Below are 72,089 nucleotides of genomic sequence, written 5' to 3' on the forward strand. Positions count from 1 at the left end.
AATGGGGACATATGCTTCTTTCAGAATGCTGTAGCCATATTTTTCAGCAATGCCTCTGATTTCTGTCTCTCAGCTTTGCTGGGTTCTGTGGCAAACTGTAAATTCTTTGACAGTATGTGATTGATAGAGTAGTATGCCAAAAATGAGGGTTTTTTCAGATTGAATTATGGGATAACGCTGATTCTGTCTTTCATTTTAGGAATCTGCAGGAATGTTTTCCTGTTCATTTTAGGCTGCTGCTTAACTTGCTGTATGCTGTGAGTTCCAGGATGGTTCTTTCCCAATCAAGAAAAACAGCTGTAGAACGTAGCACTACATGCCATGGTCCTTCTTTTTAAAACTTGTCAGACAGTCTGCAGGACCACTACCCATATCATTCTGGCTGTTGACATAAAACACAAAATGGCAGCTTGCAGCAGCAATATTTCCACACACAGTGCTGACTTCTGCAAACTTCATGCTCAGGAGTAAGTGGGCAAAGAGGGAGGAGGTACTTTCCCGCGTTGGGCCCCCACTCAGGGACCAAGCACTGCTGTAGTCCTTGCATTTATCTGAGTTCAAGGACTACTTACATCTAACACTGTTTTGGGGCCCCATTCTCCTCAGAGGAATAGGGCCAGTTCTTTTTCCTCCACTAACACTCCCCCCATCCTGGACTGGGAAGAGAGGATTTGCCACAGTCCTCCAAAGGTGGGATGGTGGCTGCACTTTCCATAGACTTTTGGGGGCATTGGTCCTACCTGAGGCACAGTGACTCCAGCTACAACTGCATGGATGGCTCGATGGACACCATTGCACGTCAAGGAAAAAACACTTCAGCAATCACACTTAAGAGAGCCTCTTGCTATCTTTTCAGACTCCTTTTTAAAGGGAGTATGTTGGAGAATTAAGCCATTGCAGGAGGAACTGGTCCCCAAAGAACAGGCTGGCTTCAGAATAGGCAGAAACTGTTGTGACCAAGTCCTTGCATTGACCATATAGAAGCCATCTACCAAAGCCAACTTAAAACAGCAACAGTATCTATTGATCTTCATTCCACATATCATATAGTATGGCAGAAAGGTCTTCTACTGGAACTTGCAGTAGCCATGCCCTGTTGCCCTACCATTAGGCTCATCACGGAAATGCTGAGCAACCGCAGATTCACCATGTATCTTGGTGATGCTGTCCTGCAAAAACTGCACAATGACTCCCACAAGGGTCCGTTCTAGCTCCAGCACTTTTCATTCTCTACATCAGCGATATTCCATCAACATCTTCCCACACGTACATGGATGTCATCATGCTGGCTACTCAGGCTTCCTCATCTGAAACCTCAGAAAAGGTTCTAGAGACTAGAACGGAACTAAAAACTCTGAAACATATTTCAAGGCATGGCAGTTAAAGCTAAATGGTTTCAGCTTTCCATTGGAATAATACCCAGGCCAAGAAGACATTAAACATCAATTTCTCTGGGTCAGTGTTGCTACACAATCATTATCTGCGATACATGGGAATAACCCTGGACCACACACTCAACTTCTGTCACCACCTCGAACTAAGCAAAAGGAAATGGAAGGGGAGAGTCAACGTTATACTGAAGCTTACAGGAACATCTTTGGGAAGCGACACCCATATACTTCTAATATTGACGCTCTCCATGCACTATTTCATAGTGAAATACTGGTGCCCCAATTTGGAGCAAAAGCCCACACACCATTTTAGCGGACACCAAAAGTAATGCCGCTTCGTTGCATAATCAGTGGCACCCTCACATCACTGCCACTTCCATGGCAATCAGTACTGGGTAACATTATGCTAACAAATATCCAATGAGACACTGCAATGATTAGGGAATACATAAAGATCATGGCAAATACCATACTACTGCTCCACCTTTACCTGACACCTCTCTTCCCTACCAGTAAAATCAAGAGAACCCTTCTGGTTTTGTGCCACAGCCCTCCTTGTGAAAGCTAAGGGCATACTCAGCAGATGGTCTGAAGTCTGGGCAGCTGCCAACAAAAATCTAATTGATAACTGTGCAAGTGCTGGGCTTCTCCTCCTCATGGCACATATGGACAGCTCTAAACTGTGTCCGCAACTGACGTGGAAGATGTGCATATTTACTCCATAGATGGAAAGTGAGGAAATCACCGTACTGTATGGAGTAAACTGTCAGACACATCATGAACGATTGCCCTATCTATGCTCATCCTTGTCATAAACAGATTAAGGGGTTAATGTCTCTTCTACCTGTAAAGGGTTACAAGCAGGGAACTGGACACCTGACCACAAGACCAATCAGAAGACAAGATACTTTTAAATTTGGATGGAGGGAAGCTTTTGTGTGTGTTCTTTGTCCGTTGTGTGTTCTTCTCTCGGAGGGTCTGAGAGAGACCAGACATTACTACAGGCTCTCTAAGTTTCTTTTCAGATAGTAAGTAAAAACAGGCGGTTTAGGCTTTTTGATTGTTTTACTCTATTTGCAATTGTGAATCCGGCTGGTTAACTTTTATATGTGTAGTTGCTGGAAATATTTTGATTTGTAGTGGTACTGGGGGGAAAGTCTCTTTCTGGTGTCTGTAAGCTATAGGACCCTGTATATTTACATCTTGAAGTTACAGAGATAATTCTTTACTTTTTCCTTTCTTTATTAAAAGATTTGTTTTTAGAGAACCTGACTGATTTTTTTTCTTGTTTCCCTTGTTTTATTCCAGGGGATTGGGATAACTCACTAGGATGGGTGGGGAAGACGGGAGGGGGGAGAGAGAGAATCTCTCTCTGTTTTCCTTGAATCTGTTTGCCTCTTTGTGGAAGGGAAGGGAGATGCTTCTCTGTATGGTGATTTAAGAAGTTGGATCAGTATCTCTCAGGATAGCCCAGGGAGGGAAATTCTGGGAGGGGGAAAGGTGGGGGAATGGTTTATTTCTCCTTGTTTTAAGAATCCAAGGGATCTGGGTTCTTGGGGTCCCCAGGGAAGGTTGGGGAGGTCAGAGTGCCCCAAAACACTATATTTTTGGGTGGTGGCAGTGCTATCAGATCTAAGCTGGTAATTAAGCTTAGAGGATTCAGGTGCTAGTATCTCATTTTCTGAACTCTACGGTTCAGATCTGAGAGGGAATGCTATGACAATCCTGAAGGCGTCACAGCCATTCGCTTGGCTATGCCGTCTGCTCTGAACTGGATAAGAGACCTTCATATTCAACTGTAGTCTTGCCATTGCTTTTATTGTTCCATTATTGCCATATGAAAGATGACTACAGCGGTTTCTATTAACATTTTGGAACCTAAGACTGTAACTTATTTGTATGTGTATGTTTACCTGCTTCAACATTGTAAATAACTCCTTTCTCTTTCTTAGTCAATCAATCTTTAGTTAATTATAGGATCAGTGTTGTTTTTGGTATAGGATCAAAGGGGCAATTGACCTGGGATAAGTGACTGATTCTTTGGGACTGGGAGTAACCTGAACATTGTAATTTCTGGTGTAAAAGACCATCTATCACAAAGGCAAACTTGTCTGGGTGGCAAGATAAACCAGAGTACCCAAGGGGCCTGTCTGTGACTCCTTGTTAAGGCACTTGTAGAATTTAAGGAGTTCCCACTTGATACTTGATTGGTGAAATCTAAGTAAAGAACTCACTACTTGTTTGGGGTTTGTGCCCTGCTTCTTCACAGTCTGCCCGGAGGCTGGGATTCATGCTCATGAGCCACTCCAGACAGCATGGAATAAGCATCTGTGCGTTGCCACAAAAATGCCATGCACGCAACTCTTCCCACTCTTGCAGTCTCTATCTTCAAAATGAATATCAGTTCTTCCATTTTCTGACCATTTTTGCTGACAGAACAAAACACTCTGGGGTATTTCACGCTATGGCAAATACCCTGCTGAGAATTTTTGTTGTTGGAGTTGCCATTTGAGAGAGTGTGGTGAGAGCTTATATAAACTTCCTCCAGTGTGAGATCATGAAGTATGATTGTCGTATAAAGTGTGAAAACATCTTAGCACAGCACTACATTTCTGCTTTTGAGAGTCCTTTTTTTTGGCAGGTCATGACTTCAAAATGAAGACTGAACATTCGAGTTAGTGAAGGACAGGTGCTCCATCAATTGAAAGCTGTTGTCTGAACCCTGAGATACTAACATTATATGGTAAAGTTTGGCTTACGGTTAATGTCAGATTCTTAAAAACAAGCCCAAATTCAGTGTGCAAAAGTGCATAGACCTATATTTATGTGTGGAGTTGCTGCAATGGCAGGCACAAATCAGGCATTTGCACATGCAGCTGGATATTTAGCAGACATTCTATGATTCTGTGATCTACGTTCTTGCCTGGGCATTTGCCCAATTTATCCATGCACCTGAAGCAATTGTTTGTGCAAATACAGAGGCACAAATGGGTGCCTCCTTCATTTAAAAATCCAGCACTTAAAAATCTGAAATTAGCTATACTTAGAAAATCTCTGCAAAGAGATCCCCAAAACTATTGCTCACTTCTTCCCACTCAAACCTCTAACTGTGCATCAGTCTTCTCAAATAGACTGATGAATCTTAGGTTTAAAAGGGGAGATGCAAGCTACATAATCGACAACTGTACATTCTCCCAAAAACTGCACCTGCACAAACCACATCTGCTTGGAACAGAAGCAGCTCTAATGGCTTAACCATAGCTTCATTCAAGTAGTCTGCTGCATGTAAAATGCTTTCTTCCTGGGGTAAACTGGAGGAGAGCCAAGCAAAGACTTTCAGATACTAGCATATGCATGCGTGCGCACACACTCACGCACATAATTTATAGGCAGGGAAATAAACCTTATCTTCCACCATCACCATTTCACCTGCCTTTGTTAATTGTTATGTTTATGCAGGGATGGGGAATCTACTCATCAGAGGTACTTTCTAGAAAGCTGTGAAAATGAAATAGTCTATGATCTGCCATCTGTGACAGACATCTCAAAGCTGTTAGATACTGTGCATCAACAACATTCACAGTATCTTAATGCATCTCTCATATTTTGCTTTCAGATAACTAGTGAGCCAAATTTTAGTCATCACAGAAGTGATTAAAAACAGCAGAAGACTTGCCCACCTATAGAATAAACAGCATTTCTTTTTGTTCGAATGGGTTTATAATTATAACTTAATTGCTTTATTATTTATTGTTTTATTATTTGTATTGTCATAGCATCTGGAACAAATGTACAAACACAGAGCAAAGATAGTCCTTTACTTTTAATATTTAAATATTTGCACTTTTCATCATAATAGGGGTGTTGACCTTAATTCTCCAGACTAATTCCATTTGGGGTGATTGTCTTCAGCCACTCTAAACTTTCTGCTGCTGCTTCGATTGGATATAATAATTTCCTAAGCCTCCTTACATCTGTTGCTATCTAGTATTTCAGTAGCTGCCATTTTCCACCCCAGAAGTAGCTGCATTTCACTAGGGGGTGAAGGGATTTTAGTATCTATTAATAAAAAGTCTTTAGAATGAAAGGCACTATGAAAACGCGATGCATTATTGTAATACTTGCTACTGCACTATTAAGTAAAATAGCTTTAGCAGTTTGGGTTTCAGTGTCCTTAGATTTCATTTCACCCAACAGCAGGAGTGCGTGTGTGTGTGTGCGTGAGAGAGCACGCTGTCTATGTGATCAAAGGCTCAGATGGGCTCTACAAAAAGCACTTGTACTTGTAGTGCACAATGGAGCTAGCAGGGTGAGGGTCTGAGATGCCTGACTAATGCAGGAGCAGAAATCTCTCTTTCTGTGTGGCAGTCGGCCTCCAATCTTCAAGGGGTTTTCATGGTATTCTTTAAAATGCGTGGAAATTATCTGTTCTGAAAAATGGACTGTCCTTGTGAAAGCTTAGGCATCTTATTATTGCCACATAATTTCCTCAAAGAAGAACAGCAAAAAGAAAAGCAGTGAGCCGCTGCTCCTTTTCACACCATTAATGAGTTGCTTAAACCAAAAAGCACAGCTTGTAACTCTGATTCCATTAAAAGCTCTTTGTGAAAACTCCTCTGACCTTTTTAATAATAAAGTTGAAACTTTGTGGCCTTGGTTGGATGCCTGAACCCTCAGCTGGGAATCCTGATTAATGTGCGGATCTGCTTTAGAGAAATTACTGTGAGATGGTGGCGGGATTAATTCAGCCCCAGGCTAAGTGAATGAAACACTCATTTACTTCAATGGAAGCTGTACCTGTGCACAGCAGAGATGAATGTAGTCAACTACATGTGTGATGAAAGGTCAGCTGTCTATACTGCTGGTACCTTAGTCTACTCCCATTGACTTCAGTGGGGTTAGGAAGTACCAATGTGCTTTGATAACCTGTAGCATAAGAAAATCAAGGCCCAGAAGGAAACTGCACCATTTTGGCAGCCTTTTCCCAACTATACTCTAAATAGCAGGTAAAACTTTTAAATGAATTAATTTCAGCCCCTCCATTTTGTGCTAATTTTCCATGAACATTGTGATCAAATGCAACTATCCTGAAGGCTCACATGATAGTTTCAAAGTCACATACTTCAGTAATCGTGGAAGCCACATTTTAAATTTGCCACTTTAATTGTTCAGTACCATGTCACCTGTATGAAAACCAAATCAATCAGTTCCCTATGTCAGCACAGTTGCATAGTGTCCACCCAAATTCTTAGGCATTAACTGCCTTTTATGAAATGATAATGGTTATGCACATGCTAAGACATACTGTAGAATGATGACATAAAAGTGTTACAAAATATGATTTTTATATTGACTTCTACTATGAAAACTGAGTACTAGTGATAATAGTATGAAAATATTGTTATTTTATTTCAATATTTTGTTCATTTTCTGTTTGCTTTGGAACAAGGTTCATTTTCTGTTTGCTTTGGAACAAGGTTTAGAACAATGGAGACACTTAGACAAGAATTGTCAAAGTGATGTGAGATGCCTGGAGTTTTGGATGCCCAACTGGAGGCATCTTTAAAGGGGTCTGATTTTCAGAGGGTAAGTGACATGCCCTCTTCAAAGTGTCTGAGGTCAAACACTGAAAATCTGAAGCACCCAGTTGAGCCAAAATTATATGTGCTGGTGGATGGGGAGTGAGGTGAAACTAGAGTGAGAAGAGCAATAACTATGCTTGATTATATATATATAGAGAGAGAGAGAGAGAGAGAGACTAGTAACTGGAGTATTTGTATACTTATCTGTTTCCTGTGAAAACTACGACTTCCAGGCTGTGATGCTGTTTATATCTGCCCCTACCCCCAAACACTCACAAGGCATCAGCCTCCCATGTACTGCAAACACTTTTATGAAACTCGGATCTTTCCTTCTTAAGAGTCCATCTGCTCCTGCAGCTCATTTCCCTCAGCTGAAGTCATAATCCCCTGTGACATCACAGTTCCTGCTGTAGAAAACAATTCCTTTCAAGCTCAAAGCTGTTAAAGAGTGTTTGTGAGCTGTTCTTATGAAGCATAGTCTAAAAAGTTCATTTTGTATTTTATTGCTGCCCACTATGTTACAAAGCCAATCTCTCTACAGGGCAAAGATATGTCCATGAATAAAGTTCAGAAAACCCACTGTTGCCCACTGCTGAGTAGGCAGGATCGTCATCCCATTCCCTCTAGTATGGTGACTAAGATGCCCATGGTGTACCATACACCGGGGATGAGAAATACTGTATATTCCTATACCCCTTCATGTAGAGGCTTTGCTAATGATCATGGGGTGTAAATTCAGCCATTTACCCATGTTCTTCCATGGTTCCCCAGCACAGTGTTATCTGAGATGATGCCTCATAGTAGGAGTGTTCCCAACCACTCACTGCCCTATTGGGGACCAGGACAGATTCCATACCATGTAGGCCCCAAAGACCACGATGTTGAGCATAGAAATTCAGAGCAGGGTGAAGACTGCTGCTTTAGCTTGAGTACTAAACAAAAATGCATAAAAACTCAAGCAGGTCTCAAGTCCTTCCATGCAAAATACGTGTAGCTTCTAGGTGAAGCAAGACAAATTCTGATTGGAGGTCAGTTGAATCAATACCAGTAAAACTCCTCTTGAAAAGCTCACTTATTTGGCCCTGCAAGACTCATGAGTATTCCCCACCACCATTCCCTTAAAAAAATTAAAAAAAAAAAAGAGAGCCAGCACTGCATGCCGGTTTGAGATGCACAGCTGACTCTGCACCTTCTGAGGAAGCACACAGAGATCCAGGTCTTCACTGCACACAGACAATGTGAGGTGCTAGAATGAATGGCAGGATGGTAAAGAGAGCTTCCAAAAAGGGCTATTAAATGTTTATTTTTAATAAAATGAAAAAATCTCACTCCATGACCCTTATGCAATATTATCTAGGGTCTTTGATGACAGTGTTGTCAACTCTGACTTTATCATGAGTCTTATGATATTTGTAAAAGCAGCAAAGAGTCCTGTGGCACCTTATAGACTAACAGACGTTTTGGAGCATGAGCTTTCGTGGGTGAATACCCACTTCGTCAGATGCACGTAGTGGAAATTTCCAGGGGCAGGTATATATATGCAGGCAAGCTAGAGATAATGAAGTAGTTCAATCAGAGAGGATGAGGCCCTGTTCTAGCAGTTGAGGTGTGAAAACCAAGGGAGGAGAAACTGGTTCTGTAATTGGCAAGCCATTCACAGTCTTTGTTTAATCCTGAGTTGATGGTGTCAAATTTGCAGATGAACTGAAGCTCAGCAGTTTCTCCTTGAAGTCTGGTCCTGAAGTTTTTTCGCTGCAGGATGGCCACCTTAAGGTCTGCTATAGTGTGGCCAGGGAGGTTGAAGTGTTCTCCTACAGGTTTTTGTATATTGCCATTCCTAATATCTGATTTGTGTCCGTTTATCCTTTTCCGTAGCGACTGTCCAGTTTGGCCGACGTACATAGCAGAGGGGCATTGCTGGCATGTGATGGCATATATTACATTGGTGGACGTGCAGGTGAATGAACCGGTGATGGTGTGGCTGATCTGGTTAGGTCCTGTGATGGTGTTGCTGGTGTAGATATGTGGGCAGAGTTGGCATCGAGGTTTGTTGCATGGATTGGTTCCTGAGCTAGAGTTACTATGGTGCGGTAGGCAGTTACTGGTGAGAATATGTTTCAGGTGGGCAGGTTGCCTGTGGGCGAGGACTGGCCTGCCACCCAAGGGTGGAAGCTGTTGAAAACCACCATTAACCTCAGCCTGGACCAATCTACACGGAAGGTCCACTTCCTAGACACCACGGTGCAAATAAGTGATGGTCACATTACCACCACTCTATACCAAAAACCTACCGACCGCTATGCCTACCTTCATGCCTCCAGCTTCCATCCCGGGCACATCACACGATCCATTGTCTACAGCCAAGCACTGAGGTACAACCGCATCTGCTCTAACCCCTCAGACAGAGACCAACACCTACAAAATCTCCACCAAGCATTCTCAAAACTACAATACCCGCATGAGGAAATAAGGCAACAGATCAACAGAGCCAGACGTATACCCAGAAGCCTCCTACTGCAAGGCAAACCCAAGAAAGAAACCAACAGGACTCCACTGGCCATCACATACAGTCCCCAGCTAACACCTCTCCAACGCATCATCAGGGACCTACAACCCATCCTGGACAATGATCCCACACTTTCACAGGCCTTGAGTGGAAAAGGATAAACGGACACAAATCAGATATTAGGAATGGCAATATACAAAAACCTGTAGGAGAACACTTCAACCTCCCTGGCCACACTATAGCAGACCTTAAGGTGGCCATCCTGCAGCGAAAAAACTTCAGGACCAGACTTCAAGGAGAAACTGCTGAGCTTCAGTTCATCTGCAAATTTGACACCATCAGCTCAGGATTAAACAAAGACTGTGAATGGCTTGCCAATTACAGAACCAGTTTCTCCTCCCTTGGTTTTCACACCTCAGCTGCTAGAACAGGGCCTCATCCTCCCTGATTGAACTACTTCATTATCTCTAGCTTGCCTGCATATATATATACCTGCCCCTGGAAATTTCCACTACGTGCATCTGACGAAGTGGGTATTCACCCACGAAAGCTCATGCTCCAAAATGTCTGTTAGTCTATAAGGTGCCACAGGACTCTTTGCTGCTTTTACAGATCCAGACTAGCACGGCTACCCCTCTGATTATGATATTTGGTGTGTTTTGGAAAGCCCCAGCTGCTGGAATCAAGAGATGTTTCAATTTTATTTAATTTTTTAAGTCTAGCCCTCATGGCTGATGAGAAAAGCTTGAAAACGTGAGCAAGCACACCCCAAAGGCTCAAATACTTGAAGACAAAGGAAAAGAACCCCACATTTTCTTTTTACAAATCTCATGATTTTTGAACCTTTGTGGTTGGCAACACAGCATTCAACACAGTTGACGGAGCTAGCTGATTTCTTTACACATTATATTCAAGAAGGACATTTTTAATCTCATTGTGATGGGGCAGGCTGCGAGTCTGTCATGAAAGTCGCAGAAGTCACGGATTCTGTGACTTTCCTCAACTTCTGTGATTTCTGCAGGAGCAGTGAGCAGTGCAGCTGACCCCAGGTCCAGGCACACTGGCCACTGCTGGAGCAACCCTTGGCAGATGACCCTGGGGACAGCCCATGTAGCAGCAGGTGTGGGTGATTCTGGGGACCAACCAAGCAGCAGTCCCAGGGGTGGCCCTGTGGATCACCAGAGCAGGAGTGGTCCTGGGGGCTGCCCTGGAGACAGCCTGAGCAGCAGCCCCGGGGCAGCCAGAGGCTGTTGGCCCTCAGGGCTCCCCAGAGCAGAAGCACCCTAATATTTAATCAGGGCTATTTATAGTAAAAGTCATGGAGAGGTCAGGGGCTGTGAATTTTTGTTTATTGTCCATGACCTGTCTATGACTAAAAATGCCTGTGACTAAATCTTAGCCTTAGTGATGGGGCAGGCAGGCCCCACACTGGCAAGGATGGGGTTAATGAAGGCCTGTGCCCCCGGATAGCCCTGCCCTCTTACACCTGCAATAGAGATCAGGTGTGGAGAGGGGAGTTAAGAGGAGACAATCTAGCAGTTGGCAGTTGACCTGAAAGGAAATCAGAGTTCTGTTTCTCCCTTAATGAGGGATGCCTTGGTTTCAGCCAGTAGCGTGAGACGTCTTGCTGCCTACACATCTCCCTTGGCGGATGGGATGAGTGGGTCCAGAGAAAGGACTGGTTGCTTTAAGAAATCCCCTGACCCTACACTTCTACTCAGGGCCTGACTTACTGGTAGACCCTCTTTTGAGTGGCTGCTTTTCTCTTAGTTTTGATCTTTAATGGATGGGGCTGAAAGGCTAAAACATCTCTGCATCAGACCCCAGGAGAGGTGGTAACTGATCAGTGGCGACCCTGTGACAGAGTGAATAATGCCACGTTGGGCCACAAGGGGGCAGCACAGATGTGAACCGCGTCATGCTCCTCTATCTTTCATTTTCAGAAAGACTCATTGCAGCCTACAAGTGCTTGAAATTCTGCTCTGCCTGAGGGAACAAATAGGGCTAGGACAAAAATGGGTTGGAAGTAGGGGCCTCCTAGCTTATATTACACCAAGTCACCTTATTTAGTCATCATAGCATTCCCTGGTAGCAGTTATTGTGGGTGGGATTTTCAAAATTGCTCAACTTTGACCTAAATGCTTGCATTAAAGTCAATGGAAATTTTACCCTTGATTTCAATGGGGGCAGAATTAGGCTGACATAAATTTTTGCAACCCCCACCTGATGTCTGTCTGAAAGGCTGAATCCTTCCACTACTTCATCTATGTGTATACACCTTATACGCCCATGTGGACATTCTTGCCTGATCTAGGAGGGCCACCCCTATGTTCATATTGCAGCTCTCTGATTGGCCTCCTGCTGCAGTACACTTAGGGCCTCATTTCCCACTGCACCCTGTGTGGCTGCTCACACTTGTGCATAGTTGGTGTAAAATACAACCAGGCCGATGTGGCAGCATTTTACACAGATGCGAGTGACTGTGCCAGGTGCAGGGTAGGGGAGAAGCAGGGCCTTGATATTTATTATCTATGTAGCAAAGCTGAGCAATCAGCACAACAGGTGAAATAAATCTGACTGAGAAACAAAGCTGTGCAGCCTAGAGTGCCTTAGCGTAAACAAGCAGATTGATCTATTACTTGGTACAAGAGAATCAGCAGTGTTGAGATGTGTACACCTGGTGTGTCATCAACCACATGAAGACTCCTTTTAGCTCAGAAGATGAAAGAGGATTTCCACCTGATCCATTCACTTGAATAGAGAAAATCCTTGTGGTTCACTGGGAATTAAGGAATAAATATTTTCTGGTTAACATTCTTCTGTCACTCCTGAATATTCCATTATGCAGCTTCTTTAGAAGAACACTTCTCATTCACGGCATCATGTTAGCAGATTCTTGTGATCAAGTCTAAAATTTTGCTAAAATATTATGGCTTTTGTTTTCTAAACCACAGCTATGCAGTTAGGCTGCAGAAATGCATGTCTAATTTGTGTGTACATGCAGTTATGACAGTTGTGCATATATATTGAAGAACAGTGCATGCAAATTGCCAGTTAGTAAGCATCAAGTCTTCAATGTGCAATCAAACCACATTTTGACAATTCTGCAGCGTAATACACTCTGTTTTCAAATATGGCAACTTGCTCTGACATTGTGAAAGATCCAGAGAAAGAGATTTTATGCTCACTAGAGAAGGACTGACAGACAGAGGCTTGGGATGATCCTTTGAAGATAATTATCTAAATGTGTACACTTTATCCCATTACACAGACTGAGTATAAAGGGAGCAGTAAAACCGAAGTGTCTAGATCCAATTTGCTCCCTATAGAAATAAAGGGGGAAAGATGGACTAAGTTTACCTGTATCAGAGGGGTAGCCATGTTAGTCTGGATCTGTAAAAGCAGCAAAGAGTCCTGTGGCACCTTATAGACTAACAGACATTTGGGGGCATGAGTTTTCATGGGTGAATACATCCGATGAAGTGGGTATTCACCCACAAAAGCTCATGCTCCAAAACATCTGTTAGTCTATAAGGTGCCGTAGGACTCTTTGCTAAGTTTACCTGATTATTTTTGTTATGCATTTATTATAACACCAAAAATGTGCTAGGGGCTTGTGATGGGTACAAAACCCAAAGAGACTAGAAAGGATTAACAAACTGTGGTGAGTATAATCAGCCCTGCCTTCCACACCTGGAGTGAGTTTTAGGCCTGTAGGAAGGGGATGAAAAGGCAGTAGCTGGCTAGGAAGGAGAGCAGACTGGCTAGAGCCAGGAACTGAGCAGGATTATGGCTGGTCAGAGCTTCTCTGGAGAGAAGGTTGGCCCAACATTAGTCTGTTTGGCTCAGGGAACCTGCGTATAGGCCATGGCAGGGTTTCCTACCTAAGGAGCAGGGGCAGCTCCAGGCCCCAGCACGCCAAGCGCGTGCTTGGAGTGGCAAGCCATTGAGGCGCTCTGCCAGTCATTGCAAGGGCAGCAGGCAGACTGCCTTTGGCAGCTTGCCTGCAGAAAGTCCGCTGGTCCCGCGGCTTCAGTGGACCTCCCGCAGGCATGCCTGCGGAGGGTCCGCTGGTCCCGCAGCTTGGGATGGCAAAATCCCTAGAGCCGCTCCCTGCTAAGGAGAAGGGCAGGGTCTGAACCCAAAGAGTGAGTACATGCATAACAGCAGAGGCACTAAGAATGGTTTGCTTGGGGATTGGGAGTCTGCTATCCTGGAAGTGGGAAGAGATTGAACTTTCATAGTATCCTGGCTAGTGGGCTAAGCCATCTACCAGAGTTGGCTGGAAATGCTCTTGGGGAAACTGAGGCAGAGTAGCTGGAGTAGCTGTGCCAAGGCAGAAGAGATGAGATGACAACACTGCTGTATACACATAGGAAGGCAATCCGTGCCCTAAAGAGTTTATAGTCTGATGGAAGATGTGGCACAAAAAGTGAGAGCTACACAAGTATGTTGGGAGATTAAGAAGATGGGGTTGTGTATGCAAGGCTTGTTACAGGATAGATTCTACAACAGGTACAAAACTAACTAAAATCCTTTCCCACGACAAAGGGCCTTCTGTTCCGGACAGCCACTCTCAGCACAAGTCCCCTTCCCTTCCACAGTATGCCTGAAGCCAGTGCTTCCAGGGCTGTGAAAGAAACTCCCAAGTCCCACCCTTTTCCTCGCTGACTCTCTCACATGCCCAGCCAATCAGGCTGAGTGCATGAACAGACAGCTGTCAGCATCCTTCAGGTGGCAGGAATGCTGTTGTGGCAGAGTGGTCTACTTGTGCCTTCTAATGGATGAAAACATCACTGAGGCTGTCCAGGATCAAAAGGACACAATGTCAGGTTCTATTGATGTCACAGGGATGGAGAGGCTACAAAGGCCTGTTTGGGCCATTGTCTTGCCCAACCTGCTTGTGCAGCAGCTTCTGGCTTTCAAAGGACCTTTTCCCCTCACCCTTCCCCACTGGTGTCTGAGTCCTGGATAGTGGAGGTTTCATCTGTACTGCTCTCCTACCACTTGCCCTGCAAGTGTAGTTCCTGATGGTAACTCAGTGCCCTCTCTCTGATCACCAAGATTTTCAAAGGCACTCAGCTGCCTAAAGATGCTGATAGATGCAAACAAATCTGCAGATAACACACAAAAATAAGGTACGTGTTGGGCAAGGGCTCTTGTGTATGCATTATGCCACTATGGAAGTTGCTGCTTAATTTGCTTTGCTGCCTGCACCAATCTTCCTCTGTGAGGCCTGGCCCCATGAAAAATCACACATTTTCTTGTCATCTTCCAGTTCCTTCATTGGTGTCTGTCAAACCTTTAGTCCCAGATTTGGACCTTAGCGTCCAAAATATGGGGGTTAGCATGAAAACCTCCAAGCCTAGCTACCAGCTTGGACCTGGTACTTGCTGCCACCACCCAAAAAATTAGAGTGTTTTGGGGCACTCTGGTCCCCCTGAAAAACCTTCCCTGGGGACCCCAAGACCCAAATCCCTTGAATCTCACAACAAAGGGAAATAATCCTTTTTCCCTTCCCCCCTCCAGGTGCTCCTGGAGAGATACACAGACACAAGCTCTGTGAATCCAAACAGAGTGACTCCCCCTCTCCGTTCCAAGTCCTGGAAACAAAAGCACTTTCCTCTTCACCCAGAGGGAATGCAAAATCAGGCTAGCAAATCCAACACACACAGATCTCCCCCTGATTTCTTCCTCCCACCAATTCCCTGGTGAGTACAGACTCAATTTCCCTGAAGTAAAGAAAAACTCCAACAGGTCTTAAAAGAAAACTTTATATAAAAAAGAAAGAAAAAATACATAGAAATGGTCTCTCTGTATTAAGGTGACAAAATACAGGGTCGATTGCTTAGAAGAAATATGAATAAACAGCCTTATTCAAAAAGAATACAAATCAAAGCACTCCAGCACTTATATTCATGCAAATACCAAAGAAAAGAAACCATATAACTTACTATCTGATCTCTTTGTCCTTACACTTAGAAACAGAAGATTAGGAAGCAGAAACTACTTCTCCAAAGCTCAGAGAAAGCAGGCAGACAGAAAAAAAAGACCTCAGACACCAAATTCCCTCCACCCAAAGTTGAAAAAATCTGGTTTCCTGATTGGTCCTCTGGTCAGGTGCTTCAGGTGAAAGAGACATTAACTCTTAGCTATCTGTTTATGACAGTGTCCCCCTGGCATTTTAGGTGGCTACGTGGCCAGCTGGGGAACTCAGGGAATAATTTGCCCTATCAACTGTTATCAGATGTGATATGTTTTGCAAAATGACAACCACCTATAACACTTATAACAGCAAGGAAACAAGTGCCAGTGCTGCTTTTTTAATTCAAAGTGAATTGAATTAAAACTCTATGGTACTTATATGGCCCCCATTACCACAGTACCTGAGCGGCTCATGCCACAGTCATTCTCATAAAGCCCTGGTGAGGTAGGGAAGTGCTGCTATTCCCATTGTTCACAAGGGGAACTGCGGCACAAAGGCCCAGATCCTCAAAGGTATTTAAGCACCTAACTCCCATTGATTTTGAAGGAACTTAGGCACCTAAATAGTATTTTGAGCATCTGGGCCTAAATGACTTGGTCTGCGTCACACAGGACCTCCACAGCTGAGCAAGGAATTGAATCCGAGTCTCCTAACCACTGGACCATTCTTCCTCATCCCTGTGCCTGAAATCTGGTAACAGCCACAATTCCTGCCTTCATCCATTGGCCTAAACTGACTAAACTTCCCTGTAATGCATATAACAAAGTGATCTCCTGTTAAGAGTGAGAAATGCTCCAGGAAATGAGCCATCCTGTGCATTGCTTTATTAGTCCTTGATGGAAAATATCTCAGTGAGTTCGTTATTGGAATCTTGATAACGCTTGGGTATAGGCAAACACATTTGGCTGGAGATTGCACCGCACTATTCTCACTACCTGGAGGTTGCTAACCCTGTATATATTGGGTTTTAAAGAGATGCAATTAAGAAGCCAATTACATGCAATGAATGGTAGTATAGGATCAGGAGCTTCGATGTAAAAACTCTCAGCTTTCCAAGTGTTGTTTTTCTTTATTTCAGAGAGAGACTGGGTTTAAACACAACATAGATACAAATATTTATTATGGGTTTTGATGGTCCTACACTCTTGGTTAATTAGATTCAGCTGAAAGCATCTGAATAGATAATATTAACCACTGCTGAAATATGTGTGCTGAAGTGGGGTTTGCTGCTGCATTTGTCCTAATTATTAATATAAACCCCAACAGAAGAAGAATATATCTTTTATTAAGACTAACCCTAAGGAATCTGGCAATTCTTTCAACAGCTCTACATTAACTTCATAATGGAATTAACAGACTAGATTTTTTTTAAAAATCTACATTTCCTTGATCACCACAAACAATACTGTCTTTTTTTTTTTTGAGAGTGCAACAAGATGAGTGGCTGTAGAAGAAAATATCTACACACATTGGCTCTAGATATTCCTGAGGGGAAACTAACTGCACACAATATCTGCTTAACTTAAAGCATAAACTAACTGCCAATGAAATTTTAATAGCTACATGGCTGCACTACTGTGTGTGTTGAAAACGGTCATCTACATCTTTAATTACATATTAACTGGAGAAAATTGATGTTACTGCAGTGTAAAGATTGCGCACTTTATATCACAAAAATATCAGGAAATGCTACGGTTCACATCTCAACAGCAATGTCCACAAGGCCGCACTGTGCATCTTCTACGTTTCGTGGAACATGTTTTAAGTTAATGTCTTAATATTGTGGCCAGATTTTCAAAAGAACTTGGTGGTCAATATACTGAGTTCTTTTGAAAATGCCATCCTAAGAGCCTAATCTTCAGAGATGCTGAGCACTCATTTGACATTTATGGGAGCTGCACTTGCTAACATCTCTGAAAATCAGGCCCTAAGACCTCAATCCTCTAAGAACAGACCCTTGTTTTCTTGCGGAATCCCACTGAGCTCAGCTTGTTTACTTGCTTGCAAGCTCAGGACCCTATCCTATTGGTAGGGCACCACCTGCCTGCAACTCTTTGCAAGATCTTTCCCATCATCTTCTATTCAACCCAATGGAGCCCTAAGCAGATATTCTTTGCCTTCCTCTGCCAATCCAGGCTCCTTCATAAAGATGATTCAACTGATATGATGAAAGGCTTAATTCTAGAAACCTTCATTTATGAGAAAGATACCTTTCCTCAAAAGTAGTTTGCAACTGTCCAAGCTACTGCTTTTTTCAGTTTTATAATGAAAAAGTGCCATGTACCTTTGAGACCAGAAGGTCCATCAGTAATACCCCTAGGGCAGTTTGCATTCATGTGACTCTTGCTGTGTTGCAGGTGAGTGCCCAGACTTTGAACGTCTTTCTTGGATATTGTTAGTTTAGTATAGAAATGAGACCGAGTGGTGTTTGTAATACTCCACTTTAATGTATATGTTCCAGATGGCCTTTGGGCAGGGGAAGAGAGGTTTTTTTTGGGGGGGAGGGAGAGAGATGAGAAGCTGAAGTCATAAAGAATCACAGACTTAATAGTGAGCTGTTAAGTGATGCAGCAACCATGTGCTTGTAACTTTCTACGCAAGTTTCCGTTTTTTTATAGCCAATCATAAACATACAGCTAAGGGTAGAATAAAATCCCTCTTTACCCTGTAAGGGGTTAATTCCGCTTTTATCTGTAAAGGGTTAAGAAGCTTGGGTAACCTAGCTCACACTTGAACAAAAGGATCAATGAGGGGGGTCCGGGGACAGGCTTTGTCTGTCTGTTCTGTGGGTTTTTGCCGGACACAGATCAAGGAAGCAAGAAATCCAGCTCCTATAAAGTTAGTAAGTGTTTAGCAAGGAAATGCATTAGTTTGCTTTCATTTTGGCTTGTGTTTTCCTTTGTATAAGAGGGAGGTTTATGCCTGGTTTTGTAACTTTAAGGTTTTGCCTAGAGGGGAGATCCTCTGTGTTCTTGAGTCTTTTGTTATTCTGTAAAGTACTTACCATCCCGATTTTACAGAGGTAATTCTTTTACCTTGTCTTTAATTAAAATTCTTCTTTTAAGAACCTGATTGGATCTCAAAACAATGAAGACAAATCTGGAAGGCTATAGTTCTGTTTTCAGATGTGGTTCAGACTAAATCTTATGTCCTACAATAAAATATCACTATAGCCCCCAGTGCATGAGTTCCTTCCCAACCTTCCACAGATAAAAACAGGCAGAGATCTCATCTTAGACTTAGATCTCAGGTTTTAGAGGTAATGCCAACTGAAAACACCGAAAGGTGTTGTATAAGCCCAGCTATATCTCCATAGACTCTGAGTTTACCAGGGTATATGGTCTAATTTAAAATCTAAACCAGGCCTGCACAACATGTGGCCCACATGGGCTCACTGTGTAGCCCGCGGGGAGGGTGAGTAGGCAAGCGGCGGGTGAGGGCGGGGAGATGAGGTGAGTGGGCAGAAAGTGGCGGGGGGGCAGATAAGCCAGCGGCTGGCCCCAGCTCATGGCTGCTCCGCCTCCTCCCCTGAATGCTCCGCCCCGCTTCTCCCCCTCCCCCGCCCACTTCCCGTGAATAGCTGTTCGCACAGGAAGCCTGGGAGAGCAGAGAAGCAGTGCAGTGGCTTCACTTTCAGGCCCAGCGAGGTGAAGACGGAGTTGAGATGAGCTGGGGTGGGGGGGCCGCCCATGCCGCAGCAGTTAACCTGGGCAGGGGTGTGTGTGCAGGGGAACTGCTCCTCGCCACAGCTCACCTCCACTCCTCTGTTTCGGCGGGGCGGCGCTGGAGAAGGAGGGTTTGTTTCTGTGGGGCAGGTGGCGCTGAGAGAGGATTGTTTTGGGGGGTTGGGGGTGTTTTCACAGGGTGGGCGGTGCTGGGGGGTTGTGTTTCGAGGGGGCTGGGTTTCACTGGGGGGCGTGTTTCAGCGGCACTGGGGGGGGTGTCGGCCCCCAGCTGTTTTCTTTGGGGAAATATGGCCCTCACTGATTTATGAGTTGTGCAGACCTGATCTAAACCATGTTCCTTTGAACTTCTTTATGACTTTCCAATGGTACCACATGGACAGTTTCAATGCTATAAAGTCATTGTCTACAGAGGAGACTTTTCTGACAAACAAAATCTAAGCAAAGCCTTCCTCAACATCCCCCTGCATCCAACTACCTAAAGAAACTCCTGAGGTCCTCCTGGAAAGGAACACTATCTCACTGCAGTGTAACGAAGTTTGGCCTGGGCATTGCCCCAAGAATACTTACCACAGTTATGGGATAAGTTATTCATGTCCTAAGATCTCTGGGAGTGAAAGTGCTTATTTCCTTGAATGATATCTAGATTGCTGCAGTCACAGGAGTGTCTAAAACTGCCTATACTTGCTACAGTCCATCTGTTAAAGGCCCTAAGGATTCTATTAAATATAGAAAACTATTAAACCCTCTTTCCAGCTCAGGCTTGCTGGGAGTCACAGTGGATGCCTGACTATTCAATGACCCAAAAGGGGAGCCATTTAAAAAAAAAAGTGTCACTCTCTGTTCCTTTGATCACCAGAGATGTTTAGAACAGTTATCGATAGCCCAGTACCCTGTTGGCCACTTGGGGAGGGGGATGCTGTTTTACAGCGATGTTCAGAAATGCTCACTGGATGAAAGGAGAGAGAGAAACATTAGGGAAGCGGCATGCATTTCCTTATAGGTTATGACCCATAGAATGGAAGGAAGCCTAATGCTGTTAGAACCTCTCTCCTTTAGAGACCTGCATGTTCCAGAGAATCTGGAGTCAGATGCCTCCAAGCTAGATTGTGGTGTTTTGTTTAATCTACCAGAGAGTAAGAGGGCAACCTACCAAAGGTCCCTGTAAGAGCTTGTCTATCTGCAGAAGCTGCACTAGTATAACACAAGATGTGATGTTGCACTAATCTAGTTAAACTAGTGCAACTTCCTGTCTGTAGTGCTAGCCTCTGTAAATAAAGTAAAGCTGCCTCAGTCTGGAAAGCTCTAAGTAGGTTCTATCTACCTGCAGGTTCTGCCAGGTACAGGGAGCAGCAAACACCAGAAGAAGAAAAATCCCAATGTGTACCAACTTCTATCCAGTTAGAATGTGCTCTGCTTTATCTGAACATGGGTGTGCAGGACCCAGGGGGATGTGTTCCCTCCTGGGCAGTGAAATATACTGAAAGTTCTAGGACACCTTTTTTGTATGTATCCAAGGTCCCTACATGATGGTAACTTCCAGTGCCATCAGAGCTTGGTCTGTGTCTGAGCTGAAAAGTGCAAGCGTGGAGATATTCTATTTGAGATCCACTCAGGTGTTGCTGCTTCTGTGGTCCTCAGAAAAGACACAGATCTGTAAATCTGAAACTTCATAATTATAACTGGTTATTCTTGCTTCAATAGACTATTTGAAGTTCAAGTGTGAAGAGCTGTGTTTTGCTTTCCAGGCTGTCTATGTGCAACAACAAATGAAATCCTAAGCCTCAAGTAGTAGAAATGGGTGCTGTTATGTTTAAATAATTCAGAGGACATTAATTTAAACACACAATAACTGTATATTGATATAATTAAAATCTTGAAGTCTTTCTGCAAAAAAAACCAACTCAGACTAAACATGAAGGCTTTCTTTACAGGAGCCAATTGCAAGAGAGAGACCCCTAGGTAAATGGCATTGAGCAGGTGAGTAGAGTTGGGTGGGAACTGGATTTCCCTTTCACAGGCAATTTTGCAGTTTCCGCAAAAAAAAATATAATCCAAAACAGAACAAAACCAAAAATATTCATAGAATCATAGGGTTAGAAGGGACCTCAGGAGGTCATCTAGTCCAACCCCCTGCTCCAAGCAGGACTATCCCCAGATTTTTTTTTTTACCCCAGTTCCCTTAATGGCCCCCTCAGGGATTGAACTCACAACCCTGGGTTTAGTAGGCCAATGCTCAAACCCCTGAGCTATCCCTCCCCCAAAACAAAATTGTGAAAATCTTTTGGGTCAGACAAAACATTTCCTTTTGATCAAAGCAAAACACTTTGTTCCAGTCTCAACCTTTTTAATGTTTTTTTTTTTAAAATCTTGTTTTGAAAAGTCATTTTGAAACAAAAACTTGAAACATTCTGGTCAGAAAAGCTTCATTTTGGCTTTTTTCAAAATGGAATTGTCAAAATGGGCACTCTTTTTTTGAAAGGTTTTTAAAGAAAAATCTTTAAAAAATGTTCCAACCAGCTCAACGTGAACAGAAGTGCCTTTGGAGCTGTGGGAATGGACACCCGCAAACACTACTCCTCTGGCTGTTACTGAAGGTACTCAGACCAATGTTATGACATGGGTTCTTTGCATGTAGAAACCTCTCTAGTGTTGCAATAGTATTTTCTTTTCATACTGCTGTGTTGTCCTAGAGTCACTCTAATTCTAGGAGTGAAAACACTTGATGTTTTGGTGAGCCATGTGCTGCTTTGTGGAGAGAAGGGATTATGTTGGAGTTTGTCAAACTGCAAAATGTTCTTGCATGTTACCAAACATCAAAAAAATTATGACGAGGTGTAGTGGGATGGTCACCTCGCTCCAGACCTGGGAGGGTTAAAGGCCAGCCCTGGGAGAGGGCTAGGGCTGAGATCCAATAAGAAAAGGCTGGGAGGCACCCAATCAGGGCTAGGCTGGGCCTATAAATGAGCAGCAGGGCCAGAAGGCAGATGTCACTCTCACTCCAGCTTTGGAATGGGAAGGACCTAGCTGCCTGGGAGCACAGGGTACCTGAAGCAGAGCAGTGCTGGGGAAGGGCAAGAGGAACCGGGGAGCTCCAGCCTGGCAACTCCCCAGGCTAAGGCCTTGATAAAGGCCTGAGGAGGTACTGGGGCTGCAGAGGTAGCTGGTCCAACCCCCTTGGCAGTGATGAGTGGCCATTACAGACTGCAGTCTGCCCCAGGGAAAGGGGACTAGGTGATGACTGGCTGCAGCCACTGAGGCAAGGTGGGCATAGAAGTAGGGGGTTGCCCTAGTATGGGAGACCCAGAGTGTGGGGGTGCTGCTGTGGGCAGAACCCTAAGGTAAAGGGCACCGGGGTGTGGGAGGGACACAGGGCCAGAGACAGGAGAGACACCAGCCAGCACAGAGTGCTTGAGACTGGAATCGATCTAATTCCTGGACAACCAGCAGTAGGCACTGCGGTGGTGAGTCTGCGATCTGCTACACAGGACAAGTCACTTTAAGAGTTTAAAACAAATCCTTTTTTAACAACAATGATTCTGTAAAGAGGCTGTGGCAGCTGGGCAGGAGCAGAATAGCCCTTGCCATGAGTTTAGTGTCAGTCTTAAATGGCTAACAATAACCACATTTGAAGTTTAGCTGTCTGTGCCTTTAAATGAATAACCAAACACAAAAACAGTAACTGCTTGAGTATAGGGTTTAAGCAAGGTCTGATCTGGCCAGGAGTCCTGATCTATTACTAAGGAACTCTTTTTCCTGCCCCAGGCTCACTCGGCACTGCCCTTCAGAAGAAGTGAGCAAGTCTACTTAACTGATCTGCCAGCTTTCTGTTGGTCAGTGTTGCCTCCTGGCCCTTCTAGGCCTCTGGAAGATTAAGTCTCATTGCTAGCCTAGCCTGAGCAGGTTTTCCTTAAGCCAGGGAGTCTGGGCATTGGTCCCTGCAGCAGAAGGCAGAGAAGGCTAGATAGACCCTGTCACAGCAACCCACATGGCTAGACTGCTTCTACAGCTTGAAGCAAGTAACAAAGGCCCTGTATATTATAAACTGATACAATAAACAAGTAATGCTCCTACACCAGCTCTTACATAGACATGCTATTATATACATATATACAAATACAGGATATTCGTATGTGCAAACAGTACAGAGAGGTAGAATCCCATCTACCAATCCTGATAGATGTCTATGCTTTCTATCCACAGTCAACCACAAAAAGAGAGTCTTTGCATTCTGTAGACCTTTCCATTCTGTCATATTAGCATGGCACTGATGGCACTCCACTCCACTGAAATCGGCGGAGTTACACAGTGTAAAACCAGCATAGGAGAATGGAGAATCAGGCTGTATATCTGGAATCTTTCTGGGTAAATTCCTAGGGCCAGTGAAGTAAATGGGAGTTTTGCCATTGATTTTAGTGGGGCCAGGATACCACCCTGTGTTTTCCATCATCTCTGGCGGTAATAACCTTTCACTGTACAGTGTCAGTCCATTGTTCCCCATATCTGCTATTCCTTCATATTGCTAGCTGGCTTTGTTTGAATAGTTATTATGAAGAGTCAAAGACCAGTGCACAGAGATGTCTTGTGCCATATTTGCTAAATGGCCAGCTGAACTGGGGGGAGGGAGCGGGAACAGGGGGCAATGAAGACCAGAGTTCAGTACTGAAACTTTGTCTTTGCTTTGGAGGATTTGTACCACAACCTTAATTCCTTATTCTTTGCATACTCCAAAGCCCCTTTGACTTCAGTGGGCTGTCTTGGTGGACTAAGAATACAGGCTCAGATCTTTTTATAGTGTTTGTTTGTGTGGGAATATCTTTTCCTTTTTCTCACACTCCCATTAACAAGAAAGGGTTGACATTTAAGTGCAAATTTATTGATATGCCTGAAAACACCTCCTCTTACAGCATATCACATAAGTAAATTTATATTCAGGATTAGGATTCGGGTTCTTTGGATTTTACCCAGTGAACTGTAAATGTTCCTACAGATTGATATGTGTTTAATTATGCTAACTAATTTTGAAAATGTGTATTGCATTTATTCCAGATTTATGGCCATGTAACTGATTGCAGAACATGGCCCTAGGTTCCTGCATTGGGGGATTTGCAACCTAAAGTCATGATCCTACAACCGTACATGTACTTAACATTAAGCACAAGTCAGTGGAGGGATGTTAGTTACGCACGCTATGAACTTTAAGTGTGTAAGTGTTTGCAGGATTATAGCCTAAAATTAGAACAGAACAAAACAAAAAAATCAAAACCAGGGGAATAATGCTCTGTGGGGAAAACAGAATGGAAAAGTGGCTTTGCTTCATGGATTCCTTGTTTGGTGCATTTTAAAAATGAACTGTATGTATATCCCAGATGTAGAATCACCTTTTAGTGGTCTATTAGGACTTTAAAACCAGATGCTCAGCTGGCATAGACATGGAAGTCAATGGCACTACATCAGCTTACAGCAAATGAGGATCTGCCCCAAAGCTTTTGCATGAGATGTAGTTTTTAAGGGAGGAGTCAGATGAAGCATGTGGTCAGGGCCAGTGCTACCATTTAGGCAACCTAGGCATTGGCCTAAGGCGCCAGAATTTTGGGGGGGGGTGCTATTTTGCCGGGGGGGTCGGCACGCGAGTCCGGTGGACCTACCGCAGTCATGTTGGCTGCTGGAAAGGCTCCGGTGGAGCTGCCGCAGTCATTTCGGCGGACGGTGTGCTGGTCTAAAGGCTCCAGCTGACCTACTGCAGTCATACCTGCGGCAGGTCCACCGGAGCCTTTAGACCAGCGGACCGCCCACTGGCATCACTGCGGCAGCTCCACCGGAGCCTTTCCAGCAGCAGACCGTCCGCCGGCATGACTGCAGTAGGTCCACCGGACCCATGGGGGGGAGGCGAAATGGCTGTCCGCCTAGGGCATCAGAAACCCTGGCGCCGCGCCTGCATGTGGTCTATTGGAATGCAAAAAGAGGGAGACAGCTCTAGGTATGAAGGCCAGAAGGGAAGAAACCCCTCACAGCCATTGCATTTGATCCTGTCGCCATAGGCACCAACTTCTCCTCTTTCTCCTGGGTGCTCAACCCTCCCCTCCCCCACCCCGGTCCCTTCCCCAAAGTCCCCGCCCCAACTCTGTCACCTCCCTGCCCCTACTCCAACTCCTTCCCCGAGTCCCCACCCAGCCCCACTTCTTCCCTGCCGCCTCCCCTGAGCATGCCATGTTCCTGCTCCTCTCCCCCCGCCCCCGCCAGAGCATGCTAACACAGCTCTTTGGCAGTGGCCAGGTGGGAAGTGCTGGGAGGTAGGTGGAGGAGCATGGCTGCGGTGTGCTCAGGGGTGAAGGAGGGGTGAGGAGAGGGGAGCTTGGCTGCTGGTGGGTGCAGAGCACCCACTAACTTTTCCCCATGGGTGCTCCAGCCCTCCAGGGCACCCATGGAGTCAGCGCCTATGCCTGTCCCTCTACCTTAGTGCATGGATCACGTCATGCCCAAGAAATCTCTCAAAGCTATTAGAGTGCATTCTGTCTCACCAGCAGCCATGCATGAGCCTTAAACCAATGCACTGCAAAGCATTAGCACCTTTTAGTTTTGAAAGTTTTTGATCATGTGCTCCAGGAATGAGTCTTTTAAAATGTTAGCATCTTAGTCTTTTTTCTTTGAAATGGAGGAACTTGACTTTGAATTCTTTAAATGGACCACATTTTTTATTATTTAGTGTTTGTGCGTGTGTGTGTGTATATATAAAATAATAAATTTGGCCCATTTAAAGAATATATGTATATAACTTTAATTGCTGGGGGGAGGGAATGTTTCAGGTTGAGGCCCTGTGGGTCAAGTTTCGGTGAATTTTTATGGCTGGGTCAAACTCATAACCTGCCTGACAACAGAAGTTTATAATAGAACTGATGACACCACCTTAACTCTAATAGCAGAAATGTGCTGCTATAATTTTCTTTGCTAGTTAATCTCCTGGTACAATAACCACAGTTGCCCTGAGGAATTTTAAATCTCTATAGGAGAGAGGGTGGGGAGGGGATAATAAACCAAATTAATATCAGAGGTGATTTCATGGAGTCTTTAGAGCATATTAAATGAGTGCTTTCATGTGCTAAGCTATCCAGAGGTACTGTTCTCAGTTCTTTGCTTTATATGTGCATTTAAGGAATTGTTTCCTTACACAGGTAGTGAAAATGTAGTTCTTTTACCTTCCCCCTTCTAATTTTTGTTCTTGTCATGTATCTCTTGGATCCCAAGGTCACCCAAGCTAAGCTCTTCCCACAGAGAGTTGGTTTTTGACTGACACAATGCCGCACTCTCCTTTCTGGTAGATCCTCGTGCAGGCATCCATAATTCTCTTTATTGTTCATTTGAAATGCAACTTTCTTATCTCTGCACAGCAAAAAGGGCTGGTCTCCCTGTCAGCAGGAACTTGTGGAACAGCAGCACCATCTGCTGGATTATTCCAGCATGGTTCACTTTTGCAGCAATACCCAGGTGATCATTGGTTTTGCTGCTGTTTGCAATGTCTTCTGTTTTGTTTCTGTGGAGGATAAAATCACTTCGCCATAGCATATCTGTTTAACTTGTTACTGACTTAAGGCCGAGTTCTGCCCTCAGCTGTGTCTGCGCAGCTTCTCCTGACTTCAGAAAGACCTGTGTCCAACCAAGCATCTGAGGGCAGAATTAGGTCCTTAGGGAAAATGAGATCATTTAAATTTGTGTCCGTTTACCAAAGCAGCAGGTGGGATTTGGAGGACCTCAGACAGACACAGAAGCAGGCCCCACTGCCTTGGTCTGTTCATCTTCTTTCTCTTTCCCTAGGACCAGCAATCTCCCCAGCTTGATTTTTTTTTCTTTTCTTCTCCTACCCCTCAGACCAGTTGTGTTTTTTTTCAATTTGTCCCCAGTTTCTTTCCTTTCTCCCACTTTTTCCAGTTTCTTTTCCTCTCTCTCACCCTTTCCCTTGCTTCTTACCCCTCCATATACCGCCTCCTTTGTTTTTCTTTTCTTTTCTTTTCCATATGCCCCTTCCCTTACTAAGAGATACAAATGGAAGTGACACAACCAGCCAGGTCCCTACAATCTTGCTAACACTAAAGCTCCATGATTCCTTATTGTGCTCCCCTCTGCTCTTATGCTGATCCGTTTGGACTCAAGCAGCACTGCATGTATCCAAAATTGCACTCACCCCTTGCTGGCCCTCCTTGGTGCAAGAGGCGAAGCAGGCAGCAACCCTGCTTCTACCTGTATACTACACCTGACATGGTCTAAACTGACCTACTTGCAGAGGCATTTATGGCCCTGGATTCCTGCCTGGGCCTGGCCCACAAAAACCTGTGGCAGTAGCCCTATTCTTTGCTATCTACATTCAAGGTTATGTAGCCCCCTGGCTTTTTGATACACAATCAAGGAGGTCAAAGGAAAGCTTCATTGGATTTCTTGTCTGTTCCTTCATTATTTTCACAGGCCTAGTGTGTCTTCTTGACTGGAATAGGGCGTATTTGGAAACCAGGGAATCCTCCATAGCACCAAAATATATGGCTGGCTTCTGTTTGTACTTGTGCACAAACAAAGGGTCATCTGACAAGTGGTGAGCTGTTACTGCAAGCAGAGAAGTGCAAAGCACCAGAGCAAACCCAGCTAATGGACATGTTTCTGTTTCGTGGTATCTTTACAGATGAGCACAACTACTTGGGCTGCAGCTGACTGACCAACCAATTTTTATTAATGAGTATCACAGAGGAAAGCAATTAAGCCTTGTTTGAGTAGCCTCTACTGTATGCTTTATGTATTGGAGGTCATGTTTCTGCTCACACGGCATTTGCATTGTGCTGCAGAGGAGCAATAGGGTTTCTTCTGCATTCTGCTACAAGGCAGAAATCTATTCAAGTTCCTGGTTAAGTATGATTCCCTGTTACCAAAAAGATTTTGAGCAATAAGATGGTGTACAAAGTCTCTTCTTTTTGTATAGGGCTGTTGGAACCTGGTGGCTTTTACAATCTCCTGAGCTGGTTTTTTGCATTTGCAAAGTTGGATTTGATTTGCAGACATCCTTTGTTTTTCATTTTTTTGCAACAGATTCATTTAAAAACAAAAAGATTTCCAACCCATATAGAGGCCTGTGCTGTATATTTAAGATACTCACTCCTCCCATAATAGTATGGTATAAATACTTGCTTTTGTGTGTGTGTGTACGTGAGAGAGAGGAAGATAAAACCACATATATCCTGTCATAAGCATTTTTCTCTTTTCCACTCCTTCCGCCAGTCTCTGCTCACTGGAATATAAACACAATCATGTTTGAGTTCAAGTTAAACTTCTGAACCCACAGTGCTTCAGTGGGTTCCAAATTAGGCAAAATGAGTTCACCCATTCCTAATACTGGATTAATAGCAACTTGAAAACCTGGTTGAAGTATGCCCCTATGTACATATACCATTTCAAATAGTGCTTCCATCTCCTGGACAAAGAGCTAAGCTTTACCTTGGTTAGCATCTCTTCATCCCCTCCCATCAAGCCTCTCTGCTTTTCTCTAACTATGTCCTTTCTGAAATTCCATGTGGATCCCACAACTGCTCTTTAGCACTATCCCTCTTCCAGTTTGTGGCTGCTGGGAAGGGAGGGCTCTGAGATCAGGACAGAGGGAAGAATGTGCCAATCCATGAGTTCAGCAACAGAACCACAAGGACCTACCTTTGGGGTCAGGAAGCCAGACCTGGAATGAAATCAAAAACATGACTGGTGACAACCACATAGTTGGCCTTAAATGACTCCAGTGGCTAATTATTCATCTCACAGGAGCAGCATAAGACTCCAAATACTTGTTTACATTCATGAAGGCCTGAGATACCCAGGCAGTGTCTCACCATTTGACAATTTATTGCTGATGGGAACAGTTCCTCCTCATCAGATTGCTCTAATGTGCAATAAAAGGTATCTGCGGATAACTGGGTTTTCCCATTACTTAGCAGGCTAGCCACACCGCTGTGAGCTGCACTTGTGATCGTCAAGATTTGGACGGAAGAAGACGCTGCCATTTATCAATTGTTGTTAATCTGGGTCAGTGGTCTCTCTAGCTCATTATTCTGAGACTATATTTGGGTTCTCTGTCCCTAGCTATAGTTTCTGAAGCACACAGCAACTCAGCTTCCCTTTAACAATATATATATATTTCTACTCGTGCTTTTGTGAAGGTCAGAGAGAGATGAAATGTGATTTATCTGCAGTAGTGAAAGTCATAGGTTTGGTCACCTGCTGTAAACTACTGGCTTCTTGGCTTGAAATTCTGTTATTTTTAAGAAAACCGCCTTATGTTAAATATAGGCGAAAGGGAAACATGATATTTCACATGTATACTGTTTGTTTCTACAGCTGAATTTTGGAAGGAGGAAGACTGGGGGTGGAGGTAGGAGAAGAAAAATTGTTGGGAGGACAAAGATTTAGTGGACATTGGTACTGGCCATCAGAATCTGTACTGAGCCAAGGCAGACTGTTCTATAGGAACTACTTGGGGAATCACATGGGGAGCTGCTAGCACCATGGACAGATCCTTAACCAAAAGCTTTTTAGGACTCTCATAAGAGCCAATTCCCCTATGTCCATATAGCAGGTTTCCAGAGGTGAGACCATCAGGACTTCAGGAAAAGGTGTATATTCCCTCGCCCTCTCATTATAACTTGTGGCCCAGACCTTCTGGACCAGCTGAGATGTAACTGGTGCAAATCCAGACAAAGGGCAAAGGTTGCTCTTTGCCATCTTTGCATTCCTCAGATCCTGGTTAAGGGCTAACTTGCCCTAAGATGAGCTGGCAAAGCACTTATTTCATGGCCTGTGATGGTGTGCTGTTAATAGCTTCCATTTGGGCACTATGGGAGCCAGCATCCTGCTTACTTAGAACACCTATTGTCCTGGGTGTTCTAAGATAGAAGGGAGCACTTACACCTGCTGGTAGCCTGATGAAATAATTAGCTCACCAGATGGAGAACAGGCAGCATACAAGGCTAACTCAGGGAGCAGGATAACTGCAGCTATATGATTGTATTGTACCCGGCATGTAAAAAGGAAACACACACACATAGTGACAGTAACTTGGTGGACCAGTGTGCTGCTTACTTCATCCAGAGGGTTTGCCAGCCAGGGTTTTCCAGGAAATAAATGGGGACTCTGTTTATATGGCCCAAAAGTTTGTTTCTCTTTACAGTGCTTCTCTGGAATCATTTGACGAAGGGGAAAATAACCTAGACACATTGATAGCACTGAAAATACTCTGTTGCTGAAATTGGGACAGGAGGTCTTAAGGCTTTTGCAGTGGCATGTTCTAGATTACAGCTTTTTCTGCTGTAATCTTATGTAATCTTAGGTGTGGTGGCATTTTCTGTTACCAAACAATACATAAGAAACTTTTTGGACAAAGCAAGCCTGGTGCAACAAGCTATGTCTGTTCTTTTTATCAAGAGTGTAGTTACTAGTGCAATACAAAATTTAGAGCATCTTCTAGTAGGTCAGCTGGATGCTTTGCACTGTCAATAATCCAGATACAGTAGCAGGAAAGGTTAGTATTACTAAGACCCAGTGTCAAAAATTATGATGCAGCCTACTAAGTGGGAAGGAGAGGACTATGAAATGGATTATACTGATGAATAATGAAGATAATCATAAAATATTAGGGTTGGAAGAGACCTCAGGAGGTCATCTAATCCAACCCCCAGCTCAAAGCAGGACCAACCCCAACTAAATCATCCCAGCCAGGGCTTTGTCAAGCTGGGCCTTAAAAACCTCTAAGGCTGGAGATTCCACTACCTCCCTAGGTAACCCATTCCAGTGCTTCACCACCCTCCTAGTGAAATAGTTTTTCCTAATATCTAACCTAGACCTCACCCTTTGCAACTTGCTCCTTGTTCTGTCATCTGCCACCACTGAGAACAGCATAGCTCCATCCTTTTTGGAACCCCCCACTCTTCAGGTAGTTGAAGGCTGCTATCAATTCCCCCCTCACTCTTCTCTTCTGCAGAATAAATAAGCCCAGTTCACCCAACTGCTTCTCGTAAGCCATGTGCCACAGCCATAAATAATGCATATTTATGAAGGGCAACTTGTGCTTCTATGAGGCCATAGTTATTGCCCTATAGATAGTATGTAGCAGCAATCAAAAAACTATGAGAATGTTAGAAACGATAAGGAAAGGGATAGATAATACGACAATATCAATATGCCTCTATATAAATCTATGATATACCCACACCTTGAATACTGCGTGCAAGTTCTGGTTGTCCCATCTCAAAACAGATCTGTTAGAAATGGAAAAAGTACAACAAAGGGCAATGAAAATGATTAGGGATATTGAACAGTTTACATATGAGGCGAAATTTTAAAAAAATGGGATTTTTTCAGCTTGGAAAAGAGACAACTAAGGGGGGATATTATTGAAGTCTTTAAAATAATGAATGCTGTGGAGAAAATGAATAAGGAAATGTTATTTACTCTTTCACCTAACATAAGAACCAGGAGTCAGCCAATGAAATTAATAGGCAGCACATTTAAAGTAATCAAAGGAAGTATTTCTTCACACAATGTACAGTCAACCTGTGGAACCCTTTGCCAGGGGATACTCCAAATGCCAAAACTTATAATGGGGTTCAAAAAAGAATTAGATAAGTTCAAGGAGGATAGGTCCATCAATGGCTATTGACCAATATGGTCAGGGATGCAACCCAGTGCTCTGGATGTCCCTAGCTTCTGACTGCCAGAAGCTGGGAGTGTATGATTGCCTGTTCTTTCCCTCTGAAGCTTTGGGCATTGGCCACTGTCAGAAGACAGCATACTGGGCTGGATGGATCATTGGTCAGATCCAGTGTGGCTGTTCTTATGTTTCATAGATTCATAGACTCTAGGACTGGAAGGGACCTCGAGAGGTCATTGAGTCTAGTCCCCTGCCCTCATGCTGTTGTTGTTAGTCACTAATGTTGTCAGTACTATGTGTGGGAACATGAGTTTAAAGGAAAACGGAGAATGGATCAGCATTGTAGTGGGTATTCAAGTACAATACAGTGTCTCTCTAGGAATTAAGAGGAAAAATGAGGAATGTATCCTATAGAGTGCGGTAGTAATAGAGCCTTCAAGTAAATGCTAAAACAAGGGCTTGATCCTGTGCTGTGGGGTGAGTGTCTTGAACTCCAGCTAATGGCAACTGATGAAGGAGTGCTCAGTACTTTTTAGGATTGAGCCCAAGAAAGAGTGGATCAGTCTGCAAGTAAGTTATGAGCAGCAACCCCTTCCAAACTGCCACCACCCAAACCTCTCCTCTTACTGAGGATGGGATGGAAGTGAGAGACTTTTCTTTTGCCTGAATGTCGAATAGAAAACATTTGCCCTTCTATGTCCTTGTGGATGGGCTGAAGGCTAAACAAATGCTAAATCAGGAGGCTTCCAAAAGAGGGAACGACTTAAAAGGAATGAGTGCAACTCAGCTGTGGCTTTACAAAGAAAATGCATTACTAAAGCTTCTCTGAATTGGCTCTAATGGGCATTCTGTGGTCTCAGAGCCGCCTAAACACAGATCCTGGCAAAGAGAAAATGGTTGAGTGATAACTGTGAGACAAGGGAAAGCTCTAAACAAAAGAGGGGTGGGGGGATGTATCTGTTCTGTTTCTTCTTGACCTTGGGAATGACTGACAGGTGAAAATATAAAGGAATGGAAGTTCCTGCCTAATGCTGCTTGCTTGTCTGCAGAGTGCCTAATAGCACACACTACCCAATGGTTAGAAGCCAATGTGCCAAACTTGGTGCAATTTCCCTGACACTTACAAGAACCAGCTTGACTAAAGCACATATCTGCTATGAAATTATTGGTGTGTACTTGACATTTAAATTTATTAGCTGACAAAATTTTTGTTGTACCATCTGCTACCCTGCACTAAACTTCCTGTAACTAAAGATGCACCAGCCTTGGAGAACTGGCATTAGGTAAAATAGATTCATTTAATATAATTGAACATAATTGTGCATGTAATGCTTTAAGTTAATATTACTCAACAGATGTGCAAATAATAGCAGGGTGATTCGCCACCAACCATATGCTGGTGATCAGATAGAAACAGCATTGTAACACTTAGCAAGACTGACTCCTTATAGGGGATGAGTGGCTAGAGCAATGTATGGCAAGACAGGTATGGTTGTGACCTTGGGACACTAATGCGGTCTTCAAGGAATGGTGATGCTCTCAGTCTGGGAGAGGGCAGTTGTTTTGCTTTTTCACCCTCTGTTGGTTGCAAGATATTTAGTTAAAACTCTAAGGACTGCTTCCAAATAGGCACCTAAAACTGTCCTAAGCACCAACTTTAGATGGTCCTTGTGTGGCTTCCAGTACAATTTTGTTTCCTCTATAACACCTCTACTAGGTGAATGATATTTCCTTGCTTTCCTGCATGATCACCTCAAATTGTAGATGGAACCTACACTAAAATCACACATCCAAAACCCTCTGAACTTCGTGCTGATTTGGGGGTCACTTTGTTTTTTAAATCCTGATATGAATTTTTCAGCTTATGCTTGTCACCTTAAAAGAAGCTTTATGAATGTATCCAGTCCTAGGAGAGGGCTACTCCCAGCTATGAATGCAGTGCAGCAGTCATAATGACTGCCATAAGACTGGGGAAATTATATCAGAGCAGACAGGTGAGCTAAAACTGAAATTTCTGAAAAGTCCTCAGGGCTCCGTTTAGATTGGCTAATACTTGAGATCAAAGAGGTGGCAGTTTCCTTTTTAATATGCCCTGAGAGAGGTATGACAGAGATGAATGCCTGGGGCATGTTTTGTTCTAAAACAAATGCATAAGAGAGAGATGTCAAAATATTGATATTTAATAGTACCTGACGCTGATGCTAATTGCTATGGACCAGATTCTGCCATTCTTGACTTTAATGGGACTTACCTCAGAGTGAGGTATTACTTGTCAGGAAAAAGGGTGGTAGAATCTGACCCATGGTAACTAACATCCTACTGACTTCAATGAGTCTAATTCTCCAGGAGACAGCCTTGCAAAACTGTCATGAAAGCTTGGCAGCACAGGCACAAACTCTACTTGACTCGCTTGCTCTTTTTCACAACGACTGATTTAATAATAGATTTTAAAAAACATTTACTTGCCCAATGAAAGTTTCACTGCCTGGGGTCAGTAAATGGAATTTTGTAAGGCTGGCTTTCATAGTAATTCACTTATTTCTTAGTAATTAATGCCATTTATTATTGATTACTGTTGAATGTTTTAAGAATATTGCAGGGGGGTTAAATACCAAACCATGATGGATTTCCCCCTTCTAGCCATTTGGGGCAGATTTACAATTACAAGGTATTCAAGCACCTATAGATGCAGATAGACACCTTATGGGAGTTTAAAATGCACCATGGATTTTCAACGGGAGTTTGGAACCCATCTGCATCTTAGATAGATAGATATAGTAAATCTGGCCCTTAGGGATCTATTTTTAAGCTCCTATTTAGCATTACTGAACTCAGGAGTTCTGACATTAGTTTCAATGGGTGCTGCTTAGAGCAGGGATGGTGTGTCTTCTGCATTCTGCATTGCTCTGAACACACTGTCAATGCTTGACAAATTATACGTGAAGAGAAGAAGAATATGGAATCAATGTGTGAGTTTGTTACCGTTTACATGCTTAAATAGTTTAATGCCTTAAAATAGAAATGTTGGCTGTTGTTTGCAAGCGAGTGTATATGTTGTTTGTTTGGTCTAGTGTTTTTTTTCCATGACCTGCAAATGGGAGGCTTACCAGTGTAAATATTGAGTATAAATAGGTTTTTTTTAATGTTACCCATTTTGTTAAATTTCAGCCATCAAAGTGAGAGGAATGAAAAACATCGAATAGGTAATTGGAAGAAATGATTATTCATTACCGGTGCTGTGCAAAATTGTGTTGGCTAGCTGTTTAGGGTTTCCTAAAGGTACAGAATAGTAGGCTATATGCAAAGACTGCCTGCTAGTAGCAGGAACAGAATGTCCTCTGCAATAAAATGCTATTTATTCTCCACACCACTGAGATGCTGGTTATTAGAACAATAACACTCAAGCTATACTGAAGTAACTGCAAGATTATGACAAAGTTTCAGGGCAAAGAAATGTGAGTTAAAGCACAGACACTGTCCCACACTGCAATAGCTGCAGAACAAGTGGTAGATAAAAATCATTCTTTCTTTAGCGACGTGCTTTATGGTAAATACTGTTTCTGGGACTTCTATGATGACAATTAGTAAAAGTTACTGTTAGTGCAAACAAAGTATGTTATCCCAGCTGTCTTTATTTAGTGTCTATTTTAAGACTGATGATGACTGATTTTGTAGTAGAAGCAATAATAAATGCCCCCCTTTAGGAAGATTAAATTAGAGATGGACCCAAGGTGAAAAGCTCAGATCTGGATCTGTTTATGTCCCAAATTTGGGTGTGTTTGGAGGAGGGTCCATATCTAGATGGGATGAATGTCTTGGACCTGTGCAGATCACTATAACAGCACTTTTCATGAAGGGCTCCCCATATGTCAGGTTTTGTTTTTGACTCTGACAGAAAATTAGGTGGTAGTATAGAATAATTGATGGAGCATAGGCGCAGGAGCTGGGAATTCTTTGAGGTCCCATCTGTTGACTCATTCTGAGGTTCTGGGAAAGTTGGTTGGGATGATGCTTTCAAATATGGATGCTCCAAGTTCAGCATTTAAATCCATATTTAGGCATGTAAATAAGGTGCCCTCGCTCCCCGGCTCCTTCCTCATACCCAGTCACAACATCCACACTCAGCACTTTCTGAGAATCACTTTATTGCAGCACCTAAATAAAGATTTAGGGACCTAATTTTAGGCCAACATATCTGAAAATGGTGTATTTAACCTCTGTACAACTGAAACAAAAATACTTCATTTGACTGTCTGTTGAGAAGATTAATAAATCAATGTTTACAAAGCGTGTTAATCCATTAATGCAATGGTTCCCAATCTTTTTGTGGCCAGTAGCACATTCATGTTTTCAGAAGAGTGGGGCGGGCGCCAACAGTTTTTCAAGGCTTATTTTGTATTTGTACATTAAATAATACAAAAAAATCATATTTAAAATTACATAATATATGAATCCATAAGAAAAAAAGGGTAATTTTACATGTAAATGGTATTAATTAAATTATTCAGCAATTTCTCTTTCACTTTACCATGTGAATTTGCTCTTTTTTATCTACCGAAAGAAAAATTAAGGAATTTTTACAAAATAAATGTCATAAACAGTTTTCATCTTATTTATTTTTAAAAAGTAAAACATTATTGAACTGCTGGTCCAAATATATTTATTATTCTTACTTTAACATAGAATGAAGCCTGCAACCCTAGAGTTCTCTGTCCCTTGCAGGCGCGGGGCCGCAGCTTCTCTCCAGCTTTGAAGCCAGAGAGAAGCCATGACCCGGTGCCTGCCGGGGACAGAGAACACCAGCACTCACAGCCTGCAGCCCTGGAGAAGCCGCAGCCCTGTGCCTGCCTGCAGCCTCGGAGTTCTCTGTCCCCAGCAGGCTCGAGGCCCTGGGTTCTCTCTCCTGCTGGGCACTAGGTGGGTCCCGCGCCTGCTGGGGATCGAGAACACTGGCATCCGCAACCTGCAGCCCCAGAGTTTTCTATCTCCAGCAAGGGTGGGTCTGCGGCTTCTCTCTGGCTTCGAAGCTGGAGAGAAGCCATGGCCCCGCCCCCGCCGGGGACAGAGCACTGCACTGGCAGTCTGCAGCCCTGGAGAAGCCAGAGAGAAGCTGCAGTCCTGCACCTGCCGGGGACAGGGAACACTGGGGCCCGCAGCCTGTGGGCCCTGGAGTTCTCTGTCCCCGGCAGGCACGGGACCACGGCTTCTCTCCCCTGCTGGGCACTAGGCGGGTGCACGTAAATGCCCCGACAGGCACCATGGTGCCCGCGGGCACCACATTGGGAACCACTGCCTTAATGGAAGGTGCTCCAGAAAGTGCAAAATATTCTACTAGTTTGAAATTATATTCCTTCTTCCCCCCCCCCCCGCAAAAAAAAACCTGGGGTGTGGAGAAGGTCCTCCATTACTGGATCTCCCCTTGTCCAGGGAGAAGAAGGGCTCTCACACCTCTGTGGCAAAGCCCTACCCCTCCACTCCCCTCCCCAGACCTTGTGGAGTCTATGTGTGGGGAAAGGCTGGAGTCAGGCTGGGACAGAATTGTATCGTCCTACAAACTGTTGTGGCCAGTGAGGAGTCTCTGGTAATGTGGTAAGGCGCTATTGAGGGAAAGAGCTTCTGTGATTCAGGGCCTCAGTCAAGATGGCTCTCTGGCCTCCCACATATTCCAATGGTGCTACCATATTTGGAGATGTCTTTTCCAAGAATTGGACCTGGACCTCCCACAGTATACTTTGGGGGAATCTCCATGAGAAAATCCTCAGAAATCCATGTGTGTGTGTGGGCAGGGAGAGCTGGGCCATTCGTTTCATTGGCAGTGAATGATAAATTTAAGGTAGCTAACCAGTTTCCTTTATAACCCTCCATATTCAAATGTTCACAGCTTTCCAAAACAGTTATCTTTTGGTCTGAAACTTTCTATACTCGGGGTCTTTCAAGCAGTGGCTTTAAGTATATATAATTGTATGTAATATTTCTTGTAACCTTTCAGAAGTTGCATTATATATTAAGGGCAAAATTCTGCCTCTGAGTCTGATGGGAGCTATAAGCAGACATGTAAGAGCTACACCTGGCTTCCTATTCTCTTAGGGTAGGATAGGTTGGATTAACCTATCGTTGCTAGTCTGCTGTATATCTATTGTTTTTTCCCCTGAACATCGACTTGTATGGACGTGGAATATTTCTGTTTCTGTTCATTCTTGTTCAGAGAAGTGGATTTTTATTTCTCTTACTAGGGTACTAATTGTATGTACTACTGGTCTTGCTGAGAATATGAGCTGCAGTGCTTTATGGTTTATAATTTAAAAAGTTAATGTCAAAAGTTGGAATTAAGGTGTGGGTGGGGTGGGAATTTAATGTGTGCAGTCTGGATCTCAAGTTAATACCTCTTAAAAAAAATTCACAGCTACACATAACTTCTTGTCCATAAGAGTGTGTTTATTTTTCCTCCTCCACCCCACAAAAAATAGTTATTGTTATTGGTGCAGAACAGTTGCTTTGTTTTACCGTAAAGTACCTGCATTTGGGACTTGAAATCAATGCAGTCAGTGAAGTGCCTTGGGATCTTTCTGGAGGAAAGGCACAAAATAAATGTAAGGAATTATTACTACTGCTAATAATAATAATTCAGGCCCAGAATAATGTTTATGTTTGAGTTGTTATAATCCCCTAAACAAATGGTTTTATGGAGAAACAGAAATGCTGACACAAGCTTACTGTAACAAGAGCATTTCTTGGAGGCATTACTATAATTCAACATAGGGCAAGTCTGGGGTGATACACTCAGCATGTTACCATGCTGCATATGCTTGTGAACATAGGTGCCGGTTGTGTCATAAACCACTCCTTGGGTATAATAATTCTGACTGATAATGGAAATGAATCATCATTTTCTGTTCCACCAGAATGATCTCCTAGCCTGTCCATACATGTTCCTCAACAAAGAAAATATCTGATTTCACAGAAAGCTCCACTGATTGCGTGTCCTCTATTTAAAGGTTAGTGGATTTCATTCACATAAGCTTTCCAAGATATTCTACCTCGGACAACACTTAGCAACATGACAATTACACAGGGAACAACTGAGGATCAACACTGTCTGCTCCTATTATATCTGACAGCTAGGTAAGGCAGCTGCTGTTGATCTCAGAAAGCTACTGGAGTCAAAGTTGCAAGCCACGACTGCTACAGGGGACTCGGGACAGACTTAAAATGCCAGATTAGTTTAGGAATGGAATAGTGTTTGAGGTTCAGCCTAAGTATTTCTTATGCTTCCATTCTGGTCTCGGAGCATAGGAAAACAGAACAAGGGCTGGATTCTGCTAAGTGCTGGGTGTTGTCAATCCTTCACTGACATTGGAAGCTGAGGACTCTCAGGACCTCATGGGATGCTCTCAGCAGCACATAGGATCCCTTTGTCATTAAGGGAGCTAGGATTGTAAGTAGATATCTTCCTTTGAAACATCCTTTATAAAAACACAGCAAAAGTTTGAAGGCAACATTCTGAGTAAGGGTTAAAAAACTGAAAAAAAACATGGGACCTGGGAAACTAGAATGTTGAATCATTAGTTTAAAGAACCCAGCCATCAGAAGGTTTGGAAGTGCTCACGTAAAGTCCCATTTCAATCTTCACTCTTCAACCAACACCCCCCTCTTAACTTCTGTCCCAGAGAAAAGTCTAAAATATGCCTTTAAGCTGTGAATTTACTGACTAATTAAAAACTAGAGACCAGACACTTCCCCTTAGGCTACTTTGAAAAACCCAGCTTTAGTGAACAGTATACTTAATTAGGAATAGAGCTGACTGAAATGTTTTGACTGAAGTTTTTTCAGCAAAAAATGCAGTCTCATATCTATATTGATATCATGAAAACAGTCTGATGTTGACAAAATTTGTGACGGAAAATTTTCTAAATGAAACAGATTTTCATTTTGCTTTGAAATTGTAATTTTCATTTCTTGTTGGACTTCAGAAACTAAAGGTTTTCACAAGATTAAAGTAGATATCAAGGGAATTTCCCTAACATGCTGGAATTGGATTATAATTTCAATAGAATTACTCTTTCTACTTATTTTAAAAGCCTCAAACATAAGCCCCTTTGGAAATGGGCATATAAGGGATTCGGCCATGTCGTATTTCTTCATTTCTCAAAACCCCAACCAAGTAGTACTTCACCATCTAACCCAAACTATGCTCATCTTGTTGTGTTCTGAAATAGTATCACCTTCCTGGATATAGACAGAAGCAATAACATTCTGTTTAATTAGAGCTAAAGAGCTCAAAACTAATTTAGTTACAGGGCACATTAGCATGTGGCAGAGCTGCATAAGTTTTCTGCTACGGCAACATGTTGGTTGAGTAATTTTTTTATAATGAATAAAAGGACCTCTTACACTGTGGTTTGGGAACCTTATGTAGACTGTCCCAGAGAGAGGAAATGACCTCTGAGAAAAGGTAGTGAAGGAAAGGTGTCTGGACCTAAATAAGGCTTGAGGTCTTCAGTCAAAAGGATACAGACTTAAGAAGTCTTTTCCCATGAGATGTATCTCCAGCAAGGCTGTGGTCTAACATACTGGTTGAGACAACAGAGTTTCTCCAGTGCCTATACACAAATGCATGAAGCCTGAGACACAAGCAGGGAGAACTGGAAGTCCTGGCACAGTCAAGGAATTATGATGTGATTGGAATAACAGAGACTTGGTGGGATAACTCACATGACTGGAGTACTGTCATGGATGGATATAAACTGTGCAGGAAGGACAGGTAGGGCAGAAAAGGTGGGGAAGTTGCACTGTATGTAAGAGCAGTAACATTACTCAGAGTTCTAGTATGAAACTGCAGAAAAACCTTAGAATCTCTGGATTAGTTTAGAAGGGTGATGTCATGGGAGTCTGCTATAGACCACTAGACCAGGGGGACAAGGCTTTCTTCTGGCAACTAACAGAAGTTACTAGATCACAGGCCCTGGTTCTCATGGGAGTCTTCAATCACTCTGATATCTGCTGAGAGAGCAATACAGCAGTGCACAGGGAATCCAGGAAGTTTTTGGAAAGTGTAGGGGACAATTTCCTGGTGCAAGTGCTGGAGGAACCAACTAGAGGCAGAGCTCTTCTTGACCTGCTGCTCAGAAACAGGGAAGAATTAATAGGGGAAGCATAAGTGCATGGGAACCTGGGAGGCAGTGACCATGAGATGGTCGAGTTCAGGATCCTGTCACAAGGAAGAAAGGAGAGCAGCCAAATACGGACCCTGGACTTCAAAAAAGCAGACTTTGACTCCCTCAGGGAACTGATGGGCAGGATCCCCTGGGAAAATAACATGAGGGAGAAGGGAGTCCAGGAGAGCTGCCTGTATTTTGAAGAATGCTTATTGAGGTTACAGGAAAAAAACATCCCGATGTGTAGGAAGAATAGTAAATGTGGCAGGCAACCAGCTTGTCTTAACAGTGAAATTCTTGCTGATCTCAAATGCAAAAAAAGAAGCTTACAAGAAGTGGAAGATTGGACAAATAACCAGGGAGGAGTATAAAAATATTGCTCAGGCATGCAGGAGGGAAATCAGGAAGGCCAAATCACACTTGGAGTTGCAGCTAGCAAGGGATGTTAAGAGTAACAAGAAGGGTTTCTTCAGGTATGTTAGCAACAAGAAGAAAGTCAAGGAAAGTGTGGCCCCCTTACTGAATGAGAGAGGCAACCTAGTGACAGAGGATGTGGAAAAAGCTAATGTACTCAATGCTTTTTTTTGCCTCTGTCTTCATGAACAAGGTGAGCTTCCAGACTGCTGCACTGGGCAGCACAACATGGGGAGGAAGTGACCAGCCCTCTGTAGAGAAAGAAGTGGTTCAGGACTATTTAGAAAAGCTGGATGAGCACAAGTCCATGGGGCCGGATGCGCTGCATCCGAGGGTGCTAACGGAGTTGGCGGATGTGATTGCAGAGCCATTGGCCATTATCTTTGAAACCTCATGGCGATCAGGGGTGGTCCCGGATGACTGGGAAAAGGCTGATGTAGTGCCCATCTTTAAAAAAGGGAAGGAGGAGGATCCGGGGAACTACAGGCCAGTCAGCATGGATTTACCAAGAGCAAGTCATGCCTGACTAACCTAATTGCCTTCAATGATGAGATAACTGGCTCTGTGGATGACGGAAAAGCACTGGACATGTTATTCCTTGACTTTAGCAAAGCTTTTGATACAGTCTTCCACAGTATTCTTTCCGGCAAGTTAAAGAAGTGTGGGCTGGATGAATGGACTATAAGGTGGACGGAAAGTTGGCTAGATCATCGGGCTCAATAGGTAGTGATCAATGGCTCCAGGTCTAGTTGGCAGCTGGTATCAAGTGGAGTGCCCCAATGGTTGATTCTGGGGCCAGTTTTGTTCAATATCTTCATCAATGATCTGGAGGATGGCATGGACTGCACCCTCAGCAAGTTTGCAGATGACACTAAACTGGGAGGAGTGGTAGATACGCTGGAGGGTAGGGATAGGATCAGAGGGAACTAGACAAATTAGAGGATTGGCCAAAATAAATCTGATGAGGTTCAACAAGGTCAAGTGCAGAATCCTGCACTTATGACAGAAGAATCCCATGCACTGCTACAGACTAGGGACCGAATGGCTATGCAACAGTTCTGCAGAGAAGGACCTAGGGATTACAGTGGATGAGAAACTGGATATGAGTCGAACGTGTGCCCTTGTTGCCAAGAAGGCTAACAGCATTTTGGGTTGTATAAGTAGGGGCATTGCCAGCAGATTGAGGAATGTGATCATCCCCCTCTATTCGACACTGATGAGGCCTCCTCTGGAGTACTGTGTCCAATTTTGGGCCCCTCTACTACAGACAGGATGTGGAAAAATTAGAAAGAGTCCAGCAGAGGGCAACAAAAATGATTAGGGGGCTGAAGCACATGACTTATGAAGAGAGGCTGAGGGAACTGGGATAGTTTAGTCTGCAGAAGAGAAGAATGAGTGGGGATTTGATAGCTGTTTTCAACTACCTGAAAGGGGGTTCCAAAGAGGATGGATCTAGACTGTTCTCAGTGGTACCTGATGCCATAACAAAGAGTAATGTTCTCAAGTTGCAGTGGGGGGGGGTAGTTTGGATATTAGGGAAAACTTTTTCACTAGGAGGGTGGTGAAACACTGGAATGGGTTACCTAAGGAGTGGAATCTCCTTCCTTAGAGGTTTTTAAGGTCAGGCTTGACAAAGCCCTGGCTGGGATGACTTAGTTGGGGATTGCTCCTCATGAAAACGCTGTCTCTCCTACTTCTTAATATATATAATATGGATTTTGGTTTTGTGCTTAGAGTTCACATTTCCCCTCTTCCCCCATACCTACCTTGAAGATGGAAAGAAATCCACCATAGTTGCATTTAACTTCAAAAAGGGGAACTGCACAAAATGAGACACCAGTTAAAGGGAATTAAAAGAAACAGTCACGAGTGAAATAACCACAAGTGCATAAAAACTATTTACACCATAATAAAGGCACAAACTAAATGTATAGCCCAAATAAAAAAACGACCAAAAAAAGCCACCATGGCGAAACAGAGAAAAAGAGGCAGTTGAAAGCAAAAGCTCATCCTTTTTAAAAACTGGAAGTCAAATCCTACTAAAGAAAATAAAGGAGCATAAATTCAAGTCAAGTGTAAAAGTATAATTAAGTAGACCAAAAATGACTCTGAAGCGCAACTAACAAATGACACAAGTTAACAGCAAATTTTCTGTAAGTACATCAGAAGCAGGAAGCCTGCCAAACAATCGGTGAAGGCCACTGAATGAGTGAGAGGCTAAAGGAGTTCTCAAGGAAGACACCGTTGTTATGGCTAAGTTAAATGAATTATTTGCTTTGGTCTTCCCTGCAGAGAATGTGAGGGAGATTTCAATACCTGGGCCATTCTTTTTGCCTGACAAATCTGAGAAACTGTCCCAGACTGAGAGATCAATAGAGGAGGTTTTAGAACAAACTGATAGTTTAAACAGTACCAGATGGTATTCATCCAAGTGTTCATATTAGAGTTCCTTCAGAAACTGCGGAGCTACTAACTGTGGTATGTAACCTATTGCTTAAATCAGCCTCTGTATCAGATTACTAGAAGATAGCTAATGTAACACTTTTTTTTTTTTACAGGCTCCAAAGTCAATCCTTGCAAATATAGGCCAGTAAATGTAATTTCATACCAAGCAAATTGGTAAAAACTATAGTAAAGAACAAAATTATCACATATATAGATAAACTATGTTGGGGAAGAGTCAACATGGCTTTCATAAAGGGAAATCATGCCTTGCCAATCTATTGGAATTCTTTGAGGAGGTCAACTAACACATGGACAAGGTTAATCCGATGGATGTAGTGTACATGGACTTTCATAAAACCTTTGACAAATTCCACACCAAATGCTCCTAAGCAAAGTAAGTTGTCATGGGACAAGGGGGACGGTCCTCTCATGGATCAGTAACTGGTTAAGTGATCATTTGTTCCTACCCTGGTTTTTGTCTGTTTTCACAGTGGAAGAGGCAAACAGCCGGGGTCCCATGAGGCTCACCATTGGCATTTGTTCTGTTCAACATTCATAAATGATCTGAAAAAGGGGTGAACAGTGAAGTGGCCAAGTTTGCACATGATACTACATTACTCAGGATAGTTAAGTCCAAAGCTGAGTGTAAAGAGTCACATAGGAATCTCATTAAACTGGGTGACTGGCCAAGAAAATGGCAATGGAATCCATGTTGATAAATGCAAAGTAAAGCACATTGGAAAACATAATCCCAACTATACATATAAAATGATGCAGTCAAAGATCTTACCACTCAAAGATCTTGGAGTCATTGTGGATAATTCCTGAAAACATTTGCTCAGTGTGCAGCAGCAGTCAAAAAAGCTAACAGAATGTTAGGAAAGGGATGGATAAAAAGACAGAAAATATCATAATGCCACGGTATAACTCTCTGGTAAGCCCACACCTTGAATACTGCATGCAGTTCTGATCACCCCATCTCTAAAGAGATATATTAGAATTGGAAAAGACACAGAGAATGGCAACAAAAATGATTAGAGGTGTAGCATAGTTTCTGTATGAGAAGAAATTAAAAAGACTGGGACTGAACATCTTAAAAAAAGAGACAATTAAGGGGAAATATGATAGAGATCTATAAAATCATGAATGGTGTGGAGAAAGTGACTAGGAAAGTGTTATTTACCCCTTCACATAACACAAGAAGCAGGGGTCAGCCCATGAAATTAATAAGCTGCAGGTTTTAAAACAAACAAAAGGAAGCACTTCACACAGGGCACAAGCAATCTGTGGAACTCATTGCCAGAAGATATTGTGAAGGGCAAAAGTATGACTGGGTTCAAAAAAGAATTTAGATGAGTTCATGGATGCTAGGTGTATCAATGGCTGTTAGCCAAGATGGGTAGGGATACAACTCTATGCTCAGGATGTCCCTAAACCTCTGACTGCTGGAAGCTGGGACTGGATGACAAGAGACGGATCACTCAATAAATTGCACTGTTTTGTTGATTCCGTCTGAAGCATCTGGCACTTGTCACTGTTGGAAGACCTTGGGCTAGGTGGACCATTGGTCTAACTTCGTATGGCCATTCTTAGCTTCTTATCATCAAAGAAGCTACGCCCATCCACATCTTAGTTTTCTGGGAGTGAAAACCCATTATGGTTTTCCTGTTACCTCAGCAAAACATTGCCTTTCCATCTCTTCTAACAATCTGCATGTTTGACTTACACTGTGGGAGAGGAATAGAGAAAGAGATGCTTTTGTAAAGGGTATATTTTCTTCAAGGGCAGGCCAAAACTGCTCTACCAGTAGATGAGCTAGTCAAGTGTTTGCTCAATCACTGCTGTTTTGTAGGGAGAAAATATAAATTGCAATTCTGCCCCAATTCTCAATCTACAATAGCCCTGTAGAAGGGCTGGCCATAGTAAAAACGTTCAGGAAGTTCGTGTTAAATAGAGATCTGTGGTGGTGGTGTGATATGTGATGATACAGAGGAATCCAAGTTCCCCTTCTGCAATGGTGATTGATCTGTGGATCTAACCAGGATGGTGTGGGCCCAGTAAAGTCCTTCCACTTAGTGGGTGTTGGTAAACAACCATCTATCTCTACACTTCTTAATTAGCCACAGCTAATACTTGCTTTCTCTGGACTGGCTGGTCTTCTAATTTAAGATCCTTCATTTTCCTGTTGTTCCTAATGGTAACCTGTGTTGCTGCATCTGCCTGGGACTACATGTGCTGAGGATGTGAGGGAGCTCAATGCATTAAGTTATAAAGGCTCCAGATAATGAACGTTATTCCATAATCAGTCATATATATAGGAAGCCTGGCAAGCAGCTGCTAACATGAGAGATGTGAAACATACTAGCAATTACTTAATAATTGTTTGAAAAGTTTGTTCTAATAGAAAAAAACGTGCTATATAGGAATACAGAACATAATTACCAGGAATGGGAAAACTATTTTGGGGTAGAATAAGAACAAGACTGAACCTCTACCTCACCTTTACTTTGAAGCCAGTTTAAAGCCTTTGATGAGCATGGTTTAATCCAAATAGAACATATATTAATTTAGATCACAGGTAAGTACATTCCTCCATGCCCTTCCCAAAAGTCCTTTTGCTCTGCTGATAAAGCTACAGAACTGAGGAGCTGTGACAGGCTTTCTGTCAGATCCTGGTGTCTCCTCACTCAATTTTTAGATTTTCAAAGCACTGCACTGAGATTATGTAAAGTGCTATATAAATGCATAGTAGTATTAGTTTACACACACTGTGTGCAAAGCAATCTGAGACACCCTGTTCTGAGGAAAGTTCTTGTGAGTAGCAGAGCACCTAGCTAAGTGGGTCATTGGAGGAAGTTGGTTTTCATGGAGCTGAGAATTCTGTAATTTTAATTTAGTCACTGAACTGGGCCCCCTGACATCTCCCATGATGCAACCTGCTTGCCTCTGACCAAGCTTCATGGTGCATCTTTAGAGGCAGGGGAATCACATGACTGAGTGGTAGTCTGGTCAGGGAGCTCCACTTATAGGGGATAATTAGTGTATGAGGCTACTGAATTACAACTTCTCTGAGGCACCACAAGTAAATGCATTTCAATATTGTATTGACGTTTTGAATCAGTTCAACAAATGGATATTAAACAGTTTTTTTCAGGAGTTATCAGTGTTTTATTTCCAGTGAAAATGCTGAAACAAAATGTTTTTCCCCTTTCTAATTTGAATTTTTTTTGGAACTTTTCATTCTATTTAAAAACTTTGCTACTTCCACTTTTTTTCCTGGTTCAGGACAAAAACAGATGTTGAAAAGTCAGAATTTCATGTGGGACAGAAATGTTAATTTTAGCTCAACTCTGTCATGATAAACCCTTGTTCAGAAATGCTCAGCTACTTATCACAACTGCTGTAAGCAGTGAAAAGGTAACAGGTGGTCCACCTGCTAAATTTCACGAGACTAGCATTTGGAAAAACAGTTTTGTCTGGAATGGCACCTAGACACCTGTAGAAAATGACCAAGTTGACTGCTGTTTTACCAATGGGGTAAAGAATGAGATTTTCTGCATGACCTTGTCTCTATTATTCTCTACATAATTTTACAGCATTAATAATTTTTTTGCCATTAGCATTCAGTTAGGTGACCTTCTCTGTGAAGTGAGACACCTCATTTGATACCAGATTCATCCCTGATATAATTATTAGCTTCCAAGGACTTTTTCCAGGATGAGTTTGTCCTATGCCATAGTTGTAAGTTAACACGGTTATCCTTATTGGCCAACTGGGGGTTTATGCTGATCATTTCCTTGTATGACACTTTTTGTAATATGGCCTCTCTCGGGACTATATTCTAGAATCATCAGAATACAAAAGGGGTTCTGATTGTTAATATGAATTTACTGTGCAACATCATGAGTCATTGATATGCAAACAAACAATATAATCATCAGCAGCAGTCATCTACATAGGAGAGGGAACTTCACATTTACCTTCATAAAACCAAATCTTTATGACAGGTTTGAACAAAAGCCTGAAATTACTAAATGTTATCAGGCAGCAAACCCCACGTGTTGTTTAGTGCATGCTAAGATAACAAGGCTAACAGAATCTGATACTCCAGATAATAAACTTGATCATTATTCTGACTCAGTCTGGAAGTATGGTGCTGTGGTTAGGGGCCTTTGGAGATCTGGGTTTAATTCTCTGCTTCAAATAGGGAGGCACCACCAACTGTGGGCCTAGCTTCCCTTCAAAGCTTGTGTAAAAATGTAGCGTAGCTCAGGAGCCAGTTCTGATGTACTTTGGAATACATTCTATACTGAGTCGCATCCCATGAACTCAGTGCACTGCCTTTTATTACTAGAATGATTGAACCTGGATGGTCTCCGTGGTGTAGCTACCATAGGGTAAGTGAGGAGTAACTTCACTGAAGTCAAAGAAGCCACACTGGAGTAAGACCAGAAGAGCAGGTCATCGTATCTGTGCATTTAATTATATGTACCATTTCTATAAAAGGTCTGCTTTTTGAAAATTACATGCACCATTGCACATAAATTAGCAAGACTGCAAATACAAATCTGGTACATGGATGTGTAAAGAGGTACCCTGGTCGGTGCTCTTCTCTGCATCCTTTGGCCTCTGCAGAACCCTTTTGTATCTTTCTGCCTCACTGACTTTGCATTTCCTCTTAAGTCTCTCCTAAAAACTCACTCAGCCATTAACTATACTTAATTTCTGAATCCCTGTTACGTTGTTCCTGCATTTTTTTCTATATTCTATAGCTATTATTCATTTTATTTAATGGAGCAACATTAAATCTGTCAAACATTGTGACCCCGAGCTATGAAAGGCTCTACATCAATAGCATGGTTTTTCAGAGCTGCTGAGCTCCCATAAATCCTGGTTAAGTCAACTGGAGCGGAGTGTGCTCAGCACTCTTGGAGAATCAGGCCAAAAAGGGGGTGGTGTTGCTATTGAGCATGTTCAGGGGTCCTCTGCTGCTGGATACCATCATAAAAATAACTCCTCTATTTACCCTCAAATTTTAAAGCACAAGTACAATAGAGAGCAGCCTTTGCTGGATTTAATCATATCAGAGGAAATATTAGATTTCAAAATAGACATTGTAACAAAAAGATCTGGTCTCTCAAACTCAGTTAATGAGGGACCCTCCAGAGCTCAGTATCCCTGTGGCCCTTCCTAATTACTAATTAGTTCCTTTCTATTGCCTCCCATGTTGATTGCATGACTGATATCACAGATTGCTTAACAAGTTGACTTAGCACCTTTGCTAATTGCTCTGTGGTGTTATGTGTTGGGTTCTTTGTTTTCTTTCAGTGCTTTTAAATATGTTAAATTCAGTAACCCTTTCAGATGCATTGTTCCGTTATCTATGCATCTATTCATTATCCTTAGCTTAATGTACAATAAGAAAAAAATTGCAGCCCTAACTAGCTGGTTTGTAGTGGTATGTCAGTTATTTATGGGCACTGAAGGAGAGGATGACATTCATAGAAATGTAGGGCTGGAAGGGACCTCAAGAAGTCAAGTCCAGCTTCCTGTGCTGAGGCAGAACCAAGTAAACCCAGACCATCCCTAACATAAGAACGGCCATACTGGGTTAGACCAAAGGTCCATCTAGCCCAGTATCCTATCTACCGACAGTGGTCAATGCCAGGTGCCCCAGAGGGAGTGACCCTAACAGGTAATGATCAAGTGATCTCTCTCCTGCCATCCACTGTGACCTAATGCACCCCTATATTCATACCTATACACTATTGTAATAATATTCCTACAAAATATGCCTTGTGAGGTATCATTTGAAAACTAATAATTTGCTGGTCAATATAATCATGCTGAGATGTGTATAGCAGCATTAGATGTAAAGTTATAACATAAGCTGAAATCATGACTGAAATACATTTACCAGACAAGTCTGGTGAGTGAGTAAACCAGTTTCTTGAAGACAAAGGACAAGCTGATGCATCTAGCCAGGTGTCAACATTGAGTTGCAGTCACTGGTCAAGTGGCCATTCTTTGGCAGCAAGAGACGGCAGGAACAGATTGATTTGCATTTTAGCAAACATCAAAATGGAATCTCTTTCACTGTGGGACTCCATGTCTCCATCCTCACAGCTGGAAGGAACTTTATCTAAGGGTATCCCTAAGGAAATGCATTTCAAAGAGTGACAGGACTATAAAAGGAAGGGGCAAACCCACCCCTGGGACATTCTCTTTCTCACTCACTTTTTCACCTGCAAAGACAAAGGAACCAGTTTTTGGACTTTGCAGAGAGATCCTGACTTGAAATTTTGATCAGCAATGTTGCTGGGAACCTGTGGTAAGAATTTTACCTTGAACCGAATCTAGTTTAAGTTTTAATTACTAAAAAGCTTTTTATCTTTATTTTTCTTGTAACCATTTCTGACTTGAATGCCTTATACTTGTACTCACTTAAAAATCTTTTTGTGGTTAAATACGCTTGTTTTATTCTTTAAAGACAACAATGGATTAGTTTTGATTAAACTTAACCATGTGGGTAACTCCAGTTAAATTAGCAAACCATTGTACATTGACCCCTTACAGGGCCAACAAACCTGCAATATTTGGACTATCCATGAGAGGACTGAATAATACAGAACCCATTTGGGGGGGGGGGCATGTCTGGAACTGGGAGTGTGTTGGGATCACCCTTTAAGTGGTAACCAAGGCCGATGGAAGCCAGAGTGGGACTGGACTGTGCTGGCAGGCGGCAGGTACCCACAGACACTCAGGATGTGACTGGCATGCTGTTTGTGAGGCAGGATATTACAAGAAGTAATGGGCATAATCTGCAGTAAAGGAGATTTAGGTTAGATACTAGGAAAAGCTTTCTTACTATAAGAGTAGTTAAGCTCTTGAACTGGCTTCCAAGGGAGGTTGTAGAACCCCCATCATTGAAGGTTTTAAAGAACAGTTTGGAAAAACACCTGTTAATAGGCAGTAGGTTTAAAACAAATAAAAAGAAATTTTTCTTCACACAGTGCACAGTCAACTTATGGAATGCCTTACCTAAGGAGGTTGTGAAGACTAGGACTATAATAGGGTTTAAAAGAGAACTGGATAAATTCATGGAGGTTAAGTCCATTAATGGCTATTAGCCATGATGGGTAAGGAATAGTGTCCCTAGACTCTGTTTGTACTCCAGCTGAGGCCTCACCAATGCCAAGTAGAATAGGACTCCTGTGTCTTACATAAGACACTCCTGTTAATACATCCCAAGATGTAAAGATATTCGCCTTTTTTGCAACTGCATCACAGTATTGACTCTCATTCAGTTTGTGATCCATTCTACCCCCACCCCCCATCCTTTTCAGCAATACTACCCCTTAGCCAGAATCCTCCATTTTGTCATTATGCATTTGATTTTTTACCTTCCCAATTGTAGTGCTTTGCAACCCCTCCTAGTTTGATGTCATCCAAAAAATTTATAAGCTTACTCTCCATCCATTATTCAAGTCATTAATGAAAATATTGAAGAGTACCAGACCCAGAACTGACCCCAGCAGAACCTTACCAGATCCACTCTCCCAGTCTGGCAGAAAATCATTGATAACTACTCTTTTGCATATAGTCTTTCAGTCAGTTGTTGCACACCCACCTCACACCTAGACCACATTTCCCTATTTGGCTTATGAGAATGTCATGTGGAGCTGTGTGAAAAGCTTTACTAAAAATCAAAATGTATCACTTCTTCTACTCCCTACCCCCATCCACAGGCCAATAACCCCATCAAAGAAGGAATGGGGCCGATTTGGCATGATTTATTCTTGCCATCAATGCTGGCTATTCCTTATAACCCTATTGGTGCTTACAAATAGATTGTTTAATAATGCATTCCAGTATCTTTTCAGGTATTGAAGTTAAGTGGATTGGTTTATAATTCCCTGGGTCCTCTTTGGGTATATCTATACCAGAATAAAAAATACCTATGGCTTGCCTGGTTCAGCTGACTTAGGCTTGCACAGTTCAGGCTTCAGGGCTGAAAAAGTGCTGTGTAGATATTTGGACTTGGGTGGGAGCCCGAGCTCTTGGACCCTTCAAGGGTGGAGAGTCCAAGACTCAGGCTGGGGCCTGAGCCTGAACATCTACACAGCAATTTTTAACCCTGCAGCCAGAGGCCGAGTCAGCTGCCCTGGGTGAACCATAGCTATGCCACAGGGCTTTTATCCCTATGTAGACATACCCTTAGTTCTCCTTTTTGAAGGATAGGGACTATGCTTGCCCTTCTTCAGGCCTCTGGCACCTCACCCATCTTCCATGAATTCTCTAAGATAGTGGCTAATGGTTCCAAGATTGCTTCAGCTATTTCTTTACATATCCTAGGATGAATTTCATCAGGTCCTGCTAACTTGAATACCTTAAACTTATTTAAATGTTCTTTAAGCTGTTCTTTCCCCATTTTAGTGTGTGCTCCTTCCCCCTTGTTGTTTAATATTAAATTGGGTTGAGTGTCTGGTTACCGTTAACTTCTTTACTGAAGGCTGAAGCAAAACACTTCAGCCTTCTTGACACCAAATATTAGCTCTCCTTCCTCACTGTGGTGGGGCGGCTGCCCCACCCATATGAGAGATTGGGCTAGGGCAGGTCAGAGCAGCTGCGCCGAGAGGCAGCCAATTAGGGAAGGCCTGTGGGAGAGTCAATGAGGGCTGAGCAAGTGATGGCCAATCAGGGCTAGGCTCAGCCCTATACAAAGGCTGCCTAGGAGAGGAGCAGGGAATCTCTCCCAGACCTCTAACAGGGAAGGTCTGTCCCCTGAGCTAGGAGACCAGCACCTGGGACAGTGCAGTGTTGGGCAGGCTCGGTGAGCCAAAGGGAACTCCAGCCTGCTACTTGCCAGGCTGCAGGCCCTGAGGGAAGGGCCTAACGGGTGCAAAGGGTCAGAGAGTAAGTGACCCAGGGAGAGCGGATAGCAAGCAAGGGGAGAGAAGGAGAGCAGGGAGGCTGCTGCTAGAGGGTCTCTGGGTCAGGACCCAGAGTAGTGGATGGGCCTGAGTCCCCCCCCTTCCCCTTTATATTGCACCTGGCCATGGGAAGTGGCCATATTGGACTACACCATACCCATGATGGAAGGGGTTAGACTTTGGGATGTGGATGGCCACTGCGGCAGGTGGAGGACTGCTGTTAAACCCCCTCCCCCCTGTGGAAGGGGGCGAGAACGGACTAGGGGGCACTGCCGGAGGGCAGTGTCCTGAAGAGGATGCCGTGAGCAGAAAGGAGCAACGTGGATCCAGGTACCAATGAAGGGCGAGAGACGGATGGGACACCACCAGAAGAGGATGCTCCCCATGGACTGAGCTAATTCCTGGAGTGACCAGTGGGAGGTGCCCCAGGGGTGAGTCTCGCACCGTCACACTCACTAAGTAAAAGACCTACACTTTTACCTTCATCTTTCTCTTGTTCCGAATATATATCTAACGAACCTCTTATTGCCTTTTATGTCCCTTGCTAGGTGTAACCCATGTTATGCCTTCGGCTTCCTGGGTTTTGTCTCTACATGCTTTTGCTATTCTGTTGTACTCCTCCATAGCAATTCATGTTTCCACTTTTTGTAGGGTTCTTTTTTATTTTTATTTTTTTCAGGTCACTAAAAGCCCCTGATGGAGCCATATTGGCCTCTTACTGTTCTTCTTGTCTTTCCTTTGTATCAGAATTGTTGGCAGTTGAGCATTTAATATTGTCTCCTTAAGAAACTGCCAGTTCTTCTAGATTCCTTTAACCCTTAGATTTTCTTCCCATGGGACCCTGCTTACCAGTCCTGTGTTTGTTAAAGTCTGGGGGTTTTTTTTAAGTCCATTGTCCTTATTCTGCTGCTCTCACTTCTTTCTTTCCCTAGAATCATTTGTAGTAAGTACAGGCCCTGATAAAGGCCCAGTATGAGGCCTGAGGCCTGAACTAAAGTAAATAGTCAAAACTTTGCTAATATGAAGCAAAGTTAAGCTGTGAGCCAAAGGCAGGCCCCGCTCACAGAAGCTGGCAAGGAAAGGGCTGATGTTGCATAAACATATATCCACCTAGTATTGAAGTATAAACACGGTACCAGAACACCTTATGCTGGCACATTCCACAGATAACAAGGAACAGGCCGACCCATCCCAATGACAGGGGCAAAAGGGTAGTATGATGGATAGAGTTGTTTTGTTCGAACCAACATGTACAAGGTGAGAGGTGGCACCTGACTACGTAGAGGGATTGTACCTGGCTACGTGGAAGGGCTGCACCTCAATACATCAGGAGTGATGTGTAACTTGTTTGTACCTATGTATAAGAATGCATCCCTGGGGCGGTGTCTTGGTCTGGCCAAGGGGGCAGTGGAAGGTCCCGCCACTGACTGAGCCGAGTGCATTGTCAAGAGGCACTTTCTCGTAGTATGCCCTGAGTTAGGCTAAGAAACCTACAGGGAACTGCCATTGTGTCCATACGGCAATAAACCTGGCCGACATGCCTTCGTACCTTACTAGACTCTGTGGTCATTGGGGGTTCTCTTCGGGTCTGCTGTGTCAGCTATTTGCGCAAAGCTGGGACGGCACACAGAGGGAACACATGCATGCAGCCGAGTGATACTAACATTGGAGAGAGCAGAGCACCACACTGGTAGCATCTGACAACATCGTTAAATCGTTTCATGATCACTGTCACCCAAATTGCCTTCCACCTTCAGATTCGCTAACAATTCCTCCCTGTTGGTCAGAATCAAGTCTAAGATGGCTGTCCCCCAGTTGCTTCCTCCACTTTCTAAAACAAAAAGTTGAGACCAATACCTTCCCAGAACTAATTAGATATTTTCTCTTTTGCTGTATTACTTTTCCAAAAGAGGTCTGGGTAGTTAAAGCTCCTCATCAACTACCAGATCTTTGTCTTTTGGTTATTTTTGTTACTTGTTCTAGAAATACCTCATCAATCACCACCGCCTGATTTGGTGCTCCATAGTAGATCCCTACTAGGACACCTCTGCTATATTTTACTCTTTATGTTTACCCAGAGGCTTCCAACTGGTCTGCTTCTGGACCCCAGAACCAGTGTGTATATTCTTGACATATAATGCAACACCTTCTTCCTTTTTTATGCTGCCTCTCCCTCCTGGACAAGCTATATCCTTCTATATACTAGTAGTCCAGTTGTGAGACTTATCCCACCAAGTCTGTGACACCAATTAGGTTACAATTTAGTTTATGTACTAATACTTCCAGTTCTTCCTGTTTATTACCCAAACTATTCTTCGTATTTGTATCTAAGATTTTGAGCAGATTTCATTCTGTTGCTTCTATAACCCTACTGTAATTTTCCATGTCACACCCCCTCCTCCCAGTATCTAGCTCTTGTTAAGGTCCCTCTTTTTTTGTTTACCTGTGGGCTTTTGCTACTTGCCCTATTTTAGACTAGTTTAAAGCTCTGCTCACTAGTTTTGGCCTCATTGAGTAGGTCAGGAGCTGTAAGAACAGAATTGATGGGGAAGAGAGAAAGGACAGGTGCAGAGAATAACCTCTGGCTATCAGAGATTTAATATATGGGATGTGATGTGGAAAAACAACATACCTTGCAGGTAGACCCTTTTAAGAGGAGGCCGTTTGCAATAAGGGGACTATGATGGGGTGTTTAACCCCTTCTAGGCTGCAAGGGGTTAATGAGTCTGAGATAGGCTACATCTGAGGGGAATTACATGGCCTAAATAATCCCTTGAATGATAACTGGAGTCCAGCTGAGAAGGAATAGGTGGGGCTAGGCTAAAAAGCCAGGAAACTGTCTACAGTCACTCCCTGGGAATAGGGAGGCTACAGAGTTCAGTGGTCTGCAGTCCCTCTCTGGGAGTACAGAGTTTGAACTGGTACACCCAGAGAGGTGGGGAGCCAGAAGCTGTAGGGAGGAATCTAGGGAAAGCAAAGCAGGTTCTGAGGTAAAGCCACAGTTGCCAGGTATAGGGTCCCTGAATTGCAGCCTGGAGTTGTGAGTGGGCCTGGGTTCCCTATCAGCCCCTGGGGAAGTGGCACCATCAGGGTAGTACCTGAGAAGACTACCTAAGACTGTTGGTATGGAAAGACTTGGATACCCCAGCAGAGAAGACTTTAGTGACCTGACCAGAGGCCCATGCAGCCATGGAGACAAAGTCCCCTGAATCACAGAGAGTGAGAGAAGGGAGAATCAGACCTGCAAATAGCTAATCCCCAGAGTGGCCAGGAGGAGGCACTTCTAGTGGTGAGCAGACCCCATGACAGGAACCCAAACAACAGTCTGCTTTAAAACTGTCCCCTCATTGATAGCATCTGAATTATGGGCTCTTGGACAGAGCCACCCAGAGGATTCAGGGGGGCTGGGACAAAGCAATTTCAGGGGCCCCTTCCATTTAAAAAAAATTTGCAATACTATATATATTCTTGTGGGAGCCTCTCTGGGGCCCAGGGCAAATTGCCCCACTTGTCCCTGCCCCCCCCGGGCGGCCCTGCTCTTGGGTGCCACTGTATTCTCCTGCAATTTTGCATGCACAGAAGTAAAAACTTCAGATATGTGCATGCATACTGGTTTTCTAGGCAAATAATTACACCATTTCGATGTGCACATGCCCTTAGTCTGAACTGTGACATATATATTCATGCAAAGTACCCCTTTGAGCCATCTCGAGTCTTTCCAAGTGCACTCTATTCCGTTGACAGGCCCTTTGCCCAGGGCCAGTGCAACCATTTAGGTGACCTAGGCAGTCGCCTAGGGTGTTAGGATTTGGTGGACGGCATTTTCTTCGGCAGTGACCGCGGCGGCTGGATCTTCGGCTGCACCGGTCGCCGACGGCATTTAGGCAGAGGGAGCTGGGGCAATGGAGTGCGGGGAGGCAGCAAGTAAGGGGGAGGCAGCATGCAGGGGAACTCCCCGCCCCAACTCATCCCTGCCCCGCCTCCTCCTCCTCCTCCCTGAGCACGCTGTAGCTGCTTCACTTCTCCCACCTCCCAGGCTTGCAGCACCTAAGCTGATTGGCGCCGCAAGCCTGGGAGGCGGGAGAAGTGAAGCAGCCACAGTGTGCTTGGGGTGGAGACGGAGCAGGGGTGAGCTGGGGTAGGGGGGTGCCTCAGGGCAGAGGGTAGGGGGTGGGGAACTGCTGCAGGGGGGGCGTCTCAGGGCAGAGGGGAGGGCGCCTCGGGAACGGGGGAGGGTGCAAGGTGGAAGTTTCGCCTAGGGCGCAAAACATCCTTGCACCGGCCCTGCCTCTGCCTTCCCTTGTCCTGGGGTGAAATCCCATGATTCTCCCATTCTCAAACTGTGTCTTGGGCTACAGTATGGTGGCAGAGCTAATGGGAAGCAGACAGGGCGACAGCCCCTTCCATCTTTAGGTGTATGTGTGGAGCCTTTTCAACACTATTCAGCAATTGACAAAAGGTGTATAACAAACTTTAACACAGGGCTGGAGATTGAGTGTACTCTCTACTCACCCAGCAGTGGCTCCTGTCCTAGGTGGCTGGGCCCAGATCCCTTCTTTAGATATTGGGATGTAACACATGAAGTCTCATTGTGCTGTGACCCCATGTACTAGGTTGCAATGCGACTCACCCAAATTTGGCCCAGATACATGTGCTTCTGGAGGTGAGGTTCAGACTGCTCTCCAGTTATCTCTGCCTCCTTCTGTTAGGAAGTGTAACCAAAGTCCTTTGTCTGCCTTGTGTCTCTTGTACCTGGTTAAACTGGTTTAAGGCACACTTCACAGCAATCACTTTTCTTCATTGTCTCGGGTATTTGTAGGGCATCTGTTTGGTCACTGCCTCCCTTCCTGCATAGGTGCAATAAACCCCTGCTTGAAGTTAACCCCCTTGTAAGCCTATAGTAAAATGACAAATGGATAGATATGTGATGATAAAATAATAGCGGCATTTCCCATGTCCTTCATGCTCCTTGCAAGTTTTTCTAGCATCAAGATTCTGATATATGCATACAAGTGTAAAAATATGAGAGCAAAATCAGAGGCTGCAATTTCAAAATTGTCCTAAATAGCTATAACTATTGAAATGGGTCAGACTAACAAAAGAAAAATGCATCTTCTAAGATGTTAATCCTCCCTACCTTAGGGCAGCAGCAGCTGCACCCAATTATATAGTCTATATTATGTATATGCCGGACATGTATTTCATACTGTGAACTCTACTTATTGCCATTCAGGGGCTCAGAAGCTCCCAGCTGCTACAGCAGCTCTGGGCTCCTTGCTCTTTTGTCCCCCTCTCTTCTACTCCAACGAGAGGCCCATGGGTAAAAGGTGAATTATTGAGAAGCTGACAATACATTTCAGTTTTGAAGAGTAGAATTGGCTCTGCTCTACCTTGCACAGGAGGGGAGAAGGAGGCAGCCTAGGAGCTCAGGACTCTCCCTGCCTTCCTGTGTAAATAGTATCTGCTCTACCTCTTTCCTGTCTGAAATCTACAATCCGCTTCTGTGCTGTTCCCCTCCTTCCCTTGCAAACCCTTCTCCATTCCTTGAAGGGGAGGAACACAGAAGCAGGAAGCCCAGGGCCTAGGAGGAGGTAGATATCTTCCTTCCTCTAACAGCCCCTCCTGTCCCATGACCACCTCTGCCTGACTAGGCAATGCAGAAAGATAGGGAGACGCAACTGGCTGCAAAGCAGAACGGACTGCTTAATGTGGTGCAGTTGAGTGCTCTGGTCTGGATGGACAACAGGTGTGACTAAAGAGATATGAGCTTAAGTGCTAGGGTCTGATGGTGGTACAATGGTCATTGGCAGATGGGATTGAACCTGGGGCCTCTGGAGCTTAGTACATCAGCCTCTGTCATTAACAGATAGCTAAGGGTTAATGTTCTTTCACCTGTAAAGGGGTAACACCAGTAACCTGAAACACCTGACCAGAGGACCAATCAGGAAACAAGACTTTTTCAGATCTGGGTGGAGGGAAGTTTTGGGTGTGAGTTCTTTGGTCTTTGTTTTGTGTCTGTGCCCTCTCCCTATGAGAGTGATCTTTCTATCTCCAGGCTTTCTAATCTTCTGTTTCCAAGTTGTAAGTACAAGGATAGTAAGACAATAGGTTTATATTGGGGTTTTTTGTATTTAAATGTGTGTAGTTGCTGAAATGTTTTAAATTGTATTCTTTTTGAATAAGGCTGTTTATTCATTTTTCTTTTAAGCAATTGACCCTGTATATTGTCAACTTGATACAGAGCCTATTTTTAATGTCCTTTTTCTTTCTTTTTATATAAAGCTTTCTTTTTAAGACCTGTTGGAGTTTTTCTTTAGTGGGGACTCCAGGGAATTGAGTCTGCAGCTCACCAAGGAATTGGTGGGAGGAAGAAGTCAGGGGGAAAATCTCTTTGTGTTAGATTTACTAAGCCTGACTTTGCATACCCTCTGGGTGAGGGGGAAAGAGAGATTAGCTCTCTCAATACTTGTGTTTCCAGGACTGGAAACAGGGAGGGTGGAATCCCTCTGTTTAGATTCACGGAGCTTGCTTCTGTATATCTCTCCAGGAACCCAGGGAGGGAACACCTGGAGGGGAGGAGGGTGAAGGGAAATGGTTTATTCCCCTTTGTTGTGAGACTCAAGGAATCTGAGTCTTGGGGTCCCCCAGGGAAGGTTTTGGGGAGACCACAGTGAGCTAGGCACTGTATAATTCTTAGCTGGTGGCAGTGATACCAGGTCCAAGCTGGTAACTAAGCTTGGAAGTTTTCATGCTAACACCCATATTTTGGACGCTAAGGTCCAGATCTGGGAAGAAATGTTATGACACTCTACCCATGAGCTAAAAGCCAACTGGTTCTTAGCTAAGGCTGTAGAGCAGACTCATTTAACTCTACGTGGTGTGGGTGCCACTAGATGGGACAGAGCACCATGCCCAGGAGATGTGTGGGTTACACTCTCATCCTCATGCTAGTGAGGTGATCAGCTACTGGCTCCCATCTTTGATGCTACTACAAGGGCATAAATTGGTTGTCACACAACACTCTTAATGTAGCATCTCCTTCACCTTTTTCCTCTCATAGCTTTTTACTCTGCACTTTTATGCTGCTCTGACCTGATCCTATGCAGGATCAAACCCTTCATGTTTTCTAAGAGCCCGACTTTGTCATCCTTACTGATGTTAGGTGGGACCTTATTCCACACGTAGCCCATTGACAGCTATGAGATTATCAACATGAGCAGGAAGCAACACAATCTGAGTAAGGGTGGCCAAATCTGGTGCCAAGACTCTGCACTATATGATCAAACACTGCTTGTAATTTTTGATTGGGTGGGGTGAGAGGCAGAGAAAAGGGAGGGCCATGTCATTAAGGGGTTAAAGAAATTCTAAAAAAGTAAGAAATTTGCAGTGAAAGTGACAGTGAAAGATTTGGAACTCAGAAACTTAACACAACACACAAGTCTGTGATCAATGATAAATTGGTACTTGGGAAATAGAATAAGTTTTAAGGAAAATAGATGCTGCTGCATTGAAAAGTAAGTCTTGAACTGATCAGAATTCCATGAATCTGCAGAGTTTTCGCCTTCGAGATTGGCTTTGCCGTAATTAAATTATGTGAAGAATGGAGTCGTAGTTGGAGTCAATTACATTTCTGGAAAGCGATGCTGAAATGAGGAGCCCAGAATCTGTCAGCAAGTATAGAGAAAAATGAATGGGATCTGCAAGTGCTGTATGACAAGAAGGTAGATTTGAGGAAACTAGTTAACACAGAAGGTCAAAGCTGGAAGGGCCAATGAGACATAACATACTGCATTTTAGTGAACAGGAGAGTCTTTTATATGATTATTCAAACCAAAGGGGTCTCCTATTAAGTATGCATTTATTATCAAAATGCTCATCACAAATTTCTCTTTTATAAAATATTAGAATGGCAGGTGGACAAGCAGTTTAAGGGACCAACAGATGGACTTGCTTCCTGGCTGGGATTTTATATGTACTTAGCCTTTTATATGTACTTGGATATTCTTGGAGAATCTAAAATTTGTCACTCTTCCCTCCTTCCTCCCCCTACCCCAGCCACCAGGTACAATACAGACAGACAGAAAAATGGTTGTGCTAGCATGGCTATGCTCATACATACATGTTCATGGGTATTTTTATGATAACATGACCATATTCCATATGCTATGTTTAGATCATTGAAATCACAAACTGTTTTAGTGTGGTGGGGTGTTCTAAAAATCCCTGTATAAACTGTAAGGCACTCTCAAGAGATGGTACATGAGATTTACACTTTGTTTAAAAAAAAAAGATATTTAAAAAGGCTGACGGGCTTCTCTCAAATCTGACGGCTTGGCAGAGCCAAGGATGGGAAAGAGATTCAAAATTGGGAAGCCAAACAGATCTCTAGTTTTGATTTTTGTGCTTTTAGAGCTGACACTGCCTGGTGCATTGTTGTGGATCCTAAGCGGTGCAAAAGACCTGCAGAAAATGCAACAGGAGTTATAAATTATGGTTTAGGTCAGTGGCTCTCAATCTTTCCACACTACTGTGTCCCTTTCCAGAGTCATCTGTGTCTTGCATACCCCCAAGTTACACCTCATTAACAAACTACTTGCTTACAAAATCAGACATAAAAATACAGAAGTGTCACAGCCCACTATTACTGAAAAAAATTACTCTCATTTTTACCATATAATTATAAAATAAATCAATTGGAATATAAATATTGTACTCACGTGTCAGTGTATAGTATACAGAGCAGTAAACAAGTCATTGCATGTGTGAAATTTTAGTTTCTACTGACTTCAGTAGTGCTTTTTATGTAGCCTGTTGTAAAACTAGGCAAATATCTAGATGATTTGTTGTCCCCCCAGGAAGACCTCTGCGGACCCCCAGAGGTGCACATACCCCTGGTTGAGAACCACTGGTCTAGGCAGGGGCGGCTCCAGGCCCCAGCATGCCAAGCGCATGCTTGGAGCAGCATGCCGGCGGGGGGCGCTCTGCCAGTCCTCCCGCTTCGGTGAAGCCGCGGGACCAGCCTGCAGGAGGTCCACCGGAGCCGGGGGACCGGCGACCGGCAGAGTGCCCCCTGCGGCATGCTGCCGTGCTTGGGGTGGCGAAATGTCTAGAGCCGCCCCTGGGTCTAGGTTATGATATTAAGTATAGGAATAGAGCAATGGTTCTTGCCTAAATGACACCATGCCAGACGTTGCCCAGAAGCATTGTGCCTGAGGACAAGTCTACACTGAAATGCTTCATTGGCACATCTGCACCGCTGTAGCGCTTTAATGAAGACACTCAAACTACAGGAGAGATCTCTCCCATCAGCGTCATTAGTCCATCTCCCTGAGAGGCAATAGCTATGTTGGCAGGAGATCTCTCATTGGCATAGCGCTGTCTACATGGGGGAAAGGGAGGGGGTAGATCGGTATAACTATATCGGTCAAGGGTGTGGATTTGTCACACCCTTAAACGATGTATTTATACCAATATAGGTCTGTAGTATAGACCAGACCTCAGAATCACAGTTTCTCCTCTGCTTCCCCCTTTTTTTTTTTTTAGTTTCCCGAAATGGAGAGGGCCTCATAGTGTGCTGCTGACCTATAGCAAACCAGCCAGTGATGAACAGGGTGAAGCCAAGGCCCATTCCCCACCCCTGTCTGCTCACTTGTTCTGCTTATTCCTGTGTGCCAGGACCCAAGGTCTATTATAAGTAGAGGTGGACGGTAGTCCAATTCATTCCAGCCCCATGTAATTTGCTTTGCTGATGTGCGAATTGTGAAACTTGCCATCCACGTGCATACAGTGTAGAGCATGCATGTTATGAAATGTTTGTTGCCTGGATGACTTTTCTGCTGTAATCCCACCACGAGACATGAGTTGTGCATGCGATGTAGCTTTTTGTTTTCTTAATGCTGTGGATTCTTTTTTTTTTCTTGCAAACCTAAACATGTTGCTTTTTTGCACCACAGGAATTTGCTGTAGAACTGAGAGGCCTGTGAGGAGAAACTTTTGTTAGTCCTTTAGCATTCCATTTTATTGTGTCTAGCATGGACACTGGCAAATACACTGTGATCCCTGTCTAGTTCACTGGGTGGTGTGTGACTGAGTTACTGGGAAGAGTTACGTAGACTGAGGGCTTGTCTACATCAGAAAGTTGCAGCGCTGGTGAGGGAGTTACAGCGCTGCAACTTTGAAGGTGTACACATCTGCAGGGCACCACCAGCGCTGCAACTCCCTGTTTGCAGCGCTGGCCATACTCCCGTTTTGTCTCGGGTGTAGAGGATCCAGCGCTGGTGATCCAGCGCTGGTAATCCAATGTAGACAGTTACCAGCGCTTTTCTTGACCTCCGTGGAAGGAGGAAGCCTCTGGTAATCAAGCTGGTTTCCTTTCCCGGTTTGCTCTCTCGGTCCCGGAGCCAGCCAGCAAACCGCAGGGAAGGAGACCTGCTTGCTCGGGGTTCCGGGAACGAGAGAGCAAACCGGGAAAGGAAACCAGCTTCGCCGCGGTTTGCTCTCTCGGTCCCGGAACCCCGAGCAAGCAGGTCTCCTTCCCTGCGGTTTGCTGGCTGGCTCCGGGACCGAGAGAGCAAACCGCGGCGTTCCCGGTTTGCTCTCTCGGTCCCGGAACCCCGAGCAAGCAGGTCTCCTTCCCTGCGGTTTGCTGGCTGGCTCCGGGACCGAGAGAGCAAACCGCGGGGAAGCTGGTTTCCTTTCCCGGTTTGCTCTCTCGTCCTGGAACCCCCCTTGAAGCCGCCCAACAGCGCTGCAGTGTGGCCACATCTAACACCACTTGCAGCGCTGGTTGCTGTAAGTGTGGCCACTCTGCAGCGCTGGCCCTATACAGCTGTACTAATACAGCTGTAACAACCAGCGCTGCAAAATTTTAGATGTAGACATGGCCTGAATACATCAGAGAAGGCTTGGCTATGTTGCAATCATGCATTAAGTTTATATGAGCCTAAGACAAATTGCACTGGCAAAATTGAAGCTGCCCTTTTGAAACTGTGGCATAGTAGGTCTTTACCATCTCTAAGTGTGGTGATTCTATTTTGTCTGCAGGGAATAGAGCAATCTGTCCCCATTTTGTATGTGGCACAGCAACTGAGGTGGAATAGGTTTTATTTTCTTCACTTGCTGTGGCCTCTTGAAAATGTAAAACATTTGTTTCCAGATATTTGAGCACAACACAAAATGGATCATACATCCTGAGGATGTGTAATATTTTTCTTCTTGCTGAAGCTGATGCAGTTTGATCTATGGTAATAAAAATGCATTGGTTGTTACACCTTGAGCAATGTGCTTCATTTTATGTTGTCAGTGAATGGAGCTGGCGGTCTTTCAGATGCTGACACTCCAGTTACTTTTCTAATACCCGATATTCCTTTTGCCACCTTATCAACTTAACTACATAGAGAGGAACTGAGAATGTGTTTGGTTTTTTTGTTTGTTTTTCTTCTGCCTTTTCCCAGACTTTACACTCAGTAAGGAGATGATGTAAAACTAAAAGGGCTCTTTTTAAGCCTGTTCTTGAATTAGTTCTTTCATATATTGTGAAAGTATGTAACTGCAAATACGCATGAGTATGTATATCCATGCACTTGTGACTCAAAAGATAGCAACCTAATAGCCCAGGCAATTCATATGCTAAGCTTTTCTCTGCTGGATGTCCTTGTGTTTAGATATCTTACCTATTCCTTCCTCTGTTTTCACCAGTGGCATAAAATCATGGAAATTAGAGATAGCAGACATACAAGATCATCACTGTCTAGGGATTTCTCCAACACACTTGTATGTATCGCTGCAATGATGTGGATTCCATCACTTCCCTCCGAAGAATATTTTACAGACTAGTAGAGCTCACTATCCAAATGTTTTTTCCTGGTGATATTCAGTCTACATTTTTCCTTTAATTCTGCCCTTATTGATGAGAATTCATAGCCTGTGAATTCCATTGACTTGCAATTTCCCTCCTTTTCCAGATCATTAATGAAGATGTTGGCTAACACTAAGATCCTTGCAGTACTGCACCTCTCCTTGATTCCACACCAGAGACAATATACTACCACTTATCATTACACTCTTTGTTTTCCTGCAACTAGTTTTCCATCCATGTAACAGTGCTCATATTCTATTTTATATTATGTAGGTTCTTATATTGTACCAATCACTGTAGTATCTGATGCCTTCCAGTAGTATGTGAAGTGGTGTGACTAATGTCTGTCAAGTGTGGTATGTTTTCTCTTTCTCTGCAGCACAACAGTGTGTTCTGGCTGGGGTGGGTGGGTTTTTTGTTTTGGGGGTTTTTTTGCGGGGGAAGGCAGGGATTGTAACAAATGTGTACATGCTGCTGTGTGTCTATATTAGAGAAGGCAGGTCAAAGAAGTGCATTTGGAGTGGTAGGTGTGGTTTGCAATGGCTCTTAGTTCCTGTGGGAGTTCTCTAGTCTGGCCCCGGAGCTCTGTCTTCTGCGGAGATGAGCTTGACCCTTGTGGTACAGTGTTCCATTGTTCCTTAGGAGCAGAGTTCTTAACCATGGGCCTCATCACAGACCTGTAAGAGAGATTTTAGATGTGCTGAACCAAGGTCACTGAGCCCTGGAACTTGACTCTCCGGGGAAAGCAGTGGAGACAATGGAGGACAAGTTTGATCTGTTCAAGTAAGCTTTCAGGAGATGATGTATCAAATATGACTAAAAATTGCTCTATTATATCTATTGTGCTCAGTTTATCCACTGAGAAAAGTGAGAACCTAACTCATAAATGTCACTTGGCTTCCTTACCAGAGCATGTCTCTTATGCACAGTTTTGGGTCCAGATATTTAAAACAAATTTGGTATTGCCTATTCAGCATGTAATCAAGGTTTTTACAGTCACATACTTGGAAATAGATTGCATCTAATAAATGCCATTTTTACTGAGTTATTTAGAATGCACCAGTCATAATTAAATTAGTAAATAAATAATTGGCCTATCTTTTCTCAGTCAGGAAACAGTGCTGTGACTGCAAGATGGATGAAATGTAATGCTGAGAACCCTTGAAACCAATTATGGACTATGATTATGATGCATCCTCAGGTGTTTAATATACTGTAACCACTGTAACTGATGAGGTAGATAAGAAAATGTCTGTGTGTGTATATGTATGTTGATAGCAATGGCAGAAATCCCACTGCTGGCTAATAAAATAAAAACCATATCTGATAGCAATGTCGTCCTCAGGAGGCTGCATTTCATGACTATGGAAATAAAGCTGTGAAACTTCTTTTCTTCTTAGCTAGGGAAAGAAAGTTCAAGACAACTTTTTTCGCAGCATTTTAAACAAACAGGGACTGCAAGTATGCAAATGAGTTAGGTGAACTCTGTGATGATTAGCCATGCTCTCGGAAGTCACATTCCACTGCCCTTAGTCAACAATGTCTTGACATTAAAATGCAAATTAAAACCAAAAAATCTCCTGTGTATTTGTGGGGGAGGTGTTGTTTCTCTAAGGCTATACGTTTGCTTTGTACTTTCATTGACGAGAAAGTAAGTCCTTATTCCTTTATTTTGTGTACCAACTCTCTAGTCCAGTCTATACAGGTTCATACACTGCTCTTGTCATTCTGGTATCAGTGTCTAATCCTCACAGAGTAACTGCATAATCTTCCATGACCCCAACATATTTTCCTCAGCAATCGTCTACGGTCTTGTTTTTTAACCTTGTTCATTATGTCTCCTGTTATGTCTTGGGCAGCAATAATGGTTTGTTTTTAATCTGTACAGTAAAGCACCTGACACACTTTTGGGCACTGTGGGAAATAATAGGCAGAGGAACATCTTGTATATTTCAATCGTAAAAGGTCTTTTGCAGGGAGGTGGCATCTTTTGTTAAAATCCTAGAAAGTTGGGATTTAGTGATAGAAAAATAGCTCATCTAGGCCCTGATTTAGGACAGCACTTAGCCACATGTTTAATTTTTAAGAGTTGTTAAGTGCTTTTCTGAGTAAGGCTGTTTTCCTGAATCAGGATCCAAACCTACTCTAGTATAATGTGAACCTGATCTAAAGCCTATTAAAGTCCATGGGAATCTCTGTAGTCACTTCAATAGACTTTGGATAAGGCCCTGTGTAAACAAGCGGGACACTGAATATTTCCTGACCTAGAATACTTCTAAATATTTGTAGTGATAGACCTTGCACAACTGACTTTAGAAGTTCATTCCACAGTCTTGAGGGGGTTTCTTCTTTATTCCTTTAAGCAATTTCTTACTGTAATGGCAAGTTACACTTCCCTGCATCTTTCCCAATGTTTCCTTTCCCACTTTGATGTTGGCACTGTGGGGTTGGAAGGAGCAGTTTTAAATTGTTGGCCACAAAGTATTTTTGTTTTAAAAATTAATATTTAGTTTAAAGAAACAAGAAACGGTAGGCCAGGTTTTAGTAATTGTTTCTCTTGCTGCCATCTCAGGCATGCGGCTTCCACTATTTAGTCATGGGAGTTTTTTACATAGCTTAGGTGACAGTGACAGCATGATCAAGACCAAGCTAAATAAATACAGTTATTAACCATGGCTATATCATTATTAAAGGAAAAGAGAACATTCAACACAAACAACAGAACACAGATAATTAACTGGTTGCTTCTGTTACAATTTCTTCAGTATATCTTAGTTTATTTTTCTCTTGGTATTGGTGAAAAGCAAAATACACTGTTTCCCAAAATTATTGTGAATCTGTTCTTTAGTGTAGCCTTAGATAATGAAGAATGTTTATAGATTTGGGAGGGGGGACTCTGTTTTGGAGCAGGTGGACTTATTGGCTATTTATAAATAACCGTCCAGTTTAAAGTGAGTAAAGTCAGCTTTTTTAACTCCATCCTATGCAACCAAAGGAAACATTTAAATCAGTTACTTAGAAGAAGCCATTTAAGGAGCTGTCTTGAAACAGGACAATTAATCAATATTAAGAATTTTAAATTCAATTAAATCCCACTTTTTCTGTTTAACAGTGATTAACCCATCTCTTGTCCAGACATACATGGGTTAACCACTTGGTGATTAACAGTTAGTCTTAAATTACATCAATATTTTCCAATGAGTTTGTTGGAATATTAAGAGTGTTAAAGCTAATCTCTTGTCAAATGTCTTACCTTCTTCTCACCAATCCATGTTGAGGTTTTGGAGTGGTTTCCTTGGATGGTTTTACATCAAGTCTTCTGTTTTTCTTATCTGTCTGTGGCAACTTGCTTGAAGACATGGACAGGATACGTTGTGGAGAGGTTGCGGTCTAAGCAGAGTAGCAGGGGGGTGTGAGTGTAGGGTGCTCACTTCAAAGGGTTTTTTATATACCCTTCTTATTTGTATTAAATGATTGGAAAACATACTACTTTTATTCTTGTTTGCCTTCAAGTTGGTTGCTATTACTCTTGCATTGGCTCCAGGCCTTTGGGGTTCCCTTAGGTGACTCGTTGAACTCCTGGATATGTAGTCTGTCCAATGAATATGCAACTTTTTTAATTGGCTTTGTTCTTGTGGCAGAAAAGATTTAGATGACTTTCATTTCATTCAGTCCATTTTCTGAGATTTTTTTTTACTTTTATTAGTTTGAAAGTAAATGAAATTCTCTTTTTGAAAAGTTCAAATGCTCCTGTTCTTTATTTAAGAGGATCTCAGTTCTAAAAACAGTCTTAACTTTACATGAGAATTTTAAGAAGGATGATTTTCTTGTCTTCCTGCATTGGATGAAGGCTGGCTTCACTGTCTGTAATTAATTAATTAATTAACTCTCCATTAATATATTCTGTACTTAAGTGCTTCTTACATTAGTAATTAGTCTAACATTTAATTACCTTTCTATATTTGTATAACCATGTCAGGCAGCTAGCATATGAAAGCTCGCATTTAGATTGCAAATATATGTATTAAAGATGCTTATGCCATCTTAAGCATTTGAGAAACTACACAAGTTTTCACCTTCAAGTGAAAACATAAGTTGAAAGTAACCAATATCTTCTGTAAAACACTTTCACCATAAATGTTTTCAGAGTTTAAAGAATAAAGATAGTAGTGTGTATACAAAAGAAATGAATTTCAGTAAGTCTATTTCTATGGTTTTGTGTGGTTTTAAACTTTGAAAAGATGGGAAAGACTTAGTATAAGCCCACTTTATTTGTAGATTTATTGCTCTGATAAAACAACCTTGCATTCCTTTCACAATCAGGTTTCTTCCTAAAAGCGTGTGTATGGTGTGTCTGCTTAACATTTGTTTGCCCTGGGGAGATAAAGGCAGAAACCTAATTAGAAGCAAGCTCAGCTGGGCAGGAACAGGAGGGGCCTGTTATAAAGCCCAGGAGCTGCCAGCAGAAAAGGGGGCTGCAGGGTAGGAATCTGCAGTCACTCTCTGAGAGACTGGAGAGTGGACTAGCAAACCCAAAGAGAGAGGGGAGCCAGTTATGTAGGAAGAAGCCCAGGGGGAAAAAGCAGCAAGGGCTAGGGCTGTACAGGGCTTGGCTGCATATTATAGGGTCCTGGGCTGGAACCCCGTGTAGAGGACAGGACTGGGTTCCCCTATCAGACACTGGATTGTGGCACATGGCGTTGCAGACCTCTGCCAGACAGCTAGTCCAGAAGGACATTGACTGCCCAGAAAGGGAGTGTCATGGTATAACCCCCCACTCTGAACCTTAGCATCCAAAAGATGGGGTACCAGCATGAAGCCCCCTAAGCTTAATTACCAGCTTAGATCTTGTAGTGCTGCCACCAACCAGGACTTGCAGTGCCTGGTACACTCTGGTCCCCCCAAAACCTTCCCAGAGGACCCCAAGACCCAGACCCCCTGGATCTTACACACCGTTGCCTCTCCCAGGCTTTCCCCCACCGTTGCCTCTCCCAGGCTTTCCCTCCCTGCGTTACCCTGGAAGATCACTGTGATTTAAACTCCTTGAATCTTAAAACAGAGAGGAATGCACCTTCCCCCCTCCTCTTTTCCCCTCCCCAAGAGGTAATACAGATTCAAACTTTGTGAATCTAAAACCAGAGGAATTCCACCTTCCTCCCCTCCCTTCTCTCTCCCTTTCTCCCACCAATTCCCTGGTGAGTACAGACTCAATTCCCTTGAGCCTCAACAAGCGGAAAAAATCAATCAGGTCTTAAAAAAGAAAAACTTTTAATAAAAGAAAGAAAAAAGTAAAAGTTGTCTTTGTAATTAAGATGGTAAATGTTACAGGGTCTTTCAGCTTATAGACACTAGAGAGAAGCCTTTCCCCCAGCACAAATACAAATTAAAATCCTTCCAGCAAAATACACATTTGCAAATAAAGAAAACAATCAAAAAGACTAAACCGCCTTTCTACTTGTACTTGCTACTTGAACAGAAAATTAGAGAGCCTGTAGGTATGTCTGGTCACTCTCAAAATCCAAAAAGAACGAACAAAAAAACAAACAATACAAAACAAAAACTTCCCTCCACTGAGATTTAAAAGTATCTTGTCTTCTGATTGGTCCTCTGGTCAGGTGGTCCAGGTTAACTGCTTGTAACCCTTTACAGGTAAAAGAGACATTAACCCTTAACTATCCGTTTATAACAGGGAGGAACTTAGTGACTGGAAGCTACTGCTTCAAGAGCGAGAGAGACTACAGCCTGAGAGAAGTTGTGTAGAGAGACTGCAGAGGAGAACGCACCACCTCGCAGAGCTAATTCCCAGAATGGCCAGGAGGAGGCAACACTAGTGGTGAGTGGACCCTGTCACACTACCCCAGATATGCAAAAAGATAGAGTGGCTTAAAAATCATGAGATTTACAAATAAACTTTATTTGCCTTCTGATTTTTGAGCAGTTGGGTCACATTTTCAAGCTATTCTCTCCAACCATTTGGGCAATCTCTCTCTCTCTTTTTTTTTTTTTTTTTTTTTTTTTAAATGAAAGCTGAGATTCTCACATAATCACATAATTCTAGGATCTGGGGCTTTTCTAAAAAAAAAACCAAAACCCCAAATATTGTAAGGCTTACAATAAAATCACAAAAGCTGGCGCCCTATAGAAGAAAGGAGGCAGACAAGATTCCCAGGTGGACAACAGTTCCACTGCTGCTCCACAAAGTGGGAAGCCCCATAAACTTCCCACCCAGGCACTTCCACTTCACATACTCTTGACTGAGCCCTGATTTCACAAGCCCGTGAAGAGGCAGCTGGAGGGAGAAGTTTGGGTGGGATTAAAGTAAGGTGACTAGATGTCCTGATTTTATAGACAGTCCCAATATTTGGGGCTTTGTCTTATACAGGCACCTATTGCCCCCCACTCCATCCCAATTTTTCACACTAGATCAGGGGTAGGCAACATATGGCATGTGTGCCGAAGGCGGCATGCGAGCTGACTTTCAGTGGCACTCACATTGCCCGGGTCCTGGCCATCAGTCTGGGGGACTCTGCATTTTAATTTAATTTAAGTGAAGCTTCTTAAGCATTTTAAAAACCTTATTTACTTTACATACAACAATAGTTTAGTTATATATTATAGACTTAGCAAAAACATCTAAAAACGTTAAAATCTATGACTGGCATGCAAAACCTTAAATTAGAGTGACTAAATGAAGACTCGGCACACCACTTCTGAAAGGTTGCTGACCCCTGCCCTAGATTAAAGCTTCCCCTAGCCCAGAAAAGGGAGAACTGGTGCTTGCCTTTAGCAGAGAAGGGGAGTTACCCTACTCCATTATCCCCTTATTTAAGCCTCCTGTGTTAATTCTGCTCGATGCCCCCCACAAGCCATTTTGTGGAGGGTATAGCACAAAATAAGCTTTAAATAACCTTTAAAATGCTTCCTCTTTGTCATCTGACCTGTAGCTCCCCAGACACTTCCTGGTTCTGTGGGGAAAGAAAATGGAAAGTATTGTTTTGTGAATCTGGTGGTAATCTACACAGTATTAATAATGGGGTTAGAAAACCAACTTTGGTATATCTCAATATATCCTCATACCTAAATAAAATCTGTTATGCACTGCAATATAATATACATGAGTGCAGGAGTATATAGCTAATTAAAGGCTTAATTTTTCAAAATTGAACAGGATCAATTATGCATGCACCTGTGCCTACTCTGCCTCAGCAGACGTACTATTGCAAATGTAAATCAAGTAACGATGCAAAAGTGACCCACTAGAGGTGCAACTGGCCATCTGTGTGCACAGGTACCTGATTTAAATGTACAGTCACAGAAGTTGCACACACAGTTTTATGTGGTATTAGTACATGCCTAATTTTGAATTGTTTTTCCACTTATTTAGTGTGTAGGGTGGAGCACTGTCTTCTGATTCTATTTCCTAACACCATTTTTGTGACTATTTAGCCAATAGCTTTTTATAGGTTT

The sequence above is a fragment of the Gopherus evgoodei genome, chromosome 6, assembly GCF_007399415.2.
Source record: "Gopherus evgoodei ecotype Sinaloan lineage chromosome 6, rGopEvg1_v1.p, whole genome shotgun sequence".
Taxonomy (NCBI): Eukaryota; Metazoa; Chordata; order Testudines; family Testudinidae; genus Gopherus; species Gopherus evgoodei.